The 72,089-nt window shown below is 42.7% G+C and overlaps 3 protein-coding genes across 5 annotated transcripts; 1 reads left to right on the top strand and 2 right to left on the bottom strand.

Moving 5' to 3' along the window:
• Positions 1–12,359: 12,359 nt before the first annotated feature.
• Positions 12,360–19,606, top strand: LOC139419623 (rho GTPase-activating protein 24-like). The gene is made up of 7 exons (XM_071169601.1): positions 12,360–13,763; positions 13,970–14,177; positions 15,952–16,084; positions 16,248–16,321; positions 16,628–16,749; positions 17,090–18,152; positions 18,363–19,606. The coding sequence occupies exons 1-7, from the start codon at positions 13,670–13,672 to the stop codon at positions 18,598–18,600; spliced, it is 1,932 nt and encodes a 643-aa protein (XP_071025702.1). The 5' UTR covers positions 12,360–13,669; the 3' UTR covers positions 18,601–19,606.
• Positions 19,607–40,379: 20,773 nt separating this feature from the next.
• On the bottom strand, positions 40,380–47,982 carry LOC139418703 (putative monooxygenase p33MONOX). Of its 3 annotated transcripts, none has more exons than XM_071168352.1 (9): positions 47,875–47,982; positions 46,511–46,640; positions 45,898–46,004; positions 45,512–45,702; positions 45,099–45,219; positions 44,753–44,880; positions 44,350–44,474; positions 43,984–44,165; positions 40,380–41,414 (listed from the first exon to the last, which is right to left on the bottom strand). In XM_071168352.1, the coding sequence occupies exons 3-9, from the start codon at positions 45,920–45,922 to the stop codon at positions 41,200–41,202; spliced, it is 987 nt and encodes a 328-aa protein (XP_071024453.1). In that variant the 5' UTR covers positions 45,923–46,004; positions 46,511–46,640; positions 47,875–47,982; the 3' UTR covers positions 40,380–41,199. The 3 variants fall into 3 exon arrangements, with proteins under 3 accessions (XP_071024453.1, XP_071024452.1, XP_071024454.1); XM_071168351.1 differs by lacking the exon at positions 47,875–47,982 and adding an exon at positions 47,344–47,463; XM_071168353.1 differs by lacking the exon at positions 47,875–47,982 and adding an exon at positions 47,344–47,463 and having other exon boundaries at positions 45,898–45,982.
• An 11,467-nt stretch (positions 47,983–59,449) lies between these two features.
• LOC139418702 (uncharacterized) lies at positions 59,450–64,175 on the bottom strand. Its single transcript, XM_071168350.1, has 2 exons — positions 64,052–64,175; positions 59,450–62,549 (listed from the first exon to the last, which is right to left on the bottom strand). Exon 2 carries the CDS (start codon positions 62,545–62,547, stop codon positions 61,657–61,659), a length of 891 nt encoding a protein of 296 aa, XP_071024451.1. The 5' UTR covers positions 62,548–62,549; positions 64,052–64,175; the 3' UTR covers positions 59,450–61,656.
• Positions 64,176–72,089: the final 7,914 nt, after the last annotated feature.

The following is a 72,089-nucleotide window of genomic DNA, read 5'->3' as shown; positions in this document are numbered from 1 at the left end:
CAGAATTGCCTACAATATCATTGTATGGTGTAGGGTTAAGGTGTCCCTTCACTGGAACTAAGGGGCCTAGCCCAAACCATGAAAAACAGCTCCATTATTTCCTTCTCCACCAAACTTCACAGAATAATCGGAATTGGGCAGCCTGTGTAAACGCGGCCTCATTGTAGATTACTAGAGAAAATAAATTGATGAAAATAAAAGCAGTTTTTATAATTTTGTTTACTTCAGGGGTTCCAAACCAAAGTCATGCATACATTCCAAATGAAGATGAGGTGGGGTGGGGCTGTGGCATACCTGAACAATATTAAGATGCCGCCGGAGAGGATGGCTGCTGTTTCATGGTCTCTTAACCAACTGTGTTATTTTGTTAATTTATTTCGCATTTTGTGGCTTATTTTGTACATAATGTTGCTGCCACCATCTCTTATGACTGAAAAGAGATTCTGGAAATCAGAACAGCGATTACTCATCTTGAACTGGATGAAGAATTTCTCTTTAATGATTGGGAAGAGAGGGATTTACTCCAGACACCCGAACAGGCCCTCATCCCCGTCATTCGCAGGAGAAGAAGAGATCTTGTGAGGATCCGCCAACGAGTGGTTAATCTGCCTTTGCCATCCATACTATTGGCCAATGTACAATCGCTGGATAATAAATTGGACGAACTAAAAGCACATGTATTCTACCAACGGGACATTAAAAACTGTAATCTTATGTTTCACCGAGTCGTGGCCGAACGACGACATGAATAATATACAGCTGGCGGGTTATACCCTCTATCGGCAGGATAGAACAGCAGCCTCTGGTAAGACAAGGGGTGGCGGTCTATGTATTATTTGTAAACAACAGCTGGTGCAGAATATCTACCTCTACCTGAGGTAGAGTATCTAATGAAAAGCTGTAGACAACATTATCTACCTAGAGCGTTTTCATATGTAATTTTTCGTAGCTGTCTACATACCCCCACTAGACTGCACTCAATGAGGTGTATACCACCATAAGCAAACAGGAAAACGCTCATCCAGAGGTGGCGCACCTAGTGGCAGGGAACTATAATGCAGGGAAACGTAAATCTGTTTTACCAAATTTCTACCAGCATGTTAAATGCGCAACCAGAAGGGAAAAAAACTCTAAACCACCTTTACTCCACACACAGAGAGGCGTACAAAGCTCTCCCTCGATTTGGCAAATCTGACCAAAATTCTAAAGCAGGATAAACCAGTGACTCGGTCAATAAATACGTGGTCAGATGAAGCAGATGCTAAGCTACAGTACTGTTTTGCTAGCACAGACTGGAAAATGTTCTGGGATTCTACCGATGGCATTGAGGAATACACCACATCAGTCACTGGCTTCATCAATAAGTCCATCGACGACGTCGTCCCAACAGTGACTGTACGTACATACACCAACCAGAAGACATGGATTACAGGCAGCATCCGCACTGAGCTAAAAGGTAGATCTGCCACTTTCAAGGAGCGGGACTCTAACCCGGAAGCTTATAGGAAATCCCGCTACGCACTCCGACGAACCATCAAACAGTCAAAGCATCAATACAGGACTAAGATCGAATTGTACTACACCGGCTCCGACGCTCGTCGGATGTGACAGGGCTTGTAAACTATTACAGACCTGCAAAGGGAAGCACATCTGAGAATTGCCCAGTGACACGAGCCTACCAGACAAGCTAAATTACTTCTATGCTTGCTTCGAGGCAAGTAACACTGAAACATGCATGAATGAGAGCATCAGCTGTTTTGGATGAACAGGTCAACAAGGCTGCAGAGCCAGATGGATTACTAGGACGTCTACTCCGAGTATGCACTGACCAACTGGCAAGTGTCTTCAGTGACAATTTTTAACCTCTCCTTGTCTGAGTCTGTAATACCAACATGTTTCAAGCCGACCACCATAGTCCCTGTGCCCAAGAACACTAAGGTAACCTGCCTAAATGACTACTGTCCTGTAGCACTCACGTCTGTAGCCATGAAATGCTTTGAAAGGCTAGTCATGGCTCACATCAACACCATTATCCCAGAAACCCTAGACCCACTCCAATTTGCAAACTGCCCCAACAGATTCACAGATGATGCCATCTCTATTGCACTCCACACTGCCCTTTCACACCTGAACAAAAGGAACACCTATGTGAGAATGCTATTCACTACAGCTCAGCGATCAACAACATAGTGCCCTCAAAGCTCATTACTAAGCTAAGGACCCTGGGACTAAACACCTCAGTCTGCAACTGGATCCTGGACTTCCTGACAGGCCTCCCCCAGGTGGTAAGGGTAGGTAACAACACATCCGCCCCGCTGATCCTCAACACGGGTGCCCTTCATGGGTCCGTGCTTAGACCCCTCCTGTTCTCCCTGTTCACTCATAACTGCACGGCCAGGCACGACTCCAACGCCATCATTAAGTTTGCCGATGACACAACAGTGGTAGGCGGATCGCCAACAACAACGAGACAGCATGTAGGGAGGAGGTCAGAGACCTGGCCATGTGGTGCCAGGACAACAACCTCTCCCTCAACGTGATCAAGACTAAGGAGATTTTCATCGACGGGGCTGGAGTGGAGCAGGTTGAGAGCTTCAAGTTCCTTGGTTTCCACATCACCAACAAACTTACATGATCCAAGCACACCAAGACAGTTATGAAGAGGGCACACCAAAACTTATTCCCCCTCAGTAGTCTGAAAAGATTTGGCATGGGTCCTCAGGTCCTCAAAAGGTTCTACAGCTGCATTACTGCCTGGTATGGCAACGGCTCGGGCCTCCAACCGCAAGGCACTACCGAGGGTAGTGCAAACGGCCCAGTACATCACTGGGGCCAAGCTTCCTGCCATCCAGGACCTCTATACCAGGCAGTGTCAGAGGAAGGCCCTAAAAATGGTCAAAGACTCCAGCCACCCTAGTCATAGACTGTTCTCTCTGCTACCACACGGCAAGCAGTACCTGAGCCCCAAGTCTAGGTCCAAGACGCTTCTAAACAGCTTCTAACCCCAAGCCATAAGACTCCTGAACAGCTAATCAAATGGTTACACAGACTATTTGCATTGCCCCCACCCCTCTTTTACGCTGCTGCTACTCTCTGTTATTATCTATGCATAAGTCACCTGAATAACTCTACCCACATTTCTACACTGCTCAAAAAAAGAACACATCCAAGATCTGAATGAATGAAATATTCTTATTAAATACTTTTTTCTTTACATAGTTGAATGTGCTGACAACAAAATCACACAAAAATTATCAATGGAAATCAAATGTATCAACCCATGGAGGTCTGGATTTGGAGTCACACTCAAAATTAAAGTGGAAAACCACACTACAGGCTGATCCAACTTTGATGTAATGTCCTTAAAACAAGTCAAAATGAGGCTCAGTAGTGTGTGTGGCCTCCACGTGCCTGTATGACCTCCCTAGAACGCCTGGGCATGCTCCTGATGAGGTGGCTGATGGTCTCCTGAGGGATCTCCTCCCAGACCTGGACTAAAGCATCCGCCAACTCCCGGACAGTCTGTGGTGCAACGTGGCGTTGGTGGATGGAGCGAGACATGATGTCCCAGATGTGCTCAATTGGATTCAGGTCTGGGGAACGGGCGGGCCAGTCCATAGCATCAATGCCTTCCTCTTGCAGGAACTGCTGACACACTCCAGCCACATGAGGTCATGAGGTCTAACCCAGGGCCAACCGCACCAGCATATGGTCTCACAAGGGGTCTGAGGATCTCATCTCGGTACCTAATGGCAGTCAGGCTACCTCTGGCGAGCACATGGTGGGCTGTGCGGCCCCCCAAAGAAATGCCACCCCACACCATGACTGACCCACCGCCAAACCGGTCATGCTAGAGGATGTTGCAGGCAGCAGAACGTTCTCCACGGCGTCTCCAGACTCTGTCACGTCTGTCACATGTGCTCAGTGTGAACCTGCTTTCATCTGTGAAGAGCACAGGGCGCCAGTGGCGAATATGCCAATCTTGGTGTTCTCTGGCAAATGCCAAACGTCCTGCACGGTGTTGGGCTGTAACCACAACCCCCACCGGTGGACGTCGGGCCCTCATACCACCCTCATGGCGTCTGTTTCTGACCGTTTGAGCAGACACACGCACATTTGTGGCCTGCTGGAGGTAATTTTGCAGGGCTCTGGCAGTGCTCCTCCTGCTCCTCCTTGCACAAAGGCGGAGGTAGCTGACCTGCTGCTGGGTTGTTGCCCTCCGACGGCCTCTTCCACGTCTCCTGATGTACTGGCCTGTCTCCTGGTAGCTCCTCCATGCTCTGGACACTACGCTGACAGACACAGCAAACCTTCTTGCCACAGCTCGCATTGATGTGCCATCCTGGATGGGCTGCACTACCTGAGCCACTTGTGTGGGTTGTAGACTCCGTCTCATGCTGCCACTAGAGTGAAAGCACCGCCAGCATTCAAAAGTGACCAAAACATCAGCCAGGAAGCATAGGAACTGAGAAGTGGTCTGTGGTCACCACCTGCAGAACCACTCCTTTATTGGGGGTGTCTTGCTAATTCCCTATAATTTCCACCTGTTGTCTATTCCATTTGCACAACAGCATGTGAAATTTATTGTCAATCAGTGTTGCTTCCTGAGTGGACAGTTTGATTTCACAGAAGTGTGATTGACTTGGAGTTACATTGTGTTGTTTAAGTGTTCCCTTTATATTTTTGAGCAGTGTATATCACCTGAATTACCTCGACTAACATTTTTGTAGGTATTATTTTTTTAAACTGCATTGTTGGTTTAAGGGAATGTAAGTAAGCATTTCACTGTAAGGTCTACTACAGCTGTTGTATTCAGCATATGTGACAAAAAATATATAATTTCATTTTGATTTGTACAAGGAAATCAGAGAAGACTAAACGTCCAATCAATCCCAAATAAGACTGAGAGTGGACATTTGCCCATCCATAGGGCAATTGTGATCTTTGTCAATAAACAAAGCCTCTCTGCTGTTTGCGGCTCCTTGTCTAAGACAAGAATCAAGTAGAGCTCATCAGTGGCCTCCCTGCTGAACAAAAAAATTGTATAGACCAGCATAGGCGGATGTTTTTATACATGTTTTATTATGAAGCATATTATAGTTTTATAGCTATACAACTATACTGAACGATTATATACAGTAGGTTTGCCGTGTTTTTGCTGGTGACCAGCCTTCTCTGTGTTTTGGACACTGGTCACCAGCAAAACCAGCATCAAAGCGCTTGATTATTTAAGACAGGAAATTACATATACCATAAGGACTTACTTTGAGGGCCTAGTTTTTCTCTAATACAATGGCCACATCAGGCCTGCAAGCCACATTATGCTGGCTTGCAAAGTTATGTTTAATTCCTACTGGAATCCAGCCAGAGTGTCGATATCCAACAATTGGAACATTTATTCACCCACAATCAGTACTCAGAATGCCTACTAGGGTTAGAAAGATGAACACATTAAACTACCTAAACTATTTAAATCGGAACAACCATTTCAGTAACAGGTACATTAGGTCCAACTAACAGATTGGATTAGCATAAGCTGATCAGCAGCCTACCTGTATAAGCATGTCACCAACATACTAGCATGAGCTGGTCACCAGCATCACCAGCTTAACCAGCTGGTTGGCCAGCCTAACTAGATAGACCATGCTGGTCAGACCAGCTTGACCAGCATGGACCAGCTTGACATTTTGGCAGATTTTTGTCAGTAGGGCTGCAGTCACTCGTCTTTGTTATCTGTCTGTGACTCTTTCTCACCCTCTCTCCATCCATCCATCCCCCCGCTCCATCACAGGTGGGAACAGAGACGTGCTGGTCAGCCCTGGCTCATACTTCTTCCTCTCCAACAGCTGTGGTCAGGGAGAGGAGTGGCTCAAGACCCTCAACAAGGGTGTCTGGATACCCTTTACAGGTAGCATCACTATTACATACAAATCCACTACTAAACACTCATTACCACACTCAAATGCATACACTTGGCGCTCTCACTGTCTTGAAAAAACAATCAAATCAGTCATGCCGTATAATTTGTTTGACTCCTCCAGTCTGTACAGGGCTTAGCCCAACCCTGTGTGTACGCATACCTCAGCCTCAGCTCCCCTCTGCCTCCTTGGTGGGCACAGCTGTGTGTCTGTGTGTCTACCTTGGCTGGGTGCCTGCTGCGCTTAACACAATACCCAGTTTGCACATAACATTCTGAGAACCATATGTGAGGGGAAGGTGGATACTTAGTCAGTTGCACAACTGAACGCAATCAACCAAAATGTGTCTTCCACATTTAACCCAACCACTCTGAACCAGAAACGTGAGGGGGACTGCCTTAATCGACATCATCAGCACCCGGGGAGCAGTTGCTGTTAGGGGTTAACTGCCTTGCTCAATTGTAGAACTGCAGATTTTTCCAATTTGCCATTTCAGGGATTCAAACCAGTGATCTTTCAGTTACTAGCCCAAAACTTAACTGCTAGGCTACCTGCATCCCAACACAATCTGTTTCTTAAAGCATGGTGAGAGCGTGGTTGTCCTGTGGTTATTTTGCATACAACCTTCCCACAACTTTATGGGAATGGTGCAGGACGAGTGGCGACCCGGCAGAGCCCCACCTGTTTTGAGCCCCACATTTTTAGCAAAAAATGTTGGCATTTTATTTTGGCATTAATAGGTGTCACATATCAGTTTGCAAACAATGTAAAAAATAAATGAATAAATAATTGACTTACTAAAGCCGCATACCATTGTCCAAAACACAGAGAAGCTAGCTCAGTGCTTTCTGTGGTGGTGGGGCAGCCAGCGCAAAATATGGAGCGTAGGGGTTGGTAATGTTCTCTAATTGTCAACATCATACTTTCACAATCTTAGCTAGCAGTCATCATCATGAATCAGGTTGACAATATACTGGGAAATACTTTTGAATCCTTGTCATATGAAGAGAAATAACAAAGATAAATTATAGATCAAACGTATTGGTGCTCATTGGCCATTGGACATAAACATTACACAACAAGTTGGAAATCGCAAATTCAAGAATGAGTGGTTTGGAAGGAATCAGTGGCTAACTGCAAGCATGACGAAGGCATTCACTAGCCTGCTATTCTGTGGAGTGGGTGTGTGGTCCCGAGTCTGGGTTTAAGGGTCTCTTTTCCAAGCTTAAAATGATAAGCATTCAACATTTGCCATACTGTCAATCCAGCATGATTTCTGCCACGCTCAAAACAACTTTCAACTCAGAACTGGGAAATCTGACTTCAGTGAGTTCAAGACAACTGGGAACACTATTTTTTATTTATTTATTGAATATCCGAAACATACAATATACTTGCAGTGAAGACGCTCAACAACTACATCATACCAGTCATCCAACAGAGTCCCATTCAGAGTGAGACACAGAAGCATCCAGGGTCAAGGGCACGCTGACAAATCTACCACCAGGCTAAAAAACATGAACCTGAACCCTCCAAGATCCCCCCACAGTTCCCCAATAGCTGTCCCTCAACCATTCGTGACCCCTCCCACAGTCCCCCCCCCCCCTCCCCCACAGAAGAAAAACAATTACAATTAATTCCAATGGTTCATTGGATCAGTCTAAAACTTTGCGCGCACACTGCTGCCATCTAGTGGCCAAAATCGAAATTGTGCCTAACCTGGAATAATACATTGTGATCACTTGCATTTCAAAGATGATGGAGAAAAAATAAACAATAATATGCATGATTTTTTCTTTGTATTATTTTATACCAGATCTAATGTGTTATATTCTCTTACATTAATTTAACTTTTCCACAAACTTCAAAGTGTTTCCTTTCAAATAGTATCAAGAATATGCATATCCTTGCTTCAGGTCCTGAGCTACAGGGAGTTAGTTTTGGGTATGTCATTTTTGGCGGAAATTGAAAAAAAGGCTCCGTTCCTTAATAGGTTTTAATTAAGAGGGCAAGTCAGCCATATCAGCTGTGTTTTTTTAAAGTCAGTAAATGGGGCTGAATTAACTGTTTTCGTGCCAGACAAGCCTCCGCTGATAGCCAGGTGCAGCAGTGGTAAGGTGTTGGGACAGTTTTATGTAGGCCCTAACAGTCTGTGGGCACCGTTTGTCACCGTTATAGTGCAATTAATGTATTGTTTAGTGTTGTGTTGTGTAGTGGCTTTGCTGGCATGCATCCCCCAAATTTTGGGGGGTTTGCCCCACCAATATTTACACTATCATTCAAACTTTTGGGGTAACTTAGAAATGTCCTTGTTTTTGAAAGAAAAGCCATATTTTTGTCCATTGTCCATCAATTTCATCAGAAATACAGTGTAGACGTTGTTAATGTTGTAAATGACTGTTGTAGCTGGAAACGGATGATTTTTAATGGAATATGTACGCATACAAAGGCCCATTATCAGCAACCATCACTCTTGTGTTCCAATGGCAGTCATTGTGTTAGCTAATCCAAGTTTATAATTTTAAAAGACTAAAGTGCCCCCAAACCTTTGAACAGTAGTATACATGCCAAAATCGCCACTGTGCAGGACATTGTCAGCACATTTAAGGAACTTGACAAAAAACATTATTTTCTTGGTATTTCATTACTTTAACAGAACATTTCCTAAAACTTCAAACATGGCTACATTTAATACTTTTGTACTTCCGCTTTATGTTTCCTACAGGTTTCCTCATTGTTCTATTTAAAGCCATGTTCTCAAATCACAGGAGGTTGTTGGTACCTTAATTGGGGAGGACAGGCACATGGTAATGGCAGGAGTGGAATAAGTGGAAAGAAGTCAACAACATCAAAACATGGTTTCCAGGTGTTTGATGCCATTCCATTTGCTCCGTTCCTGACATTATTATGAGCTGTCCTCCCCTCAACAGCCTCCACTGTCTCAAAATGTTCTGCGAACGTTACGAAAACTTCCATAAAAAAAACAAAAGAAAACTTTAGTAACATTTAGAGACTGTTATAAGAATGTTATTTAAAAACATATAAGTTCCGTTCTCAGCATCAACAAAACTCTGTCTGAGTGTGTTCAGGTGTGTTGTCCGTGCCCACTAATTGACACACCTGATCTTAATAAGTGCTTGTTTCCTTTGAAATGGGGTCTATTTGAATAAACTAAAATGAACAGATTTGTATGCATTAAAAAAACATGGCACGCTAGCTCCATTCTGGTGGTGCAGTGGACTAATTCCATGGGTAGAGAACAGAAGATTATTGGTTTGAATGCGCCTTTCATTGATGTCTATTTTTTATTCTATTTAATAAAACATTTGAACAGTAACCCTCCAAAAAGTCATTCAGAAACCTTTTTAATGTCCATATGTACTAGGAAGCAAAGTATTTGTTTCTTGAGCTTCAAAAATGTGAAGAATCAAAGTGCCTCAGGCTTTGAAATGTAAGTAATTATTCTTATTGAAAGTAAGAGGATGTCGTGGTCAAGGCTACGACGGCGCCAGTGCAATGTGTGGAGCTTACTCTTTGTTCAAAAACACATATCAGGCCGAGAGCATAATGCTTCTTTACGTAGGCCTAGTTCTTTCGGAGTTTTAGTTTCAAACAACGATCTCTCTGCAGCCGCGACAGTTACAGGGATTGTTAAAACACCTTGAATGCCATAGCAACATCAGGGAAACTGGGCAGAAGGGAGTGGGGGTTCAAATACAGCATTGATCTTTAATTGAACCTCTCGCATTCTCCTTTACTGCAAGCATTAACATGCTACAGAAAGATATTAACTGTATAGGAATGCCTGGGACAGGTCGTCTGGATACTGGACAGCTGAAAAATTGGCAGATGCAAACAGATTATATATTTTTTTGTGGACAACAGTTCTCGAGGGATCAAACAAAAAGAGCGGTTAGTGAATTTGTTCATACTGGTGAACCACTGTTTGAGTTGTGTGGTTGCAATATCAACAGTCCCTTATTTCTGGTATATCTTGGCATGTATAATTCAAGATTAAGTTTAAATATTGTGCAGTGCAATGGACATATAATGCACAATGTATCAGGAAAGACTGTCTGGGTTGTCAATACTCAGTATAGAAAACAGTGGACCTGCAGGCCGTGGTGAAAACATTTGCAGACAAAAATGCAACACGCTAAGTTGCTTACTGTAGCTACTATAGGCCTCTTCCATCGCATATTGAAGTTTAGATTTTTATTCGTCACATGAACAATTTTTGTGAAAAAGTACATTTTGTGTGCGCTATGTCATCACGCACTGATTGTTATCTGCAAAAAGTCAATTTGGTTGAAAATCACATATTGGATGGAAACCTACTTTTTTCAAAGATAAATAAATACAAAAATAGACACAGAGAGAGAAGCAGCGAGGACTTCAGAAGACCAGGGGAGTATCTCAAATTGGATTTAATTTAATTGACCTTGTCCTTGATTGCAGCCTATTTGTGTAGGGCAAGCTATTAGCCAGACAAAACCGCTGAGATCAACAATTGTGGCAAAATGTATCGTCAAGCCTATTACTTTTTTCATAATTATTAGGCTATTTGATGTGTAATTGTTTTGAAAAAGTATATAAATAGCAGCTAAATACTGTATATAGCTATAGATAGTAGGTTAAACTGCATAATGAAACAATCCATAGTAAGCTAGTGTTTTGAAGGTGGACTGACAATTACTTAAGTGATAATGCCAGAGAAGCCGGTGTTTGGAGGATATTGTGGCACGGGTGTTGTCAGACCTGAGAAGAAGTCAATGGCCGGCTGACCTTTCCAATATATCCTCCAAACATTGGCTTCGAGGGCATTATCACTTTTATACAATGGGTTACTAACTTACTCAAATAATGATTGACATATAAAAAAATATATATATGTTATTTTGATGAATTCATTCATACTATTTCATCCTTCCATAAGACATAGTCCTGACACAAATATAGGGTTGCTACCCAAGCCAGCTGGTCATTCGTTCTATCGGTTTGGTTGCCAGAGATGTGACCCAGTCGTTCAGTCTTTTTGTTCTGTATTTATGGATGAACAACCAATGTGAAACCAAAAACATACGTTCCCAAAACTTCCAAAGAACCAAATGTGCTAGCTGGGTAGTTACCCAAAGAGTAGGTCATTCAGAACCAGCAATCCCTAATTGGCAAGCCTGGTAAACTCAATGGCAGCATTGGGTTTACCAGCATAGCAAACTAGCATATGCAACACCTCTGCAAAATGTGTCCTACCCGGTTGGAAAACAGTAACGAACATAAGACACATCACCCCTTCTGTGGGCAAAGGGTTCTTGAAATGTAACATCCAATAAACACTTAGCTGTTTCTGCTAATACAAAATTCTCCAGACCTCAAAATGAGGCGTGACAACAACGTGGTTTTGAGGTATGGCCCTTCAAGCCACATCAGCCTCAACGTACAGGGTGGACATAGAGTGGATCCACCTAGAGGTCTGAAAACAGAGCACAGAAGCACAGAGGGTGTACCCACACGCAAGCACGCACGCACACACAGATTGAGCTGAGATAGCCCATGAGATGTGCAGGCCTTGTGCTGACTTCCCTAATGTGAGGAAATATTGATCCTTACGCACAGACCTGAGACAGGCATTGGAAGAATGACTTACATAACCATCCTTTAATATTTCCATCAAAGAACGGCAACATCAGGCCATAACAGAGGAAATTCACTGAGTCAAAATACTCCCTGTTCTGCTCATGAAGACCTAAATGTCCTTAGATTACTGTTGTGCCTATCACAGGAATCTCACCCCGGAGTCTGGTCAATGCACAGCAACACATTTCACAAGAGAGATTAACATTCCCAATGAATTCCCCGCACCACTCCGGAGCAGTTAGTCCTTACTTCACTGAGCCTATTGCCTCTCTCCGACACGTCCTTCAGGAGAGAGATTTTCACAGATTAGAGGCCATCATGGCTCACTGAGGCCGTACATCCGCCTCTTTAACATCCAGCCAATGTCCAGCAAGAGAGTCAGAGAGCCAGACTCAGCTGGGGCTGGGGCTTATCTGTGGCCAGTTTAGCCCCATATAGTCTTGGACCACAAGGGGTGGTTCATAATAGCTCAGTGGAAAATTACTCTATTAGGGTCTGGCTGCCTCTAGGCAGAGTAGTATGCTAGGACAGAGGGGAGTGGGGGGGGGGGGCAAAAAGGGTTCAAACTCATTTATTATTTTGTCAATCTGTGACACTGTTCTCCCTTGTTAATGATTCCCGCCCAGGGAGAGATAGGAGATACAGAGGGTGCCGGTGCCACCTTGGCCATGCTCCAGTGAGTATGGTGGGGGATAGTTTGATACAGGAGGGAGGTGGGGTAGAGACTAGAGGGGTGGAGTAGGCAGGGGCTGGGGAGGGGGCTGAGCCAGGCTAAATAAAAGAGAGAGTCCAAGACAAAACACTGTGTACTTGTTCTTGTGGTGGGACCGTGGGGATCTTTGAAGGAACCCTAAGGACCACGACGTGAGGAAACAAACATAACCTAATTGGTGAGAAAGAGAGCAGCTCAGGGGGGGACTGAGAGCGCATTGGACAGGGAGGGATGACACTGGCTGAGTGAAAACAATGGCACATTCCTGAAGCATGAGGAGGATTGGATAGGACAAGGAGGGAGAGACACGTGCCGCAAGGACATAGCTTGCTAAGTGGTGCTTACCAAGCACAATTACTGCTGGACAACGCTGGAACGCTAACTTAATCTCTTCTGGGTGGGGAGGGAATAATATACTCCCTGTGGTTGTCACAGTCGTCACTTCTACAATAACATGGACACCTTCTTCTAGGAGAGCTGGTTGACTCTTTTGTTAACACAATCCAGGTTGAAAGTGGTTCCTCTGGATGTTCAATGCTCACCAGATTGAGTTCAGTTAAGCATCGTGGAAGGACTTGTGCCCTGGGAACCAAGGCTGAGGTGAGCGTGAGAGGAGCCGAGCTACTGTACAACTGCCTCCTCGATACTCGTTATCTGCATTCAGCAACAACGTGTGAAGGAACTTTCCTAAACATTTACAGTGTTTAGTGGTGAAAAGGACCAGTTTAATCAGTTGAACGTTTACTGTTGCTGGACTCTCCTATCTCCTGTTAAATCATTATCTTAGGAATCTAAAGAGGGGAACTTAGCCGCCAAAAATAAAGATGGGTTTTTACTTTCCAAAGTTCAACATCCCCGTAATACATTTTGATATGGCTCATGTTCCCATGGTTGTTCTATTCATTGGCATGTTTGCTCCATTGCATGCCTGAGTGATTGCGAGTTTGTGATATGTCAGGTATGTCACAATGCTTCTTCTTGTAGGTTGACATTCTTTCCATTGGAATGCTAATTCTTCTGATTAGGTCACCTAGTTGAGCTCAAGGACCATTGTTGAGCATCGCCAAGGAATGCCTCTGCCTCCTCATTTCTCGAGTCGTCAGAGCAAGGAGCCTTATCTGTTTACCTGAAGAAAGAAAAGGAGGAGGGACGAGGAGGCGGGAGGGGGAGAAGAAACAGAACAGAAAGTAACAGACAGGAGAGAGTTTCCAAAAAACAGAGAGGTAGATAGGGGTGGGCCGCTTGGGAAAGAACACACTGGTCTCAGCAGCGCCGAGACATTTGAGTCCTCTCATAATCCCCCATCAAACAGTCTGTCCGGAGAGGAGAGAGGGGAAGAAAAGAGGTGAAAAGAGAGAGAGATTTGGACTGGGAGAAAATAAGTGTGAAGAGAACAGAGAAGATGCCGGAGAATAAGGCGACAGTGTGCAGGACCAGCAGCTACCTGTCCCACCCTGCTTACAGGAAGATCAAGCGGGTGCTGAGCTTCAGGAGGCGTGAGTATCTCAGGCCCACAGAGACACACAGACACACAGACAGAGCGGTAGTGTGAGGCAGGCTGCGTAAATAGGTGGTTTGGAGCATGAAGGGTTCGAGTCCACTTGTCTGAAGAAGGGAAGCTCCCTGAACCATCAAACTCACACTCTATCATCCTCTGTTTATACATTTAGCCTGGGTGATCTTAAATTCTCTCCACCCCCAGGCGTGTTTGGCCAGCGGTTGGAGGAGACGGTTCTGTATGAGCGGCGTTACGGCGTCCATATGGCACCTCTGGTGGTGGAGCAGTGTGTGGACTTCATCCGGGAGCGGGGTCTTCTGGAGGTGGGGCTGTTCCGCCAGCCAGGCCAGGCCACGCTGGTCAAAGAGTTGCAGGACGCCTTCGATGCTGGGGAGAAGCCCTCCTTTGACAGGTAAGAGCTCTCCAGTCAACACAAACAGAAACACCACAGTTGAAAATTAAATTAGACCTATTGGCCAGCTACAGTGCCTTGCGAAAGTATTCGGCCCCCTTGAACTTTGCGACCTTTTGCCACATTTCAGGCTTCAAACATAAAGATATAAAACTGTATTTTTTTGTGAAGAATCAACAACAAGTGGGACACAATCATGAAGTGGAACGACATTTATTGGATATTTCAAACTTTTTTAACAAATCAAAAACTGAAAAATTGGGCGTGCAAAATTATTCAGCCCCCTTAAGTTAATACTTTGTAGCGCCACCTTTTGCTGCGATTACAGCTGTAAGTCGCTTGGGGTATGTCTCTATCAGTTTTGCACATCGAGAGACTGAACATTTTTCCCATTCCTCCTTGCAAAACAGCTCGAGCTCAGTGAGGTTGGATGGAGAGCATTTGTGAACAGCAGTTTTCAGTTATTTCCACAGATTCTCGATTGGATTCAGGTCTGGACTTTGACTTGGCCATTCTAACACCTGGATATGTTCATTTTTGAACCATTCCATTGTAGATTTTGCTTTATGTTTTGGATCATTGTCTTGTTGGAAGACAAATCTCCGTCCCAGTCTCAGGTCTTTTGCAGACTCCATCAGGTTTTCTTCCAGAATGGTCCTGTATTTGGCTCCATCCATCTTCCCATCAATTTTAACCATCTTCCCTGTCCCTGCTGAAGAAAAGCAGGCCCAAACCATGATGCTGCCACCACCATGTTTGACAGTGGGGATGGTGTGTTCAGCTGTGTTGCTTTTACGCCAAACATAACGTTTTGCATTGTTGCCAAAAAGTTCAATTTTGGTTTCATCTGACCAGAGCACCTTCTTCCACATGTTTGGTGTGTCTCCCAGGTGGCTTGTGGCAAACTTTAAACAACACTTTTTATGGATATCTTTAAGAAATGGCTTTCTTCTTGCCACTCTTCCATAAAGGCCAGATTTGTGCAATATAAGACTGATTGTTGTCCTATGGACAGAGTCTCCCACCTCAGCTGTAGATCTCTGCAGTTCATCCAGAGTGATCATGGGCCTCTTGGCTGCATCTCTGATCAGTCTTCTCTTTGTATGAGCTGAAAGTTTAGAGGGACGGCCAGGTCTTGGTAGATTTGCAGTGGTCTGATACTCCTTCCATTTCAATATTATCGCTTGCACAGTGCTCCTTGGGATGTTTAAAGCTTGGGAAATCTTTTTGTATCCAAATCCGGCTTTAAACTTCTTCACAACAGTATCTCGGACCTGCCTGGTGTGTTCCTTGTTCTTCATGATGCTCTCTGCGCTTTTAACGGACCTCTGAGACTATCACAGTGCAGGTGCATTTATACGGAGACTTGATTACACACAGGTGGATTGTATTTATCATCAATAGTCATTTAGGTCAACATTGGATCATTCAGAGATCTTCACTGAACTTCTGGAGAGAGTTTGCTGCACTGAAAGTAAAGGGGCTGAATAATTTTGCACGCCCAATTTTTCAGTTTTTGATTTGTTAAAAAAGTTTGAAATATCCAATAAATGTCGTTCCACTTCATGATTGTGTCCCACTTGTTGTTGATTCTTCACAAAAAAATACAGTTTTGTATCTTTATGTTTGAAGCCTGAAATGTGGCAAAAGTTCGCAAAGTTCAAGGGGGCCGAATACTTTCGCAAGGCACTGTATATCTGTATGTACCGTTATGCGTGCCCCCATATGGTAGAGATGTGCTGTATTTTAAGTGTGTGTGTATTTGACATCCTAGCAGTACAGACGTGCACACCGTGGCGTCGCTCCTGAAGCTGTATCTGCGGGAGCTGCCAGAGCCACTGGTGCCCTTCTCCAGATACCAGGTCTTCCTGGTGTGTGGCAAGAACATCTCCTCTGAGAGGAAACAGGTAAGTCTCCATCCAGCTGCATCATGCACGCCATCCTGAGATACATCTGATGAACAGCGAGAGACACAACCACCATCCTCTGATCTAAAAGTTCTAAGGAGAAATGTAATTGATCAAGTCCATAGATGGTACTTACAACAATATCTTGCCCGGTGTCCCCAAGGGTTTGACAGAACTACAGCATCTTCTTCATGAACTTCCAGTGGCTAACTTTAACCTGCTAAATTACATCTGCCAGTAAGTCTACAATTGACCTGTCATTCATTAGCAAGATAATGTCAAGACAGCATCAAGATAGCAAGATAACATCAAGATCGTTAGCAAGATATCATCAAGATAACATCAAATCTGCATACAACATACCTCACTTTCAATGCAATTTAAACGCAATACAAATATAATTGTTTGAATCACTAGACTTGTAGCTTACAACATACAGTACAACATACATTAACATCTGTTCAAACATGACACATTTCTGTATGTTATGTAGCAGCTGCGACCCTGCCCAAGTCTCATACGGATAAATCACTGCCAATACAGGTTTTTGAACGAAGTCCAGTCCTATTCCAGCAGCAACAAGATGAGCACCCAGAACCTGGCTACTGTTTTCGGGCCTAACATCCTACGACCCAAAGCTGAAGATCCAGAGAGTATCATTGGAGGTGCGTGTGGGCATGTGAGAGTGTTGTTCAGGAAACAGGACATGAATCAGAGATAGCCTACAGATATAGAGCCAGACAGAGACAGATATAGACCGATAAAGATAGGGGCTGTGTCTGTCTGTCTGTCTGTCTGTCTGTCTGTCTGTCTGTCTGTCTGTCTGTCTGTCTGTCTGTCTGTCTGTGTCTGTGTCTGTGTCTGTGTCTGCCCGGGTGGCCTTGAGACAGTGTTTATATCAACACAGTGTTGTGTACACGCTGAGTGCCATGTGATGCTGTTTGTACGTTGTTGGTACTGTATGTGTCCGGCTGTGACTCTTGTGTCCGTCCTTCTGTTCCCCAGGGGCAGCCGTGGTGCAGCAGCTCATGTCTGAGCTGATCAGGGAGCACCAGTGCCTTTTCTCCAGGGAGGGGGGAATCGTAGACGCCCCCGGTTCCTCACGACCAGATTCTTACCCCTGTCATAGATGGAAAGGAGACCCATTCGAGGGGGCGCATACCCAGCCCACTGCCCAGGCCCAGTCGCATGACTCCAGGCTTGGCCTCCTACAACAACAGCTAGCCCACCATCCTTCCCCTTGCTCCTGCCAGCTCTCCCTGCCTCTGGTTGCTGAGAGGAGAGGGTCAGCCCAAAGCCTGTGTGAAATCAGTTTAGCCCCACGCCTGTTCAACACAGACCACCAGCAGCCAGCTGAGGGGTTCTCTCCAGTGATCCCTGCTGTTGGGTCTCTATACCACAGATACACTCCGTCCCAGTCAGAGTCCCAGCCCCCTGAGACAGCACACAGCCCCCACCTTCACTCTCACCCTGCCTCCTCACTCACAGCCTCTGCTTCCACTGTGACAATACAGGCTGACCCAGACCACAGCAGCATGCTGCCCAGTGGCTGGACAGGCCCAGAGTGTCCCAGCTGGGCTGCAAAGCTGGGGACTACTGGCACCAGTGGAAGCAGTAAGGCTCAGGACAGCACTCTGTCTGTCTATGACAACTTGGACACACTCCAGAGCATTGATGAGGTGGCTGCTGATGGTGGTGTGGGCAGCACTGCTGGTCCAGTGGAGGTGGAGGCGGGCATGGCAAGCGTGGCAGACACCAGCAGCTCATGGTCCTTCTGTGAGATTCTGCCCCTGGACGATAGTGGGAGTGGTGTGGTCAGAGCTAGCCTAGGACGGAGGTCCACCAGGTTCCACTCCTTCAGGACTGACCCAGGAGAGGACCTCCATCCAAACTCCCTAGCCTCCTCCTCTGTCCCTACTGATGCCCCCCTGAGCACGGGCAGCTCGGAGGTCTTCCTGCCCTCTGACCCCCACGGCCCCCCAGCCTCCCAGGCCATGTACTGTCTCCTGGCTGGCCTCAGACAAGAGATGGCCAGGCAGAGGGCTGAGTTCGAAGCCAAGATCCAGAGGTAATGGAACTGTGAATAAATCACACCAATGCATCAGCAGTCCTTTTCAAATGTCCATATATATTCTATATACAGTCTTCAACATGTGTCAGGTTACACTAACATGATGTGATGCTGCATGCTACATTCTGGACCACAGTCCTGTAGTACCACCAGAGTGAAAGCTGTGTGTGTATAACTCCTTGTCCCCCTTTCTCCTGTCTCTCCCAGGTTTGAGCTGCGTAACGAGGCCCTCCACGGGGAGGTTGTGGGACTGCGGGCCAGCCTGGCACAGCAGCGCCGCTGGTACAGTGTGGCCGAAATCAAGATCCGCAACGTGGAGCGTGCCCGGGCCGACGCCGACCGCCGCAACGCCACGCTGCAGATGGAGATGGAGCAGTTCTTCGACACCTTCGGAGAGCTGAGAGATGAGGCCAGTAAGAGCGAGCGCATCGTACAAAGCTTCTGATGGCCAGTCAGATTAGAGAAAGATGACACTATCAGAGCACTTCAAGAGCAGCATCGGGAGCATGCAATCACCCGTGATCTGAATGGAATATAGAGTCTGTTGCCATGATAAATCCATATTGGATTTGTCTCATAATGATCCATTCTTGAGGATGGTTCTAAGAAAGCTTTGAGATGGAACCAGCTGGGATGGACAACTCTGCTTGGATGTCGTGGACATAATGGAGTTCAGCCAGACACATTGACAACCAGAACAGAATGAGATGGAGATGACGGAGTGTAACACAAGCTATTGAACTCACTAAATGTTTCTATGACTGAAATGAGCCCTAAATATACAGAATTAAAGCTTGGAGATTGACACTTACTGGATCTATAATGGAATGGATTGGCTAACAGCTGGGGGTTGGGATAACAGACAGCCCAAGACGCAATCAGTACATCCAGAGCCACATAGGAAAAGTACTGAAAGAGATGTTGAACACAGTGATCATCTAGGAAGTAACAGAACAAGCCAATGGAGCAGGGATATTCAAATCGTACCCTACGAGGTCCGGACTACTGCTGGTTTTATGGTCGACTTTCAAATGAATTGCACCCACCTGGTGTCCCAGGTCAAAATCAATTCCTGAATAGAGGGAAATAATGAGAAAAAAACCCAGTAAAACTGGCTTCGAGGTACAGATTTGAATTTGAGGGCCATAGAAAATATACGTGTAAATGCAGAGAGGATGACCTATTCCCAATCTTTGACAAAATCCCACATCCATTTTGGCACCGTGTGAAAGCTGATCTTAAATATAATCTGATTTAGTGCTTCCAAGCATTTGGGTAATGTTCTGAGTTTGTCTAAGAAAAGACTCATACATTTCTTTCCCCCCACTGCAATAATTATGAATGATGATATAATTTGGGACCCATCTGAACACTTTTCCCACCTTGTTATGACAGAACAGGCTGAGTAACATCTGTCAACAGATGTCTTATTAAAAATACAAGACATCAAATCAAATTGTACTTGTCACATGCTTCGTAAGCAACAGGTAGACAAACTATGAAATGCTCACTGATGGCTCCTTTTCCAACAATGTAGAGTTAAAGATAAAGATAAATTTTTTAAAAACAGAAACAGTGACACGAGGGACAAAAACACAGTGAATAGCGAATAACAATAACAAATAAAAGGAACATGGCTACATACAGGGAGTACCAGTACTGAGTCGATTTGCAGGGAGGGGTACGCGGTCATTTAGGTAGCTATGCACATATAGGTAGGGGTGAAGTGACTAGGCAACAGGATAGATAAGACAGTAGAAGCAGCGTATGTGGTGAGTGTGTGTTTCTACGTGTGGATGGCGTCAGTATGCATGTGCGTGGGTGCTATGAGTGTTTGTGGCCGTATTGTGTGTGTGTGTGTGTGTGTGTGTGTGTGTGTGTGTGTGTGTGTGTGTGTGTGTGTGTGTGTGTGTGTGATTGTGCGTGTGTTGGGATGTCAATGTAAGTATGTGTAAGTCAGTAGAGGCTGGTGGGAGGAGCTATAGGAGGATGAGCTCATTGTAATGGCTGGAATGGAATAAATGGAACGGAGTCAAACATTAGGCTTCCATATGTTTAATGTTTGATACAGTTCCATTGATTCCATTCCAGCCATTACCATGAACCCGTCCTCCTATAGCTCCTCCCACCTGCCTCCACTGGTGTAAATAGAGTCCAGTGTGTGTTCGCATAGAGTCAGTGCAAGAGAGTTAGTGCAAAAAGGGTCAACGCACTTAGTCCCGGTAGCCATTTGATTAGCTAGTTAGCTATCTTTTTTATCATTCTTCTGGCTTGGGGGTAGAAGCTGTTCAGGGTCCTGTTGGTTACTGTCTTGGTGTACTGGTACCGCTTGATGCTTGTCCACCATTGTTCTTGTAGCCAAGAAAGCGAAGGTAACTTGACTAAATGACTATTGCCCCACAGCACTCACTTCTGTCATCATGAAGTGCTTTGAGAGTTAAGGATCATATCACCTCCACCTTACCCGACACCCTAGACCCACTACAATTTGCATACTGTCACAACAGATCCACAGATGACACAATCGCTATCACACTGTCCTATCTCATTTGGGCAAGATGAATAACTATGTAAAAATGCTGTTTATCGACTACAGCTCAGCCTTCAACACCACAGTACCATCCAAGTGCATCACTAAGCCCTGTGCAACTGGGGCCTGGACTTCTTGACGGGCCGTCCCCAGGTGGTGAAGGTAGGCAACAACACCTCCACTATGCTGATCCTCAACACGGGGGCCCCACAAGGGTGCGTGCTCAGCCCGCTCCTGTACTCCCTGTTCATCCATGACGGCATGGCCACGCAAGTCTCCAACTCAATCATCAGGTTTACAGACGACACAACAGTAGTAGACCTGATTACCAACAACGACAAGAAAATAACCTCAACCTCAAAAAAACAAAGGAGCTGATCATGGACTTCAGGAGACAGTAGAGGGAGCATGCCCCCATCCACATCAACGGGGCTGCAGTGGAGAGGGTGAAAAGCTTAAAGTTCCTCGGCGTACACATCACTGACAACCTGTAATGGCCCATCTCTGGCAAAACAGCACCTCTTCAACCTTAGGAGGCCGAAGAAATTTGGCTTGGCCCCTAAGACCCTCACAAACTTCTGCAGATGCACCATTGAGAGCATCCTGTCGGGCTGTATCACTGCCCGTTATGGAAACTGCAATATCCACAAATGCAGGGCTCTACAGAGGGTGGTGCAGTTGTCCAAAGCAATCCCTGGGGGGCGAACTGCCTGCCCTCCAAGACATCTACAGAACCCGGTGTCACAGGAAGGCCAAGAAGATCATCAAGGTCCTCAATCACCCAAGCACAGGCCTGTTCAGCCCGTTACCAACTAGAAGGCGGAGACAGTACAGGTCCATCAAAGCTGGGACCAAGAGACTGAAAAATAGCTTCTATCTCCAGGCCATCAGACTGTTAAACAGTTACCAATCGCCTGCCATCACCCAGTAACCTGCCCTGAAATTTAGCCACTGTTACTAGCCGGCTACCACCTGATACTCAACCCTGCACGTAGAGACGGCTACCCTATGTACATAGTCATTTAACACTGGTCACTTTAATAATGTTTACATACTGTTTTACCCACTTCATTTGTATATACCGTATTCTAGTCAAGGCCTATCTTATACACACTGCCCATAATATACTGCCCATAATGTCTATGCACACCATCATATATATATATTTGAAATGTCTTTATTTATTTAACTAGGCAAGTCAGTTAGAAGAACAAATTCTTATTTACAATGATGGCCTACCCCGGCCAACGCTGGGCCAATTGTGCGCCGCCCTATGGGACCCCCAATCACGGCCGGATGTGATACAGCCTGGATTTGAACCTCTTGCACTGAGATGCATTGTCATAGACCGCTACGCCACTCGTGAGCCATATATATAAAATATACAGTATATATATATAAAATAACATATATATTCCGGACTCTGACATTGCTCATTCTAAAATTTTGGGGTTTTGGGTGTATTGTTTTATATGTCAGGTATTACTGCAGTGTTGGAGCTAGGAACATAAGCATTTCACTACACTAGCTAAATATGTGTACACGACAAATAACATTTGATTTGACTATGGCGGTTGGAGTTTTAGACAATTTACATTTATGTAATTTAGCAGACGCTCTTATCCAGAGCGACTTGCATACATGTTCATACATTTTCCCCCCTGTACTGGACCCCCATGGGAATCAAATCCACAACCCTGTCAAACAGGACCATTAACTACCATTTAATCCAATAGCAAAAACCACATGATACACATTTCAAAACAATACTTAAAGTGCTGAATAGAGAGTAGATGGTAAATATTTTTTTCCATACAGTATTTGAGTATAATTTGACATGCACCATTTGATTTATACATGTATCCAATGGCAGGTTGTGAGCATGATGAGAAATATGTCAGTCTCATTTTTATAATACTTATACAGTACATACTCAGGACAAATAATCATAAATAGGGGTATTATAAAGCAGTTGGCTACTGTAAAAACCTTTTTGCCCCATACAGCATTGTGCAAGATCACCTTTTCAACTGATACAGTATCGCCTGTCTCTGCTTGAAATGACTCAGCTTATAGTGTATCAAAGAAATTCAGATAATGAGTGGAATATAGTATTTTATACAATGGGTGGTTCTAATCCTGAATGCTGATTGGTTAAAACATTCCAGCCGGTGTCTATTCCACAAGTTACCACCGGCTAAATCTATGACGTTAAAATGCCTATTGACTCTGTTCCATCTGACACCGCAATCCACTGTCTCATCAGTCCAGCCAGGCAATTTATAAACAATTTATAAACTTGATCTCCACTATAAAAATCATCTAGACATTATCTCACAGATTTGTATGAACCATGCTGTCTGTCTCTCTGACATTTGTAACATTGCTTCACTATTAAAATTAGATCTCCAACAGTCCCATAGTAATGAACGTGTCGGATGTATCTAAATAAATGTCACTAGAAAACAGCTTAAACAAATGCAAATGTAGCTACTTTGTTGTTTTCTGGTTGCACTGTTTGACCTGACTGTAAGTTAGCCGTAGTTGGCTAGCTAGCAAGCAAGGGATAAGAATGTTGCCAGCCAGTACGGCAATAGAACGTTTTGAATGAACGACTGGGTTGCAACTATAGATACAGAATAGAGGTTGACCGATTAATTGGAATGGCCGATTAATTAGGGCCGATTTCAAGTATTCATAACAATTTTTTTTAATACCTTTATTTAACTAGGCAAGTCAGTTAAGAACACATTCTTATTTTCAATGACGGCCTAGGAACGGTGGGTTAACTGCCTTGTTCAGGGGCAGAACGCCAGATTTTTGTTGTTGTTTTTTGGTCAGCTCGGGGGATCCAATCTTGCAACCTTACAGTTAACTAGTCCAACGCTCTAACCACCTGCCTCTCATTGCACTCCATGAGGAGCCTGCCTGTTGTGCGAATGCACTAGAAGCCAAGGTAAGTTGCTAGCTAGCATTAAACTTATCTTATAAAGAACAATCAATCAATCATAATCACTAGTTATAACTACACATGGTTGATGATATTACTAGTTTATCTAGCGTGTCCTGCGTTGCATATAATCGATGCAATGCTGGGGGATGATTTAACAAAAGCGCATTTGCGAAAAAAGCACAATCGTTGGACGACTGTACCTAACCATAAACACCAATGCCTTTCTTAAAATCAATACACAGAAGTATATATTTTTAAACCTGCATATTTAGCTAAAATAAATTCAGGTTAGCAGGCAATATTAACCAGGTGAAATTGTGTCACTTCTCCTGCGTTCATTGCACGCAGAGTCAGGGTATATGCAACAGTTTGGGCAGCCTGACTCATTGCGAACTAATTTGCCAGAATCTTACGTAATTATGACATAACATTGAAGGTTGTGTAATGTAACAAGAATATTTAGACTTAGGGATTCCACCCATTAGATAAAATAATAAATACCGAACGGTTCCGTATTTCACTGAAATAATAAACGTTTTGTTTTCTAAATGATAGTTTCCGGATTCGACCATATTAATGACCAAAGGCTTGTATTTCTGTGTGTTATTATGTTATAATTAAGGCTATGATTTGATAGAGCAGTCTGATTGAGAGATGGTAGGCAGCAGCAGGCTTGTAAGTGTAGCCGGTGCTATACTACACCGCTGTAACTCTGCGTTGTGTGTGGTTGATAGAGACCATAAACGTGGACTTTGGAGATCAGGTAGTTTTAATCAAGCAGAACTGACTCTCTGCATCTTGCATCTGCATCCAAAAGGAAATAAAACATTTGTAGAGCACATCTGTTCTGAGAATCGTCGCCTCTTTCTCTCTCAGTGCATCAAAATGATTTTTGGAATACAAAAATTAATACACTCTCCTTATTATACATAACATATTTTACATTGATAAAACCACATACCTGCATCCAAAAGGAAATAAAACATTTGTAGAGCACATCTGTTCTGAGAATCGTCGCCTCTTTCTACAACAGATGCACAATAGGAGGGACTGGGATCATTCGAGGAGCTAGCCATCGTTCACACATACAATAGCCTGCTAATACCTTAGCTAGCTATTAACCACATGTTGAATTCAGAATGTTGATATCATCCTAAAAAGTACAATTACAAGTGCATCTTAACAATACCATCCACTTATGAGTAACCTCTAAATATACATCATTATTCATGAACAAAACATTGTGTGTATGACTTTGTACTTAAAAGAATCAAACTTTTCTGAAGACAGAAAAAGCGTGCCTACCTCTCTCAGTGCATCAAAATGATTTGAGCACGAGCACGCCGGGCAAAACGTAAGTACACACTCCCCTTCTCCCAGGATGCAGGCATGCATAACAAATCAACACAACATATTGATATATGAACCTGGTGAAATTCACATAGTACTTTAACAACTGTTACATAAGCATTCATTCAAACAGCACTTTAGTGCGTTTTGCCAGCAGCTCTTCGCAAGCACAGTGCTGTTTATGACTTCAAGCCTATCAGCCTAATGGCTGGTGTAACCGATGTGAAATGGCTAGCTAGTTAGCGGGGTGCGTGCTAATAGCGTTTCAAACGTCACTAGCTCTGAGACTTGGAGTAGTTATTCCCCTTGCTCTGCAAGGGCCGCGGCTTTTGTGGAGCGATGGGTAACGCTGCTTCGAGTTTGGCTCGTGTCGATGTGTTCCTGGTTCGAGCCCAGGTAGGGGCGAGGAGAGGGATGGAAGCTATACTGTTACACTGGCAATACTATAGTGCCTATAAGAACATCCAATAGTCAAATAATCAATATGAAATACAAATGGTTTAGAGAAAAATAGTCCTATAAATACTATATTAACTACAACCTAAAACCTCTTACATTGGAATATTGAAGTCTCATGTTAAAAGGAACCACCAACTTTCATACGTTCTCATGTTCTGAGCAAGGAACTCAAACGTTAGCTTTTTTACATGGCACCACATATTTCACTTTTACTTCTCCAACACTTTGTTTTTGCATTATTTAAACCAAATTGAACATGTTTCATTATTTATTTGAGGCTAAATTGATTTTTTATTGATGTATTATATTAAGTTAAAATAAGTGTTCATTCAGTATTGTTGTAATTGTCATTATTATAAATACATTTTAAAAAATCAGCCGATTAATCGGTATCGTCTTTTTGGTCCTCCGATAATCGGTATCGGCGTTGAAAAATCATAATCGGTCGACCTCTAATACAGAACAAAAAGACTGAACGACTGGGTTGCAACCATAGATACAGAACAAAAAGACTGAATGACTGGGTTGCGTCTCTGGCAACCAAACCGATAGAATGAATGACCAGCCGGCTTGGGTAGCAACCCTAGATTTGTGTCGGGACGGAATAAATTCTTCAAAATAACGTTTTTAATGAAAATATGTAAATATGTAAATAAATAAATAATTGATTATGTTGTATAAAAGTGATATTACCCTCGAAGCCGGTGTTTGGAGAATATATTTGCACGGTTTGCCGGCCCACACAAACAACACCCATGCCAATATTTCCTCAGAATACCGGCTTCTCAGGTATTATCACTTAAATATACAACCCAGTTACTTCAGCAGTGCATTGTACACTACAATATAATTCCAAATGGCAGCACATAGAGTGTCCTATTGAAGCACACTGACTAATGGAGAATGGTGATGTAGTATTTACAGCCACATCCATATATGATTTTGTTTTACCTTCCAACATACATTTATGTCAAATTGATACATTTATTAGGTAAAACTAAAAAAATGTAGGGTTCAGCAGTTACCAAACTATACACATTAACTAGGCACTACATCATTTTGGTTCAGGAAGTTATCATTTTGAACAGTTAATTGTATTGTTAGCAAATAACAAGACAATCATATCGAAACTAAAGGGAATATTTCATTTTGAAAGCAGATACTTAGAATGAATATGTATCCAAATTGAGTTGGTGCAGTGGTTGGTAGCACATTAGTTGGGGAGGACGGGTTTGTGGTAATGGCTGGAGCATTAAAAGTGGAATGGTATCAAATACAACATAAGGTTTCAATGTGTTTGATGCCATTCCACCTGCTCCATTCTAGCTATTGTTATGAGCAGTCCTGCCCTCAGCAGCCTCCACTGGTTTCTACCTAGGGTGTATAGATTTTAGACTATGTATCTACGTCTTAAAGAAATGTATTAAACAAATTTGATTGTGTTTAACAGCAACCAGGCAAAGTGTCTGTATTGATTGTTTGATAACAGAGAGAGAGAGAGCGAGAGAGAGCGAGAGAGAGCGAGAGAGAGAGAGAGAGCGAGAGAGAGCGAGAGAGAGAGAGAGAGAGAGAGAGAGAGAGAGAGAGAGAGAGAGAGAGAGAGAGAGAGGCAGGGTTTGTTCAGTATGATTTGGACCTTATAAATGTTGATGATTTGAGAGTCGACCTGCCCCATCTCTTAGTTATAGCTTACAGGAGCAGATTTTCCGACTCATATTCAGATTTTCATTATACAGTAAAATACACAAAACACAGAGACACATAACCCCACTCTATGTCCCTCACACATTCAGTGGAGGCTGCTGAGGGGAGGATGGCTCATAATAAAGGCTGGAATGGAGTTAATTAATTCCATTCCAGCCATTATACTCTACTCCAGATATTCTTATGAGCCGTCCTCCCCTCAGCAGCGTCCACCGCACACATTAGATTCACTCACTGAAAAAACAATAACCCAGACAAAAAAAAAAGCCCTTACGAGGTTGGGTGGCCAACATTGTGCAGGATAACAGCAGAGGGGTGGTGATCCATCCCCTTTATTGCATCCATACCCACTGGGCAAAAACTGGTTGAATCAATATTGTTTCCACGTCATTTAAACCAAGAAAGTCAATGTGAAGATGCTGACTCAACTTGGAAAACAGATTGGATTTGCAAAAAGTAACACTGACAATGTCTGTATAATTACACTCTGGTCAAATAAGAAAATCCAACAGGGTAAGATAAGAGAGGAATAAAACCGACACAGTAGACAAAGTGTGCTTAGTATTCATAACCTTCTGATGGTTATTTTCCTGACTTTACTATTGGATGAAAAAGCTGAATCTGAGATTTTTCTGATATGGCACACACAATACAACAGGACAGGTAGACATATAAACGACAAATATGAGGTCTATTTTGCTCAAGGTAAAACACAGCTCGCTGCACATTGATTGAGAAGATAACATTCATGATGACACAGTGTGGATTGCTTAAGGCAAGATGAGTAAATATACAGTGTGTGTGTAACGGTTCCGTAACCACAGACGCTGGGAGAGGGGAAGCAAGTACAGGGTGTGGTTTTAATAATAAATAGACATGAAGCTTAACAAGAACAGCGTCTGGACAAGAGAAACAAAACAGCATCAATGCAGACACGGGAATGAAACTGGGGAAGTGACAGATATAGGGGAGGCAATCAATGACGTGATGGAGCCCAGGTGAGTCCGATGAAGCGCTGGTGCACGTAACGATGGTGACAGGTGTGCGTAATGATGAGCAACCTGGCAACCTCAAGCGACAGAGAGGGGGAGCGGGAGCAGACGTGACAGTACCCCCCCTCCAGGGGCGTCCTACCTGGGCGAGCCTGACGGGCCCGCCGAGGCATGGGAGACTGACGAGCCGACCGAGGCATGGCATGGGAGCCTGCTGAGCCAACCGAGGCTAGTAAGCCTCTCGAACCAGCTGAGGCATGGGAGCCTGACGAGCCAGCTGAGGCATCCCCGGTTGCTTCGGCAGCGGCACCCGGACCCGACGTCACCAACAAAAAGCAAAAAAACTCTCAGATGCTTCCAATTGAGGTGTCTTAATTCTGTAATGCTTCCATAACTACAGACACTGGGAGACACGAAGCCAGTACAGGGTGAGCATTTAATAAGAAATATACAGGAAACTGAACAAGAACAGCGTTTGGACAAGAGAAACAAAACAACATCAATGCAGACACGGGAATGAAACTGAGGAAATTACAGATATAGGGAAGGCAATCAATGACATGATGGAGTCCTGGTGATTTCAATGAAGTGTTGGTGAGCGAAACAATGGTGACAGGTATACGTAATGATGAGCAGCCTGGCGAACTCAAGCGCCAGAGAGGGGGAGTGGGAGCAGACGTGACAGTGTGCCCAGTCGGGAAGCCTCTTTTTAAGGGCATCAATGTCCAGAATCCTCAAGATTCCCATTTCCATTTGGTCTTGCCAGTGTTGATTTTCAAGTCCCAAGAAAATGTTCAATGTACTCCCAAAAATACATGACATATTGTATCCACTTTGATTTGCACACAAAATGGCAGTTTATGGCCCAGCATTAAGATAGCTCTGGACACCAGTATTGGAGTGGAAAATAACAAAATGGGACAGTTCTAAATCATGCAGCGCGTTATGTCAAGATCGCAGATTTTAGAGAAACAACAAATGTCGGTACATATAAGTGTCCTATACCGGCTGAAAGCTTAAATTCTTGTTAACATAATTGCACTGTACAATTTACAGTAGCTATTACTGCGAAAAATGACATACTATTTGAACTATGTATCTACGTCTTAAAGAAATGTATTAAACAAGTTTGATTGTGTTAAACAGCAACCAGGCAAAGTGTCTGTATTGATTGTTTGATAACAGAGAGAGAGAGAGAGCGAGAGAGAGAGAGAGAGAGAGAGCGAGAGAGAGAGAGAGAGAGAGGCAGGGTTTGTTCAGTATGATTCGGACCTTATAAATGATGATGATTTGAGAGTCGACCTGAAGAGAGCTCCTAACACAAAACACTTTTTAATGCGATAGGTTTGATAAATTCACCTCTGAAGGTGAAATGTGTACTTACATTCTGAAATCTTTCTCTGATCTGGGCCCCAGAGATAACATGAAGTGTCATTTTGTTAGATAAAATAATTTTTCATATCCTAAAAAGGTCCATATAGCACGCCCGATCGATTTTGTATTTCCACTCATTCAATTTGCAAAGAAAGGAATCTGTGAAAATCTCACCCTAAACGTTAATTGAACGATTCAAATCACGTTCGTATCTATTCCTCAGAGATCCTAGAAGGCAACAAGACCTCACTATTTCATTAGGGGTGTAGTCTATCCTATAGGGCACCATATTTGGTCAGAGAGCGACGCCTTCATGGCACGCCAATGACGCAGGTGGCCATCACTTGAACGACTGTATCTTTGTCAAATAAGCACCAATTGGGTTCAAATAAAGCTAACTAGATAGCCAATGAGCTGGGATTTACGGGAGTATATGGAAACCATGTAAATGTCATAAAATGTAGGTACTAATCATTTTGGACAAAAATTATAAGGATATTCAGAGTTATGAAGTTGTGAAAACTTAATAAAACATAATATGGCTACTAATACTTGGAAAGCTAAATCAAAGTCCAAGTATACAGATTTGACAATATTTTTGCAGAAAAATGGAATATGAATGCGAATGTCTCCTTCACAATTTGCCCAAATGTACCTGGGGACTTCACACTAAAAGTCTTGTAGGTCAATCATTCTTCAAGTTATCCATCTCAAACGTTGCACATACAGTGCTGCCATCTTGTGGACACTATCGGAATTACAACCAGAGTGATGGCTATAATATGACCTTTCTCTTGCATTTCAAAGATGGTGGTAGAAAAAGATTGGTTGTTTTTTTCTTTGTATTTTCTTCACCAGATCTATTGTGTTATATTCTCCTATATTCAATTCACATTTCCACAAACCTCAAAGTGTTTCCTTTCAAATGGTACCAAAAATATGCATTTTCTTGCTTCAGGACCTGAGCTACAGGAAGTTAGATTTGGGAATGTAATTTAGGCAAAAATTGAAAAAAAGGGGGCTATCCCTAAGACGTTTTTAAGACAGCTCTGGACACCAGTATTGGAGTGGAAAATAACTAAATTAAAGAAAGCCACCTATGTGAGACCTACTTTGGTTTCCCCTATAACATTTCCCCTGTCACAACACTGACGTTGTACAGAGGTTCCAAACCGATATATTGCTTTAAAGTCAATCAACAGACAGTTAAGCATTAGAGAGTAGATTTAACAGGGCACATTGAAGGATTGAGAGGAAAAGGGAGAGAGGCTATCTTGAGTAAAGCAGACAGATATGCACAGAAAGGAATAAAATGCTGACTCAAGACTGATGAGAAGATTACACACTTGTATCTTGCCTGTGTTTTGGGGTAGTTGGGATAGTCATATCGTTACCAGAAACAATTTGAAAAAGAACTGAATGCATGATTGTATCTCTGCTTTTATCACTGTTATGGAAGGACTTCAAATTGAAGTTGTCTAAAGGGCAATGTATCCTCCAGTTTATAATAATTAATATATCTTTCTTTCAACATCAACTATTTTCCCCAATTTCATTTCAACAATAATTTGTTGAAATGCATATGCATTTTGTGTAGTTTGTATGTCGTATTTGGAGAGGCTGTGAAACCAAGTCTCAGCAGCACAACAATCAATACATAAAAAACACACAATATAGAGTACAGATACTTATGTACATAAACACACATAACATGCCTAAAATACACTGCTCAAAAAAATAAAGGGAACACTAAAATAACACATCCTAGATCTGAATGAATGAAATATTCTTATTAAATACTTTTTTCTTTACATAGTTGAATGAGCTGACAACAAAATCACACAAAAATTATCAATGGAAATCAAATTTATCAAGCCATGGAGGTCTGGATTTGGAGTCACCCTCAAAATTAAAGTGGAAAACAACACTACAGGCTGATCCAACGTTGATGTAATGTCTTTAAAACAAGTCAAAATGAGGCTCAGTAGTGTGTGTGGCCTCCACGTGCCTGTATGACCTCCCTACAACGCCTGGGCATGCTGGCGGATGATCTCCTGAGGGATCTCCTCCCAGACCTGGACTAAAGCATCCGCCAACTCCTGGACAGTCTGTGGTGCAACGTGGCGTTGGTGGATGGAGCGAGACATGATGTCCCAGATGTGCTCAATTGGATTCAGGTCTGGGGAACGGGCGGGCCAGTCCATAGCATCAATGCCTTCCTCTTGCAGGAACTGATGACACACTCCAGCCACATGAGGTCTAGCATTGTCTTGCATTAGGAGGAACCCAGGGCCAACCGCACCAGCATATGGTCTCACAAGGGATCTGAGGATCTCATCTCGGTACCTAATGGCAGTCAGGCTACCTCTGGCGAGCACATGGAGGCCCCCCAAAGAAATGCCACCCCACACCATGACTGACCCATCGCCAAACCGGTCATGCTGGAGGATGCTGCAGGCAGCAGAACGTTCTCCACGGCGTCTCCACTCTGTCACGTCTGTCACGTGCTCAGTGTGAACCTGCTTTCATCTGTGAAGAGCACACGGCGCTAGTGGCAAATTTGCCAATCTTGGTGTTCTCTGGCAAATGCCAAACGTCCTGCACGGTGTTGGGCTGTAAGCACAACCCCCACCTGTGGACGTCGGGCCCTCATACCACCCTCATGGAGTCTTTTTCTGACCGTTTGAGCAGACACATGCACATTTGTGGCCTGCTGGAGGTCATTTTGTAGGGCTCTGGCAGTGCTCCTCCTGCTCCTCCTTGCACAAAGGCAGAGGTAGCGGTCCTGCTGCTGGGTTGTTGCCCTCCTACGGCCTCCTCCACGTCTCCTGATGTGCTGGCCTGTCTCCTGGTAGCGCCTCCATGCTCTGGACACTACGCTGACAGACACAGCAAACCTTCTTGCCACAGCTCGCATTGATGTGCCATCCTGGATGAGCTGCACTACCTGAGCCACTTGTGTGGGTTGTAGACTTTGTCTCATGCTACCACTAGAGTGAAAGCACCGCCAGCATTCAAAAGTGACCAAAACATCAGCCAGGAAGCATAGGAACTGAGAAGTGGTCTGTGGTCACCACCTGCAGAACCACTCCTTTATGGGGGGTGGGGGTGTCTTGCTAATTGCCTATAATTTCCACCTGTTTTCTATTCCATTTGCACAACAGCATGTGACATTTATTGTCAATCAGTGTTGCTTCCTAAGTGGACAGTTTGATTTCACAGAAGTGTGATTGACTTGGAGTTACATTGTGTTGTTTAAGTGTTCCCTTTATTTTTTGAGCAGTGTATATCACTCTATACTCTCCTTAGGAACTACCTAGACCAGAGCCTGAAGTACTGCTTCTTCACACAGAAGAGGCTAATGTGCTCTGGATTGAAATACATGAAGATCTTGCATCACAGCTTGTTTAATCAAGTATAATTTTTTAGTAACATGCAGCAATGTCTTTCGTTAATCATTAAATATTCCTGATGACAAAACAGTCGTAAGACATTATAGCCTAGCCCTAGTTCAATGCATATGTACTTTATACTGATATTGTAGCTGGTCACTACTTATTTGATCCACGATACAGTATGAATTGACTATTTAAAAGAGATACCTTAATGGACAAAAGAGTAATTAAGGGAGAGAGAGAAAGCTACATTTAAATGTGAATCATTTTTAGTTTACAAAAGAAAAGTGGATTTCTTCCAATTATTCTCTCAGTGTTCCACTATGGGATTTCGTTCGAAACACCCCTAACTCCAAAGTAGCCAATCCCACACGTCAATTGGACCCTGTATAAAACCACACCCTTGCTCTCCACTTAGCGACTGGCTTTTCTGTTTTCCTACTTTACTGTTCACAAGCTTACTGCAAGGATAAGAGCTGCCGACCATAGGATTTCGGACCCTGTTGTGAGGTTTGAGCACTGACCTTGTTCGAGTAGAGATGCACTTTTCTACTTCTCAGCTAGCTTCTACGCCAGCTGTTGGGACCTGGGTAGCCCACGCCGCAAGCTAGCCACGCTTTTCTACCTGCAACACGGTTAGCCCACGTCGCAAGGCTCAAGCTAACTCCACTAGCTTGCTGCAAGGCAAACTATTCATGCAATCATACCTGCAACACGGTAGCATTGTTAGCTTTCCCCCTCGTCTAGTATAGCCTGCGTTTACTCACTTGTGCTAACTCGCTTGAATGGCCCAGCCACACAGCTCTTTCGGTCGTGGGAGCAAGCTTACCTGAAGCCTATCGCTACCCTAGCACAACCCCTTCAGCAAGCACTGAGCTAGCTACAGCACACCTGTGGCTGCTAGCTAGCTAATGCTTTCAGGCCTTGTGGCTATAGCGTTTTCTACTGTGCTTACTATTGCTATTCATCAGCCGCAAGGCTTCCTCCTTCACTGCTACCTACTAGCTACTACTACCTACCTGCAAGGGTAGAATTTTTAGCTGTTCTTTCGGTTGAGAGACAAGCTTTGTCCATCACAAGACTAACAGAGCGCTAGTTTCCTCAGGCTTCCTCTGTGCTTTCTAGCTAGTCTACTAACCCATTAGGTGAACACTACTACTACTGGCTCTCCCACCCATAGTAGAATTGCCAGCCTGCTCTCTTGTTTAGCACGCTTAACGTTCTCTTGTTTTGCTGGCTAAACTGACCACTCACACCTCACCATGCTACGGTCGAAAGAGACTCTCAAAGCTACTCTTGCAGCATTACTCAGGCTAACGCTATGCTAGCTACCGCTTGGTTATTATTCCATTGGGTGAACACTAGCTAGCTAGCACAATAGCCTCATTGCTAAGTGTTGACTAGCACCCACATAACCCAGTTAGCAATACATTTCTCCCAGAGTTATAGTGGGCCCCTGTACCCCTTGGGAAATAAACATACTCAGACAGCTCTCTAACAAGCCCAGTGAGGTTTTTACCAGGTACCGGCTCATGCTAGCTTAAGCTATGCTGCCAGCCGTCACAGCAAATGCTAGCTAACTATTGTCTAGCTATTGCCAATTTGGTTCTCAGTATTTAGTTTGCCATGCTTTGTGCTTACTAACATCTGTACTCCTAGAACCCTTTCCCTTTGTGCAGCGACCCATTTTTCAGGCACTTTCTCTCAAAGAAGACGGAGGGAGCCCAATCTACCCTCCGTGCCACTGTTCTCTCTCTTGCTCTCTCTCTCGCTGCTCTCTCTCCGGCCCGCCATCAAGCACTGTCTAAAACCCCAGTGTTCCAACTCTGCCCCCTTTCAATACAATGAAAGGGGCAACTTTATTGCCACCAGAGGGTGCTCCGGCTCTTACTGGTGAGCTTCTCGCCACAAGAGCGGGGAACTGGCACGCATGCGCAGTCGAGCCTTGAGTCTTATCTACAGTTACTAAGGGGTGCAAACGACAGTTCAGACCAACCATTTCTCAACAGAATTTTGGAATCAGTAACAACTGGTGCCTAGGCATGCATACTAGAGCAGGAAATATACTCTCTATTCAGTGACCATTTTAGCAAGTAATTACAAAAAATAAGTGGGATACATGCCAGCAAAGCCACTACACAACACTAAACAATACATTAATTGCACTATAACGGTGACAAACGGCCTATATAAAGCTGTCCCAACAGCAGTCCCAACATCTTACCACTGCTACACCTGGCTATCAGCGGAGCCTTGTCTGGCAGCGAAACAGTTCATTCAGCCTCATCTAATGCCTTGTAGCTGATATGGCTGACTTGCTTAAACAAATGTGGTTTCTAATGACAATTGAGATGTACAAACAATGGCATAAGGGGAAGACAAGCGGATGAGAAGATATACAGTTCTGAAATATACAGTACAGCAACAGAATTCCGAGCACGGCCGTTCTTACTCTCTGTATACCAAGTCAGAACTGTAGGATAAATAAAGGGGCATATAGGCATACAATGAAAACTCTTACAATATTCGATGATTACATTTCTCTAGGTTATGTGCTAACTGTACACCACCAAGTCAGAGGGGTAAATAGACCAAATTATTAGGGTGAGGCACATGGGCTACTAAGAGCTTGCTACACAACAACGTATTACTTTCTTAGCTACAGTATACATATCTCCCTGGCATATTACATCATTTATGCAGCAGCATACAATACATTTTTGGACTCACCTTGTTGTGCTGTGCTCACTTGAACAGGAAGGTGGCGTGGCTGTCTTTCGTGGGAATATTTTGTGATCAAAGTCTGCCATTCTCTGGATTTACAGTGCTTCGGAACAACTGGGAACTCTGGAGGAAAAAAACAAGGTCAAATCATGATGACGTCATTGATCTTCAGGTCGTAGCGCTAGAAAGAGGCTGGATTTACACTTCTGAGTTGAATGACCATTCAAAATGTATTTTCCCTTTGTCTTGAACTCACTGAAGTCAAGTTTTACACAGTTCCGAGTTAACAGTTGTTTTTAGTGCGGCACAAATGCTTCATTGACAGCATGGCCAATGTTGAATGTTTATCATTTTAAACTTGGAAAGAGCCCCTTAATTTTCTGCTGGCTTGCCCCACCACAGAAAGCACTGAGCTAGGCTGAAACACCTGCATTTTCGAGCTGCCTTACTTACTGTCATTCACCACTCCATCTACAGTACAGAGAGAGAGGGAGAGAGAGAGAAAGAGAGCCCATGTAGTGATATACAGTATGACATAATCAAAACATAGTGACACACACCCAGCCCTATAGTGAAACGCTCATTTGAGATCGCAAACATCTTAAAGGAAAAATTCACCCATTTTGATGTTATATCGTGTTTGTGCATGTTTTCATGTGTATCTGAGCTATTCGTCATTTCATCAGGCAGAAATGTTTGCATCATCTGTTCATTAAAGGTATAGTTCGGGATTTTGGCAATGATGCCCTTTATCTACTTCCTGAGAGTAAGATTAACTCGTGGATACCATTTTTATGTACGTATATGCATCCAGTATAAAGGAAGTTAGAGGTAGTTTCACAAACCAATGCTAACTAGCTTAGCACTAAGACTGGGGACTCTGTTTTAACAAAACGAATGCAATGGTACATCTTAGCACTTGTGGTAGAGTTATAGGCTCAGGGGTTGTGTCAGAAATATTTTTGCGATTTTCACAACCGGAATTATGGGCGCAGTAGCTTGCGGTGTTGCGAAAGGGCTGGATAAGAGCATCTGCTAAATGACTAAAATGTCATGTAAATGTTACAAACAAGTGGTGGGTGTGTCGAGGCGTGTCCCCTCACTGGCCAATTAGAACGTGCTAAATATGCATTTGCTAAAAATTGTTGGGTTCTAGCTTGAAATATACTTATTCATGTTACCAAACTAGAACTTATTGATTACTTTAGATATATAAGGAATGTATATGTTGGGGTCAATGGAGGGTGGATAAGAACTAGGCGTATGGAAAGTAACTGAGTGAGACAAGGGAGAGTGCAGAAAGATTACATTCTGTTAAAACATGTTATTGTTAAATCTCATGGATCCATGGTTCTAATACAAGGTATCAGGTCCCATGACCAAATTATTAGGTACCTATACCGTAATTACTTTCCGGGAAGTGATATTTTTTTAAAAAAGGTCTTTTTGCCGTGGGTGAGGAAATCTAAACACTCTGGACATCGTCGGGAGAGGTGTCGGAATAATAACTATTGAAATGGCGATCGGCGGCCCAGATTTTCCTTTTATAGGGGGACTAGAGGAAGAAAAGTTTAACAAAGCCATAGAGGCGCTGAAAGAGGTTCACAAGCATTCTACCAATTCGGCTTGAATATGGGAAAAATGTAGCTGGCCTCTGTGCGGTCGATTGAGGACGGTTTCTATGTGGAAGGAGACGTAGGAGGCCACGTCTCACACAACTTCTTTGTTGATACCGGCGCTGAAATATCATTGATTCCTTATGATGAGAAATTGGCAAAATTTGCGACAAGAAAAAGTATTACTCTTAGCGAGCGGGGTAACAGGGGCAGAATCGAAAGCCATACAACTACTAACCGGCTGAAATAATAGCAACAATGGCGCTCACTGTGGCCCTGTCCTTCAACACTTATACATGAGACCTGAGTCCAAGCCAGCAACCTGTGTACAGCATCCAGTCGAAGCTATCAACTGCATTTTCTCTCAGGAGTGCAGCATGAGTCCTGAGACCGTCCATGTGGAGTGAGCATGGAGAGATCACATCCAAACTTCTCTCATGCCGCTGGTGCATGGGTCAGAAAATGGACAAGACAGAATGGTGGTGGTGGCTCAAGTGAGCGATTAATTCAATATTGAAATCGGGACATTTTAAAAGGGCCATCCACTTTGACAGGCTTGAGTTACATGTGTGCCATTGTGAGGATGAACTGTAAAGCTATCTGAAGAAGAAAATTAAGAAACACCAGAAGAATGAGTGCCGGGAAGGAGGGGGGGTGGTCAACCGTGCCCGTAATTGATTTAGGGTTACCCTAAACTGTTTATTTGAGGTATCAGGTTGATTGTGGGGGTCTGCACACTGGCAAATGCATAGTAATTTAGACAAAAAATACATTAAGATACCTACCTGTCATTAACATGCCACTCGCGACAGTGTAAGTCAGGGACAAACGGTGGCCGTGATGAGAAAAGTTCATGCTGGTAATATACAGTGCCTTCAGAAATTATTCAGACCCCTTGACTTTTTCCACATTTTGTTACGTTACACCATTATTATTAAACGGACTGAATAAAAAAAACACAATACCCCATAATGACAGAGCAAAAACAGGTTTTTAGACATTTTTGCTAATGTATTAGAACTAAAAAACAGAAATTATTTACATAAGTATTCAGACCCTTTGCTATGAGATTTTAAATTGAGCTCAGGTGCATCCTGTTTCCATTTATCATCCTTGAGATATTTCTACAACTTGATTGGCGTCCACCTGTGGTAAATTCAATTGATTGGACATGATTTGGACAGGCACACATCTGTCTATATAAGGTCCCACAGTTGACAGTGCGTGTCAGAGCAAAAACCAAGGTATGAGGTCGAAGGAATTGTCCATAGAGCTCTGAGATTTTTTCGAGGCACAGATCTGGCGAGGGTACCAAAAAATGTCTGCAGCATTGAAGGCTCCCAAGAACACAGTGGCCTCCATCATTCAAAAATGGAAGGAGTTTGGAACCACCAAGACTCTTCCTAGAGCTGGCCGCCCGGCAAAACTGAGCAGTCAGGGAGAAGGGCCTTGGTCAGGGAGGTGACCAACAACCCGATGGTGACTCTGACAGAGCTCTAGAGTTCCTCTGTGGAGATGGGATACCCTTCCAGAAGGACAACCATCTCTGCAGCACTCCACCAATCAGGCCTTCATGGTAGAGTGACCAGACGGAAGCCACTCCTCAGTAAAAGGCACATGACAGCCCACTTAGAGTTTGCCAAAAGGCACCTAAAGTAGTCTCAGACCATGAGAAACAAGATTCTCTGGTCTGATGAAACCAAGATTGAACTCTTTGGCCTGAATGCCAAGCGTCACGTCTGGAGGAAACCTGGCACCATTGCTATGGTGAAGAATGGTGGTGGCAGCATCATGCTCTGGGGATGTTTTTCAGCGGCAGGGGCTGGGAAAGTTGAATGGAGCAAAGTACAGAGATCCTTGATGAAAACCTGCTCAAGAGCACTCAGGACCTCAGACTGGGGTGAAGCTTCACCTTCCAGCAGGACAACAACCCTAAGCACACATCCAAGACAACGCAGGAGTAGCATCGGGAAAAGTCTCTGAATGTCCTTGAGTGGCCCAGCAAGAGCCTGGACTTGAACCTGATCGAACATCTGTGGAAAGACCTGAAAATATCTGTGCAGCGACGCTCCCCATCCAACCTGACTGAGCTTGAGAGGATCAGCAGAGAAGAATGGGAGAAACTCCCCAAATACAGGTGTGCCAAGCTTGTAGCGTCATACCCAAGAAGACTCAAGGCTGTATTCGCTGCCAAAGGCGCTTCAACAAAGTACTAAGTAAAGGGTCTGAATACTTATGTAAATGTGATATTTCAGTTTTTTATTTGTAATAAATGTGCCAAAAATGTTTTACCTGTTTTTGCTTTGTCATTTTGGGTATCACCTGAATCCACTCTAGGCTTAGGCGTCCACCATAATTAATTAATGTATTAATTAGAAAAGGTATGACGCCCAAAATGAAGTGCTGGCCTTCAGTTTGCAGAATAGGCTATGGTAAGACTGGGAATTAATGGAAATGTGGGTGAGGGAGAGTCCCTAATGTATTTTTGTCTTTACTACACTTGGCTTCTCCCCCATATCTCTTGTTGTGGCCCACAGAGATGTTGTGCCTCATATATTTTCTAATGAATACATTTTAATATATTATGGTGGACGCCTAAGCCTACACAGTGGATTCGGAAGGTATTCAGACCACACAACTTTTTCCACATTTAGTTACTCTAAAATTGATTATTTAAAAAAAAAAACAATTAAAAATCGCTCATCAATCTACCCACAATGACAAAGTAAAAACAGGTAAAACATTTTTGGCACATTTATTACAAATAAAAAACTGAAATATCACATATCGGTGAGACAGATTAAATGAAATCCCAGCGTTGCATTCCATGAGAGTTATCCAGCCAATTCAGAGACTGTGTTACAAAGGAGCTGATGCCATCTACTGGTAATCATTAGTATTCCTGCTGAAGAATTGACGATCACTTCACAGTGTGAAATAGCAGTGTTCTATGGCTATCAATCAGTGGTAGCTGATCTTGCCTTGCCATGAAATGTACAAATACTTCAATTTCTAAATCACAATGGAAAACCCATCCTTCTCCACCGGGTTCTTTAACCTGTGCAGCGCTGACCATATTTCCACTGTTTCCACTGTCCACTGTTTCTGGATGGTTGATGGAACCAGATTTTGTTGATTGTTAGAATGATTTTTTATTCAGATATTTACAACAAAGTCCACAGAAGACATACATATGGACAGCCATGTAAAATAAATAGAAAAACACCTGAACAGGGTTAGTCAAATCATTACATACTTCACTGGTAAATATGTAACATGTCATATTAATATTCTACTGCAGTGTTTTACTAACAGCGTTTTAACTTCAAAAGGGTCGTCTTGACAGGAAGAATGCGGATGCACAATAACCACACTTCATCGAGGGTGAACAATAATCACCACAAAGTTCTTGGGAGACATGACAATGAGAATCATTACATCTTATCGGCATATAAATCTGCAGACAATGAAAAGCTAGTGGTACTTCAGGAGAATGAGATTCACAAGCAAACAGAATGAGCAAACCACTACACAGTGTGGCCGTTTTTTTTTGATCAAACAGTGTGAGAGTAACTATTTGCACACTGTCATGTATCAGAACGTTTTCACAATTGGACCATAAACACAAAGTAAAAATACACAGTTCCTTTACAAGACAAAGGATGATGCAAAACACAATCAACATGGCACAATAACCTTATCACACAAATAGAAACAAAAATAAACAACTTTTAGTGCAAGAGAGGAAAACTTCAAAACCAAATACGATAGTATCAAACACAACAGGATGCTTTTCTTTTTGGAAATGGTGAAGATTCTCAGATTCAGTCACATTCATTAAAGGGACCTCATTTCAGATCAGGAAAGTCAGGAAAGGAAAGAGGGTAGACCAGCTACAACAACTTGACCGAGTAGAACATTAGGGAGTAGTGACGACATGGTACCTCTCAGAAGCCTGAGGGAGTGAGGATGTTCATGTCTCGAGGTTTGAGTTTGTGCGGCCGGGCTGACCGTCTACTGCCCTCCATGGTGGGGATCTCCATCTTGGGTGGGGCCTGTTTGTCGACAGCAGGGTCATCAGCCAACCGAGTGGCCTGTGCCTTCATCACCTCCATGGGGGTGGGCTTCTGGGCCCCGCGGTAAGACTGGAGAGCAAAACCCCCTGGAGAGAAAAACACAGGACTTATCTTAGGTAGGAGCAATAAGTGCAGGTCGCCTCCAAAAATTATTGACACCCTTGATAAAGGTAAGCGAAAGACTTATTAAAATAAATAATAAAATACTGAGCTGTTGTAAGCTCAGAAAAATTTGGGAAATTATATTATTTCATACTAATACAATTGCTAAGAGAAAGAGATTTTGTTTAAAAAGTAATACTTTATCTAAAAATCAACAGATCTCAAAATTATTGCCACCCCTAAAGAATTGTGTCGATTAAATCAAACAAAATGAAATCTGCATTAACGTTAAACTTTTTAAAATTAATCTCAGAGAAAATGTATTGTGACATTCTATGGCTTCCTGTTTCACTGGGGAATAAAAATAAGGTAAAACACATGTAAAATCCATTTGTCATCCATTGCCATTGGAAAAGGCAAAGAACTCACAAACAAGAGACAAATGGTTGTTGACCTTCATAAAATCAGGCAATGGGTAAAATAATAATAATAATAATAATGGTGACACTGTGATTTATTTTGAATTCGAGGCACACTTAACCAGCATGGCTACCACAGCATTCTGCAGCAATACGCCATCCCATCTGGTTTGCACTTAGTGGGACTATCATTTGTTTTTCAACAGGACAATGACCCAAAACACCTCCAGTCTGTGTAAGGGATATTTGACCAAGAAGGAGCGTGATGGAGTGCTACATCTGATGACCTGGCCTCCACAATCACCCGATCTCAACCAAATTGAGATGGTTTGGGATGAGCTGGACCGCAGAGTGAAGGAAAAGCAACCAACAGGTGCTCAGCATATGTGGGAACTCCTTCAAGACTGTTGGAAAAGCATTCCAGTTGAAGCTGGTTGAGAGAATGCCAAGTGTGTGCAAAGCTGTCATCAAGGCAAAGAGTGGCTACTTTGAAGAATATAAAATAAATTGTATTTGTTTAACACTTTTTGGGTTACAACATGATTCCATATGTGTTATTTCATAGTTTTGATGTGTTCACTATTTATTCTACAATGTAGAAAATAGTAAAAATAAAGCAAAACCCTTGAATGAGTAGCTGTGCCCAAACTTTTGACTGGTACTGTACATATTTCCTCAATTACCTTGACTAACCTGTGCCCCCGCACATTGACTCGGTACCGGTACCCCCTGTATATAGCCTCGCTACTGTTATTTTATTATAAATTTTTTTTAAAGTATTTAGAGCTTTTTTGTATTATTTATTTGTTACTTCAGTTTATTTTAGTAAATATTTCTAAACACTTATTTTCTTAAAATGGCATTGTTGGTTAAAATGATGGGCTTGTAAGAATTTCACTGTAAGGTATACCTGAATACCTGTTGTATTCAGCGCATGTGACAAATTCAATTTGATTTTATTGGAACCAGGAGCTACGGTCAGGTGAGACGAAAATAGAGATCTATGGCCAAACACACCAGCGGTGGTTTCGGCATTGAAAGAACAATGCATGTGCAGAAAAGGACCGCAGGTAAAATATGTAGGTGGATCATTTATGTTACAGGCCTGTTTTGCATCCACTGTTCCTGGGGCACTTGCTAAGGTCAACAGCATCATGAACCAGTAAACAGGACTATCCAAAAACCTGGTTGCCTCTCCTAGGAGGCTGAAACTTGGCAGCAAGTATATCTTCCAGCAAGTCAATGATTCCAAGCACACATCAAAATCCACATAGAAATGGTTAATTGACCACAACATCAACAACTTGCAATGGAAATCTTAGTTTCCGGACTTAAACCCCATTGAAAACCTGTGGTTTGAATTGAAGAGGGCAGTCCATAAGCGCAGACGAAGGATATCAAGGATGTGAGCTCTAATCTCATAAAACATTTTAGAAAAAGGCCCAGTGTCATTGTCCTTGCCAGGGGAGGTTGCAAAACAGGGGTGCCAATAATTTTGAAACCTATCATTTTGAGATTTTTTTTAATTTTTTTTTTTTTACTATTTAATCAAAATCTATCTAAACAATATCATTAGTATAAAATAATACAGTTGTCCATGTTTTTGGAGCATGCAATATACCTCAGTATTTGTATTATTTATTTTATAGTAGTTTTTTCTCCTCTTGATCAAGGATGCCAATAACTTTGGAAGTGACTGTATATGATCAAAACTTTTTGTTGACTCTATAAACACCTGATAAATTGATCATTTGTTAAAAGCGTCAAGGCAACACAGATAAAGATATCTGGTACACAAAGAAAATAAAGTGTACTGATATAGTACACAACCATGTAAAAACAATCGTATTCATGTGTAATTCACATCAAAGAACATTGAGCCAACCTATAAACTGGATTACAGCTAAACAGGGTTTCTAAAACGATGAGTCGGGATCCAAAGTGGGCCCTGGGCATGTGAGAGATGGATCGCAAATTCGGAGAATACATCTATAATCACACACTATTTCTTCTTAATTTTGAGTTGTTAGAGGACGATTTGGGTCACAGGAAAAGTTGAAGGACCCCTGGTTTAGATGAACACCATTACCAAACGAAAACATGTTAAGTATCACCCTCCCCAAATCCCATTTACCTGTGTTTGTGTGGTCCGCACCGGTGTCGGTAGTGGATTTCTGGACCACAGGACGTGGTCCAAAGACACCCCAGCGTTCGACTGCTCCTCCCCCCTCATCAGCACCCATGTCCACACTCATATTAGAGCTGGTACTGAGGTCTGAGCTAGTGACAGTTGTGCTCTGGCTGGTGAACCAGCCCCTGCCAGGAACACAGAGAAATGCCAGACGGTCAACCACTTTACAGTTGCCACTGAACAGGCATTATACTCATGCTCATATACATAGGTAGATAAGGTGGGCAAGGGCACGTGTATTTGGTGTTCAGGGTCAAAGTACAGCATGTTTCCATAAACAGCTGGTAATGAGGACATGGTTGCACTTACCTGCGTTTCTGTTTAGGTGAGCTCTGAGGAGTGCTATTTGGGGTGGACTGAGCAGATGATGTTTGCTTGTCCTCGTGTCCTCCCTTATGTCCTGCTCCCATGTCCATACTTTGAATATTCATTTTCTACAGGCAATACAACAAAAGGGGAAAAATATATAGTATGATGAATATTATTAACAGTTAAATCTCAATAATCACTCCTCTTTGACATACTGTAGATTGCTAATTGAGATTTGGAGCATTCATTGATTACACTGTTGATGCTTTACCAAACCAATCAGCAAAAATAATACAATTTATAAAATATTATTCATAAAATATTAGTAATATTTTCCTGTTAATAATTATCAGACTCCAGATAATAAAGTAGGGCCACAGTAAGCGATAAAATAAAGACTCACATGGAATGACTCTGGCATGCGATGGTGGTGGCGGGTCTCCTCGGAAGTGAGGCCCTTGTGGGGCGTGTAGACAGTGTCTCTCAGCCCAGCCTGCTGCTCAAACCTGTACATGCTGTCCTGGGTTTGCTCTGGAAAAACACAGAGGACATAATATATTAATAATGTAGGAAATAGTAAAAATAAGAAAAACCCTGGAACGGGTAGGTGTCTCCAAACTTTTGACTAGTACTCTATATACCACCCCCACCCCACCCTAATCAGTGTTCCATTAATGAGCAACAGGATTGGATGAGCTCACGTTGATAATACAGTAATCCTCATTCATTATCACAGTGAAGAGTCTTACTGGTCATCAGAGAGTTCATAATGATGGAGGAGGCTTTGGCTTTCACCACTACTGGCATATGTGGCCTGAGACCAGCGTCAAACGTGGCAGCATGGGTCAGGGCATTTCCAGATTCATCCTCCTTTAAAACAAGAGATTAAAAAAAAAACATGGATCACACAGGCAGCTAGATGAACATTTGTATGAATAGAAACACCTGGGATCATATCCATAAAGTGTGTTGGAGTATGAGGGCTGATCTAGAATCAGTTTAGTCTTTTAGATCATTATGAATAACATCACATGGACAGGGGGGGACGTGAATCTAGATCAACACTTCTACTCTGAGACGCTTTATGAATATGGACGAACACGGATCACTATCTTAACTACGTGAGGCTATAGATCAGTGGAGCATTGTGTGTCATATCTACCTCAGCCAGAAGACTGAACCTCCTGTCTGGTACCACGGGCCTCCTCCCCCATAGGTTGTTGATGTTGATGTCAGAGGGAGGGGGCGACATGGGCGCCTCCATGTTGTCATCATAGCTCATGGCACGGCGGGTCATGCCAACGGGCAGGGACATGCCTCCCAGGAGCCCCTCTGGGGTCCCAGACTCCAGGGCTGAGGAGGGAATGTTCAAGCATTAAAACACTGTCTAAAATAACTTCAAATGTGCTCAAAATACATAATATGATGATCAGTGTATCTTGCCACTCTATAGGCGTTGGAAGCATATGTTTCCATACAGTATACCATCACCATTTTAAACAAGTACACAACACTGCAATGCCCACTCTTACTGCCCCCCATCCTTACCTGGTATATCTCCTGACCTGGACATTGTTGCAGAAGGCTGTCTCTGTTATGGCTCACAATGGGTTATTGTTCAGATTAATCCAACCTGACAAAAGATTGGACTGGACCTTTAAGGGACAAGCAGACTATTTTGAATACCAGTATCTAATTTCACCAACACAGAACAACCTATTTTGTGATCATTTTAGGCTATTCATAATGAAATGTACAGTGTACATGCTCACCTCAGAGAAATAATGTCATAATCAAAATGATGTATGTAATATGAACATGCACTACTTAGAAGTGAGTGATCCAGATAACCATGGGGGAAAAGGACGAAACACCCAGTTGCATGCTTGAGCAGGTGGCTAAAGACGGTAAGCAACCGTAATTAAAACAAGGGTAACAGCTTGTTTATTGACAACATTGCGCTGCTCAGGTGAGTCAATGTTTCACTGCTTGGCAGCTGATATGGTGTTGTGCTCTGTTCTGGTGTTCTATTCTCCCGGGTGCTATTTGAGAAAGCAATCTGGAGTCATCTGTGTCAGGGAGGCCAAAGTCTTTACTGACAAATACAACCTGAAATGTAGGTTAGGTTAGATAACAGAGGCAAAGGCTTGCCCATGCTTACCGTGTGTGTAGTGCTGAATAGAGGTAATGACCCCTACAATAGGCTGGGTTTATTATCTGGCTCACTCTCGGACAGTAAGGCCTGCTGACAAAGCATTGTGGGAGATGCAAAGGAGCACAGCCCTGTGAAGCTGAAAAGGAACCAAAATACAGCAATCAGCAGAAGACATGACAGACAGGCGGTCTTTGGCTGGGGCACTCTCTGGCTATGCTCAGAAAAACAAGAGCTCTAGAGCAGATAATAGCTGACACTACCCATTATCATCGTCATCATCATCCAAAGGCATACAGCACGGTATACCGCAAACTGTGTGTGGAAACTCGTACTTAATACAATGGCTACCTATATAAACACTAATGTCCCTGCATATGGCACACGTTCATTGGGATCATCTGTAACCATTTCTAATTATCAATGCAAGTTAACAACAACTGTCATCGATTTACGTAATTAAAATGGAACAAATAAAATGCAATGCATGTGAGTGTTGCTGCCTGAGATTATCTCACTCTATGCGCAATCCGTTATGCAATGCAATGGCTGTGAATGTTGCGCTGGATCAACCGGTGTAGACCGGTGATGATGGACACAGCGAGTAAAATAGAATAGCGAGTAAAATAGAATAGCGCGCGGCTGTTCTTCCTGTTCTTCCATCACCAAAAGCAGTTTTGTTGGACAAATAAATTATAATGCCTGACATACTATTTCAAATGCATTATGAAGCAGATTGGCAGCCACATCAAGCTACAGCGAGCGATTATGGTGCTGTAACGACAACAATGGTCATTGAATGAAAAACGCAATCTAACATGTACAATTTCGTTTCCATTTACCAGATTTAACGCCTCCCACGTCGCTTAAAACAGACACGTTGACGATGAAGACGGTCGTAACCTTACAATGTCAACGGGAAAGGTTTCAGAACAACTGAGAAACATCTCGCCCATGATAATACCCAGCTCCCAATGTGATGAGGAAAGTCCGAGCGTTGTGAACCTCGGCCACGTGATCATACTGCAAATAAAAGTCCCCCTGACAAAATGTTACATGACTGTTACTGAACGTTTTTCTGATTTAACATTGTAAAAAGTATATAGTTTAAAGTAGCTTAGACATACATTTATTGAAAATACAAACAATACATAATTTAACAAAGATCGATTTACTGTATATATATGTATACATTGTTTTTCATTATAGTCCCCAGTAAAACAACAACAACAACAAATATAACAATACAATACCAACACTGTTGCTGGACGTATTAACGTTTTTTTTAAGCTACTGTCAACTCTTAAAAGAACATGATTTAAAAATGTTTTGAGGATAACATTTTCATATTGATTGGCCCAATCCAGGGCTACCTGTTAACTGGGACACAGTGTCGCAACCAGTGTTCGAGCGCCTCGTTCTCACTCTTTCTCTCCTGAACTTGCTGTGTCGACCTCTGAATGTCTGGCTATGATTTGTTTGTATTCTTTTCAGATTTTTCAGGGCGTGCTGCAGGACCAGGGGTGGGCCTACATGGCCATAATCGTATGCGTAATCATATCCATAAATTGACTGTTGGTAGTCGGATCGAATGATACTCCGGATCAAAAAGGGGAAGTGTTTTAATATGCCTAAATAGATGTTGGGGAAAAAACACCTGTCTGCACATTCTCAATGCAAAAAAACCCTGCAGATTAAGAGCAGCGCGCCGAGTGGTGTGTGTGTGTGGCAGAGGGCAGCCACATTTGCTTTCACTCAAGTCAGAATGCGCAGTCATCGAACTAGCATTTTCGAATCTGTGAGTAAATAAAGCAGACTATATTGATAAAAGTCACCTTGTCTGAGAGAGATTTACATGGTTATCCAAACGTCACGCCAGGGTAAACCTGCACAAAATACGGCGCTTATTTGAAGTGTTTCTAAAAATCCCCGATGGGAAAAGTGAATGGTGGACGGCTAGGCTTTATGGGTATCTTGACACCTGCGCTGTGGGGATTTATTCTGAAAATTACTCCACTTTCCGCAGCAATCCTCACTGGCTAGTGGTTACTATGGCAAACCATGCTGATCAACTGAGCAAACTCGCACCTCCTAGCAGCCTAGTGTGAGCTTGTTTGAATGGCCATTACGGTAGCTAATTTGCCAGTTTGTTGATGAAGTTGTACAGTAGCACCAAAGTTATGGGACTGTTCACTGAAATCAGCATGTATCTGATTCTGACAGCTGGCACTGCGCCTCACTATTTTGTAACATTTGGCCAACACCATAGTGTCGCAGCTAGCGCAGGTATCTGGATAGCTGTGTGACGCAGAACTTAATCACAGCAGAAAATAAAATAACTGCCTTATCATGAAAACCAATTTGTTCTATTATCTACAATTTCACTACACTAGCTAGCTAGAGGGAGTATTAATCACTGAATGTGTGAACTGGCATTTTGCGTAATTCTGGATTGACGTGAAACTGGTTCAGCCAGCAATTGCAGCAAATTTTCGGGCATATTTCGAATTTCATAAAAACGGATTCTAAAAACACACAACACTGTAGCTAGATTTAGAATTTGGTAGTGAAGACTTGCTCATGAAAAAATATCAACATTATCTCAAGGTTTATAGTTTTTGGCAAGATTAACTCTCTTTTGATGATGTTGTCTTGGTAAGATTTTAGAATGTTAGCCTCATTAAATGTATTTTTTTTGTCTGTGTCTGTGACTTGTTTTGTCTCCAGTAACTTACTTATTTTATATGGACAACTGGTCCCCTTAAGCTCCTGTGCTAATGCAAACCATTTATAATTTCACCCACTCTTCACAATGTAGGTCTATTGTTTTAACAATGTACTGTAGCAATGTAAGAATTTGCTCTGGACTGGAGCAGTGGTCTAAGGCACTGCATCTCAGTGCTAGAGGTGTCACTACAGACCCTGGTTCGATTTCAGGCTGTATCACAACCGGCCGTGATTGGGAGCCCCATAGGGCGGCGCACAATTGGCCCAGCATGGTTAGGGTTTGGCCAGGGTAGGCCATCATTGTAAATAAGAATTTGTTCTTTAAAACTTCTTAGGGCTGAGATCCCGCTAATGGGATCGATATGACAACAGCCAGTGAAAGTGCAGGGCGCCAAATTCAAAACAACAGAAATCCCATAATTAAAATTCCTCAAACATAGAAGTATTTTACACCATTTTAAAGATACACTTCTTGTTAATCCCACCACAGTGCCCGATTTCAAATAGGCAATACGGCGAAAGCACCACAAACTATTATGTTAGGTCAGAGCCAAGTCACAGAAAAACACAGCCATTTTTCCAGCCAAAGAGAGGAGTCACAAAAATCAGAAATAGAGAGAAAATAAATCACTAACCTTTGATGATCTTCATCAGATGACACCCATAGGACTTCATATTACACAATACATATATGTTTTGTTCAATAAAGTTCATATTTCTATCAAAAAATCTCAGTATACATTGGCGCGTTATGTTCAGTAGTTCCAAAAACATCCGGTGATTTTGCAGAGAGCCACATCAATTTACAGAAATACTCATTATAAATGTTGATGAAAATACAAGTGTTATGCATGGAACTTTAGATACACTTCTCCTTAATGCAACCACTGTGTCAGATTTCAAAAAAGCTTTACGGAAAAAGCACACCATGCTATAATCTGAGTACGGCGCTCAGAGACCAAACAAGCCAAAAACATATCCGCCATATTGTGCAGTCAACATTAGTCAGAAATAGCATTATAAATATTCACTTACCTTTGATGATCTTCATCAGAATGCACTCCCAGGAATCCCAGTTCCACAATAAATGTTTGTTTTTTTCGATAATGTCCATCATTTATGTCCAAATAGCTACTTTTGTTAGCACGTTTTGTAAACAAATCCAAAGTCCCGAAGCGCGTTCACTAGGAGCAGACAAAATGTCAAAAAGTTCTGTTACAGTCTGTAGAAACATGTCAAACAATGTATAGAATCAATCTTTAGGATGTTTTTAACATAAATCTTCAATAATGTTCCAACCGGAGAATTCCTTTGTCGATGGAACGCAAGCTACCTCTTACATGAACGAGCGTCACGAGCTCAAAGCATTCTGCCATACCTCTGACTCATTCCCCTCTCATTCGCCCCCACTTTACAGTAGAAGCATCAAACTAGGTTCTAAAGACTGTTGACATCTAGTAGAAGCATTAGGAAGTGCAACATGACCAATATCCCACTGTATCTCCAATAGGGAATGAGTTGAAAAACTACCAACCTCAGATTTAGCACTTCCTGGTTGGATTTTTTCTCAAGTTTTTGCCTGTCATATGAGTTATGTTATACTCACAGACATCATTCAAACAGTTTTAGAAACTTCAGAGTGTTTTCTATCTGAAAATACCAATACTATGCATATATATTAGCAACTGGGACTGAGTAGCAGGCATTTTACTCTGGGCACCTCTGGGCACCTTATTCAGCCAAGCTACTCAATACTGCCCCAAGCCATAAGAAGTTTTAACTGACTGGCTTAGTTAAATAAAGGCTCAATTAAAAAATGTAAAAGTAATACGTGTTTAGAACAGTCAATAATAGTGTAGTGACAGTCTATAGCAGTGTAATAACCGTTTAGTACAATGTACAGCACATCTACCAATACACAGATGCATTTCAAGAGCCTAAATGATTTTGTTTATTTTGTTCACCACGGACAGAGTAGTATACGTTTTTTGCACCGGTGTGGATGTTAAATCTGAAACCACTTGAAGCTGGGATGTCCCTCCTACCTTTCCAATCGCTCCTCCAACAGTGTGAGGGCGAAATCCTGTATAACCTCTTTAAGCTTGTATAGCAAAGACAATGTAATGAAGAATTACTTTAATAGTTCTTAATGCTAAACTTTGTTATGCACATGCGCTGTAGGAGCCTTAAACCTGTACATTTCCACTGTCTGTTTGAAGGTCTTGTAAGAAGAAGCTGGTATTTTTACACTCTGCTTCTGTTCAACTTAGTCACACAGTCAAGAGTCTCTGAGAGTGACCACAGTTTTTCAGTCCATTCTGTCTTCTACTATCTTCCAAGGGCACAGCTGTGTGGACAGAGGTGGAAAAAGTACTCAATTGTCATACTGTTACGTTCCCCAGTTTCTGTGTTGTTTTGGGTTTGTATGTGTTTGAATATGTATTTCAGGAAATGGCTTCCTGAAGTCCGAAGCAGCTGATTGGTCAGCCCCATTGCAGATTGGAGCTCTGACCCCACCCTCTCATCAGGGGATACAGCTGTCTGCAATTACAAACTCCTTCTGTAGCTTGAAAAGCCAGTGTTCCTTTGAGGAACGGAGAGCTCCTTTGATGTTCTGTGTTGGTTGTTTCTCAAAGACAGTTTTTGTAGCCGGTCCTGCTGAGGTATGTTTATGTCAAAAGGAAGGTGTTTTTGATGATTGAAGTTGTTCACTTTATGTTATTAATTATTCTGTTTTTGTTCCCAGCCGGAAGAGGAAGGCTCCTTGGGAGTGCTTAGGCAAGAGGCCTGTGGGCATACATATAGTATATACTCTGTCTATGCACACTAGGTAAGACCTGGGCGGACCACCCCCTGTATTGTGGTTAGCGCGCCAGATGGTGTTAAGAGAGGGGACTCTTTAACCTTCTTTGCTTTGGTTCCGTCCAACCCCTTTTCCCCCAAATTACCGTGTGAAGAAATAATAAATTCCCTATAAACGGTAATATTCTCTGCCTCTGTCATCCTTACTCACACCTACAATCACATACCTCATTCACTTCACGGGGAGTTGCGTGTAACATGGTGTTGTATTCCAACCCTCCAAGAGGTGTGCGTTACTCAAGTATGATGTTAAAGTAAAGATCCCTTAATATAAAATGACTCCAGTGGAAGTAACCCAGTAAAAAGCCCCATATACATCCCACCACTGTGACATGTATGTTCTCGTTGGCAACACCTCGTTTGGTGTTGGCCTATCGCTGTACACAGCCAATCTGTAAATAGCCCATCCAACTACCTACCTCATCCCCATATTTGTTTTTTTTCTGCTCTTTTGCACACTAGTATTTATACTTGCATATCCTCATCTGCACATCTATCACTCCAGTGTTAATTGCTAAATTGTAATTACTTTGCCACCATGGCCTATTTATTGCCTTACCTCACTTCATTTGCACACTGTATACAGATGTTCTATTGTTATTGACTGTACATTTGTTTAGACCATGTGTGTAATTGTGTTTTTGTCGCACTGCTTTGCTTAATCTTGGCCAGGTCGCAGTTGTAAATAAGATCTTGTTCTCAACTGGCCTACCTGGTTAAATAAAGGTGAAATAAAAACTTACGTAAAAGTATCAGATTTTAAATGTACTTTAAGTACAGTGGTGGAAAAAGTACTAAATTGTCATACTTGAGTAAAAGTAAATGCTATACATCAAATTCCTTATATTTAGAAAACCAGATGGCACAATGTCCTTTTTTTATTCATTTTCTTTGACAGCCAAGGGCACACTCCAACACTCAGACAATTTACAAAGGAAGCATTTATGTTTAGTGAGTCCACCAGAGGCAGTAGGAATGACTTGGGACGTTCTCTTGATAAGTGTGTGAATTTGACCTTTTTCCTGTACAGATAGCTAAGCATTAAAATTGTAACTAGTACTTTTGGGTGTCAGAGTAAAAAAGTCCATTTTCTTTAGGAATATAGTAACGCAAAAGTAGTCAAAAATATAAATGAAGTACAGATACTACTTAAGTAGTACTTGAAAGTATTTTTACTCTAGTACTTTACACCACTGTGTGTGGAGATATGAAGAGAACAGCGGCCGGCTTGAACAGAGAGGAGTTATGGAACTAATGTTATCACTTGTTTACGTGTGGGAGGCTGTGAGGAGCACCCTCAATTAGGTGAGCCTGGTGACCGGGGCAACAAGACTAGTGTGTGAAGTTCTGAGGAACGTTCTCAACTAGGTGAGCCTGTGGAACTGATCAGTAAGACATGCATTGAAATGATATGGTATAAAATAGTAAGGTGCACCTGTGATAGCTATAAACCTAACCTCATTTTAGACATAAGAAAATACTTCTGTAGAATTGAAGCCCACAGCCCACAATAACTGTTTCTCATACAGTTGAAACTAAGTATCATAGCAAAACTGTTTACTTTTTATATGGGTAAGATACAAATTTGGATTAGTTCTCCAGTGTTTCAACGACAAATTTTAGCAGCCATGCAATTACATGATTTAGGTTGTAGGAACTGGTCACTCTATTTTGTGTGTGTGAGAGAGGAACTAGGATAGGATTGGTGTCAGAAGTTGGATGCTCTACTACATAGTGCGTTGCGGGTGAACCGAGTTTAATGGCATCACAAAAAAGGATGTGCAATTCTGTCTGGGGGGAGCATCAGTGAAGGTCTGCGTAGGAGACACCGGTGGCACTCTCCGTGGGAGAGGTAAGGAAATTCCTGTCCAGCCAAAGACAACGTGGACCCTCCCTGACCAGACTTCCACTGATGATTGCCTAGGGGAACACATCACATTCACGAATCTGAATAGGACAACTCACTGAATTTCAGTAAGTCAATTTAAAAATGAATTTGTAGTGAAAATAAAAGTGACAAGGATCCTAAATCCCAGAGTGGGGATTTGGCATTGGAGGTGTCGTTTGTAGGCATAGGATAAGTGTCTATGCAGCCTGAGAGCTATGAGTAGTGAAAATAGAGAAGTGAGATTTGGATACGTTTCCATATAGAATGTTCTCTAGGGGTTCCAATATATGGATTCTGTGAAGATATGAAAAAATTAATGAGAAATTGTTTGTGTTTTATAATTGATTACTGGATATTTGATGATGTAATAATGGAAATAATAATAATAATAATGTACAAAGTTGCACACCCAAACCTAGATGTACGTAAGGGGTAAGAAAAGTATTCTGAGTTGGTCCCTTCATGGACCATTTGATAGAGATACGGTTAATGCATTATATGACTGTCTACAGGGTCTGAGAAATGGTCTCAGAAAAAGACTGGTGTATGGCGACTTTTGGTAACAGTACGAGGAATTGACTTACCCCTAACCAATAAAACTATAAATGCTTACGGGATTTCCTTCGTCCTGGTAATACATTTTGAAACACAACCTATGCTCTGTTTTAAATGGAACCATTGACATGTTGAACATGTAGATATTTGTTTTTTTAACTTAAGACTATCATTTATTGTACTCCCGATGGCGTTTTTGTTAATATTCCAAACATTGACGTTCTAAACCAATTCGTGAGTAGGCAAAATGGGAAAGTGTCTGATTTCCTGTCTTCGCCGTCTCAGGCGCCATACTTATTATGAACAGAGTGCCATCTACAGGGGACTGATGGACAGTGCAGGTCAGTTATAGTAAAAGTTATAAACTAAAAGAAACCTTAGAAAGTAAGCTCCCTCAAGTTTATATTTTCCCTTCTGAAATTAGCTGATGTATTTTATAAATTCGACGCATTATATGTTAATCTTAAAATAATAGACATGTCATAAGTGTGAAGCAGAAAGTGAATATCCAACAGGTTGGTAATAAAATATAGAGTAACATTATTAGGGTAGACTACAATGAGAACATTGCCTAATAAGGGGAGAATAATCATGTTTGTTTTGTTTTCTAAACATTACGATAAGTGATGGTGACAAAGATATTGATAAGGAGGGTTGATGTACGTTGAATGAGTGTTGACAGTATGCAAATTGTTATTTGTGGTTTTTGGATATCACTCTAATTAATTTAATATTTTAGTCATTTGAAGAAGCTGAGATTTCAATACAAGGTTAAGGATTGCGCTTTGAGACCGACTAATAGATAAGCTGTGGGTGAAAACGTATGCTACCCGCTGGGTTAGAGTTTTTCTTGACCAGTTCCAATTATTATTACTTCATTGTATAGTTTGGGTAAACACTAATGATTAGGAAAAAGTTAATAACTTAGTAATAGTCCTATGTGTGATTCGGACCATGACAACGACAGCTACCCTTTACTGCTGAAGACAGTGATTTATTGACCTTTCACATACTTAGAAATGCACCTGTTGTTGACAGAGGTTTGCTCTCACAAGGTCGGCTCAGTGGGAGTGGAATATTGGCTGAACGCCCAGACTCTGTGATTGCCAGGTGTTCTTTACTAAACTAGGAGCAAGCGCTTTCCTAAGAAAGGATCCACTTGGCTTTCTTTGACAGTGGCAGGTTAGAACTGTATAAGGTATGTGTAGAATGTTAAACGTTTTAAATTCAGTGGCACAACAGAAGCCATTTACAAAGATAATGTACTTGTGTAAGAAAGCATTTTCTTGCGATGTTTCATATTTTGCTTGGTTGAATTTCTGCCTAGATTATGACATTGTCTTACATTATGAACTATTGCTTAAATGCACTGCTTTATGCATTCAATATTTGCTTGTCTATGAAGAGACGGCATTGAATTGTAGAAATTGTATCATCCTTGGTTCATGCAGGTAACTTGGTGTTATGACCTCCTCCTTCTCAGACTAATTGGTAGAATGCCCGGAATATGTTTTGGAGGCAGTGCTCAGTGTCTTGGGAGGCTGAGGGTGTGCGAATGACGACCAGTCACATGCAGGAAACGATCCAATTAATTATTCTGATTTTATGAAGAATGTCGGCACTACGTGAATTTGTATTTATTGTGTGGGGTCTTTTCATTTGGTTTTAGTGGGGTTTTCGCAGGTTAGAGAGGATGTACCTTAAGGGGCACACAAATTACAGTTTTAATTCAACGTGAATTATTTTGATAAGAAATGTACTGAAAAAACTCAATGTAAACCCGGTGTGTGAAATGTTTTTAAATAATTACTCTGAGGTGAAAGGGAAAAAAACACTCAAAGGGGTTGAATGACCTCTGTCCTGACTTTTTAGTGTGGTTTGATCACCCTCACTGGAAAGGTGAGCAACATTGGGTGATGATTTGAAGGTCATATGTGATACTGATTTGAAGGTCAAATGTAAGGGTATTAATTCTAATTCAATTTATTATTATTTTTTACACATTAATCACGATGTGAATCATGTGTCAAAACGGGGGGGGGGGGGGGGGGGGGGGGGGGGATTACCAGTCCCCTGACGCTTTTTGGTTAAATATGCAGATTGTTTTGTTCACATGCCTGCAAAAGGATTTAGTGTATCAAAGGATATATGCAGAAGTATATGGCTGTTTGTTTTGTTTGTTCTGTTTCTGTCTTGCTTTAATATAAATCTCACCAGATTGGGTCTGCTGGATGGTTGATATTTCTCCCTAAGAATTAGCCATCTACCTCCCTGACCCTGTAACTCTGCGGTGAGGTCATCGATATGATGGGAGAGTATAAGCCAATTAGATAAAATAATTTCAACTATGTGTTATTCTCTATGACATGTGTCTTAGAAGTCGTATTAATACTATTGGTAGAAGTAATAATTTGTCATACAGTAAATAGTTTGTCTGGATTTCCTGAAACAGAAATGCCCTAAACTGTTCTGATCTGTCTTGTTTTGGGGTTATGCCGAAGGTGACCACAGATGGTATCTAGATGCATGGACAATTTGACCAGACAGTGTGGACCTCATACCCCCTCTGACTGGCTGAAGTAATGGTTAAAATCGCATTCAGGATGGTCCTTCACTACTTTTACAATGAGACCTGAATCCGAGCCAGCACCTGTACACAGCATCCAGTTGACGCTATCAACTGCCTTTTCTCTCGTGCCTTTTCTCTCAGGAGAGCGACAGGAGTCCACATGGAGTGAGCATGGAGAGAGATCCATTCCAAACTTCTCAATTCCAATACTGCTTGGCAAATGGACAAGACATAAGGGGTGGTAAAGGTGGATCCGGCCCAGGTGAGACATCAGTCTGTTTAGGGAAAATCTGATTATTCCTCAGACATTGGGAGATTATCATGGGCCATCCACTTTGAACATGTGTGCCATTGGGAAGTCGAACTTTAAAGCTGAAAATGAAGAAAGATTGAGTGCCAGGGAGGGGGGTGGTCAACTGTGCCTGTAATTGATTAGGCTTGTCCAAAATTGTTACTTGGGGTATCAGGTTGATCGTGGAGGTCTACACACTGTGAAATGTATAGTAAATTACACTAAGAATGCATTGAGATACTGATCTGTAATTATAACCGTGATGAGAAAGTTCATGCTAGATTTATGGATAATTACACTGTATTTTAATGTAAATGTACATTCTGCTAGTGCCGATGTGTGCTAGGTTGAGGGTTTCAACTTTGAGTGATAGAACCAACGTGAATCACTGAGCAATGTCATTCTAAATTTGGGTTGAATAATTAATTAGGTTTTAATTCAGATTTGGAAAATGAATATTTTTTTGTAATTGACTAGAGCAATTTTTTCTTTATATGTTTATTACTGTATAAGTAGGGAGAAATTAAGGTGTTATGGGTTAGATAAAATAATTTACGTGTAAATGTATTCGTGGAGGTGGTCATTGTGGAAGGAGAGCCCTGCTGGGCCCGGGTCGGGTCTGTTGTGTACTGATGAAGCATGTACTCCTGTTTGATCTACCTATGTTTTTAACTATTTGTGTTAACATTTCTTTAATATGATTTTTGACGAGTCTCAAAACCAGGGAGTGTGAGGGAAAAATCCTGTATAACCTCTTTTAAGTTTGTATAGCAGAGACAATGCAATGAAGAATTACTTTAATAGTTCTTAATGCTAAACTTTGTTATGCACGTGCTGTAGGAGCCTTAAACCTGTACATTTCCACTGTCTGTTTGAAGGTCTTGTATTTTTCCACTCTGTTCATCTTAGTCACATGGTGTCACACCAGCCTTCGCTTTGGTTCCCTCCTGTCCAGCTCAGGCGTTTGGTGTCACTGGCCTTCTAGCTGCTGCCGAACCTACTGCTGGCAAACGCCCTTCACTCATCAACCCCAGACTTGTCTCATCATCATTACATACACCTGGTTCCAATCCCCACTCTATCGCTGAATATATACTCCCTCTGCCATTTGTAATTCTTGGTCATTGTAAATGTTTTCCTGAGAGGAATCTCTCCTATTTCCTGAGTAGTTTATATTTTGCACTTTGGGTTCTCCCTGTGCGTTTTTGTTTATGAAGATGTAGTTTGAGCACAACAGTATTTGGGTTTCGTCCCGCTTTGATCTATGGTGCTTACATAAATTCAGTAGTTCTAAACCTGCGACTGCCTCCTGCCTACTCATCTCTACACCAGTGACAGACGGTCAAGACAAAGAGCCTCTGAGTGACCAGTTTTTCATTCCATCCTATCTTCCAAGGGTACAGCTGTGTGGAGATATGAAGAGAACAGAGGCTGGCTTGAACAGAGAGGATAAACGGCACTAACGTTATCACTTGTTTGTGCACTATGACCTGATACACATAGCCACAAGAAGAAAACAAGGTAGCTTATGATGCCTGTACCCGCCCGGGAAGGGGTGGAACCAGCCATGTCTAAGCATTTTTAGGTCCTCTATATAACACCTCAGCATTTCCTGTATTGCCGGTGCTCTATTAATGCAATAATTAATCGATATTCAAGTATGATTGCTTGAAGAATTATCCAAGTCTCTTCTGATTCTTTAGAACTTCCACAAGAACTGTCCATCAACTCCTGGCTGAACCTTACATTACAGCCACTGACAAAGCACATGCCTGATATCTTTACATTATAGCGCAGCAGGTGATAGAGAATTCATCACTATAGCACATTCCGCGATCAATTTATTGCCATTAATCTAAAATAATTGATAGATTTTAAACAAAAAATGAATTCTGTTTGTCATAGATGGACAAGTTTAATATGAGATGAAAGGCGAGTTCCTAACGACAGTCAGGGAGAATCTGAATTTTTTTCTTGTTTGAGTCATTCAGATAGCATGAAAACAAAGCACAATACCAGCACTAGTAGGAGACATCAAAGGATACACTGAGACACTTTAGTGTTTCAACTGTGAAATATATTTTTTAAACAGTTTTCCATTAACTCTTAACATGGTCTAAAATCAGTTGCAGTTGTCTTATATATGGCTATACACAGACATGTATATTTACATGATATAGCATAATTAATTCATCATTACTGGTGGCTCGCACATGTGACTGACCAATACCTCACAAGGCTTTCTCTCCAAGTTGAGACCTTGAAACTGAGATACCTTGGTTTTTCCCATAACAACATTCTGGGTGTACTGTCAAGTTGCTTATCAGTGAGAGTGAGGATTCCTCCATACACGATCAGTCATTCACCTTCATGAACCCATCTAATTGGTTATTGGAACAGTAGCATTGATTTGATACACAAACATAACATTTCCCTCACAGGGTCTCAGGGGCTAAATTGAATTTCTGTTGCGCCTTATTCACCACAGGGTTTGTGTGAAGGCCATTTCAGGCTGTCAATGTGCTGTCTCCCGTAGTTTGAGATCAGCGCCTTCATTTTGTTGACGTTGAGGGATAGGTTATTTTCCTGGCACCAATCTGCCAGGGCTCTTACCTCATCCCTATAGGCTGTCTTGTCATGTTGAAGACATGGATGTCTAATGGTATGGTACGTTATGCAAAATAGGTCAACTTTGAGCACCTTAATCTTTTTAATGGTTTTGGCAAAAAATAATTAAAAAAGTCACTTTCTGAGCACTTCTACCATGGGCAGACATGTATGGGAAGTTTTGTTTAAATCAAAAGGGGTGCCGTCAAAAAGTGATTGAATTAAAATGGATTTACCCTACCTCAACAAAAGGCGCAGCTGTCTTAGGCACTGCAGTGCTAGAGGGATCACTACAGATCCGGGTTTGATCCCAGAGTGTTAGGCTGGCTGGGATGTCCTTGTCCCATCGGGCTCTAGCGACTCCTTGTGGTGGCTGGGTGCCTGCATGCTGGCTTTGGTCGCCAGCTGTATGGCGTTTCCTCTGACACATTGGTGCAGCTGGCTTCCAGGTTAAGCGAGCAGTGTGTCAAGAACCTGTGCTGCTTGGCGGGGTCGTGTTTTGGAGGACGCATGGCTCTCGACCTTCGCCTCTCCCGAGTCCGTACGGAAGTTGCAGCAATGGGACAAGACTGTAACTACCAATTGGGGAGAAAAAGGGGTAAAAAAATAGATACTGAGCAGGATTTTATTATCTCCCCATCACAGAAGGGTTTAGGATAACTTGTTTATCTTGCACTATACGGATATATTTTCTAGTGCAACAGGTCTAGGTTTTGGACACTCCGAGGCAGGGTAAAACACATCATTTTATTAGATTACGAGCCAACAATGGACAGAGGTACAAAAGCCATACCATACAAGATCAAACGATTGTATTGTCAACCTTTTACAAGTCAATTATACTGTTGTCTTTCCATTTGTATATTTTGACACAGAGTTCATTGTACTGTCATGGAGGGCCATTAAACATAATCAAAAAATAATATACTACAATGTCACATGCTGTTTCACTCAGTGTGAATATGATGTACTGTTTCATCATGGCTTTACTTAGTGGAAGTTTTCAATAGACTCACCAGTTTTCCACCGATCTACATTGTCATTGCATAACTCATATCATACATGAGAGAGGAAATCGCAAGAGACATTTTCAGAACCACTGAGAATAATCTGAGTTTGAATGCTCTCCTACAGGGAGCCTGAACTAGCTATAGGATCACTCCGTTCTGATTCTAAAGCTGTACCCTTCCCATTGTTATGACGAGTTGAATGTTTTCTTTGACCAGAGTTATCATTCGTCACTCACTCCATAGTAAAGATTATGATCTGTCATTTTTCTTAGTCATATGTCTTTGTGCATAATCCTTATAGCAAATTCTGCATCTTTTCCACACATCTTTATTCACCCGAACACTTGTCTCGCGTGATCATCCTTCCAAAATCCTGTCTTGTTCCACTTTACGAGGCTACCCTAATACTGATGTCTTCTAAGCACTGTCAACATTCCACTCACTGTGATATGTGTGAGGCATACGCTAGCCTACAATATGTCTTACACTACATACTGTACAAAAAGGTCAGGCATGAAAACGCGATTTGTACATGTTACCGTATGGACCTGCATTGTCCAAATGTACCAATTAAGCAGTACATAGTACATCAAGGATCCATAATGTACAATACTTAAGAGTGGGGATTAATAACGCTACACAAGTTTACATCTCTGCGATGGCCGGAAGCATGCACGCCCTGATTCTGGCTTCTCTCCAGGCCGAGCGACAGTCAGCGATCCAGTGTGACACCATTGTGTGATGGTCCATGTAGCGAGTGCACTTCCCCCTATCACCTGCAGGCGCCCTGTCTGGGTTGTTCTGGAACCTCCATGAGAATGAGCTGGAGGCATCAGGTTTCTGCTGGTCTGATGAGGATGTCTCTGGTGGAGCAGGGTCAGGGTTTGGCTTCTTTTGGTCAGTGGGGTCCACCAGCCATAGCTCACGGCAGCTGTTTTTGCGCTGGGTCAGGGGCGAGGAACACATGCGGGGGAAATTGTCGGCATGTACCGGGGGTTGTGGTCGACTCTGCGTCACACTCTGACTCCCTTCGCCCATGCGGCCCTGTGAGTCATGGGCGCGACAGGCGGCTGAGAGGAGTCCTTCCCTGTGACCGTAGAGGAACTCCAGGGGGTCAGAGACACTGGGGACAACCCTACTGGAGGTCTGACGTGAACTGACATCCACCGCTCTCTCTGGGCCACTACACTCATTCTGACTCTCCTCCTGCTCTAACTGTGTGTGGCGGCTGACCTTAGAGATCAGAGGCAGACAGGGTGGCACAGGGTCCCTCAGTTTGTGCAGCCTCAGACAAGGCCTCAGGGAGGTCAGAGCGCCCACCGTGAGGATGTCACAGTCAGGTTCGCCCTGGGGGAAGGTTGGTCGGGCGAGCTGGCAGATGGACAGGAAGTAGTCATGGGTAGACAGTGAGTGGGCCTGACCATGGGGAGGGAGGTGGCGGCTGTTGGCCTGGTTCATGTCCTGGACCAGCTCCTCATAGCCCTCCCTGATGGTGGGCAGCCACCTCTTAGCCAGGAGTCTGGAGCGGGGTCGCATGCCTGGGAAACAGGAGGGAGAGAGAGGCTGGTCAGGTCAGTCTCTGAGAATCACTTTTCGTTTTTGCAAAGCTTGGATTGTGGAAAATGTAAACAATGCCATGAGAATGACATATTTTTTAATGAATTATCAATTTGCATCTAGTTAAATACAGGCAAAAGTAAAAATCAGGCAAAGTGTAATTGACCATGCTCTTTGTATGTTTTTTAAATGCATAATTGCATATGAAATGCATGTATGTATTTGATTCGTATGTGCAATCATTTACAGGAAAGATGTGCTGAGCCTGTCTCCATGGTAACCTCGCTTTCCCTCATCACATCTCAGTGTGTGCTCATATTAGACACACACACTCACATAAACCTAATAACCCACACATACACCCCACAATCTACCCACCTAATAACCCCCACACACACTCACATAATCCACCCACCTAATGACCCACACATGCACCACACAATCCACCCACCTAATAACCCACACATACACCACACAATCTACCCACCTAATAACCCGCACACACACTCACATAATCCACTCACCTAATGACCCACACATACACCACACAATCCACCCACCTAATAACCCACACATACACCACACAATCCACCCACCTAATGACCCACACATACACCACATAATCCACCCACCTAATGACCCACACAATCCACCCACCTAATAACCCACACATACACCACACATTCCACCCACCTAATAACCCACACACACACTCACACAATCCACCCACCTAATGACCCACACATACACCACACTATCCACCCACCTAATATTCCACACATACACCACACAATCCACCCACCTAATAACCCACACATACACCACACAATCGACCCACCTAATAACCCACACATACACCACACAATCCACCCACCTGATAACCCACACATACACCACGCAAAAATATGTTCACACACACTAATAAATATATAAAAGCACAGATTAACATTGAGTGGGCTTAAACTACTAGCTTTCCTTTTCATTGAAGGTAACACAGCACAGCTCTCCATTTTAGGACGCCATGTAAACAACTCATTATGCCCCTCCCTATTCTCATGTTGTCTCAGGAACAGTGAGCTTAGAAGACAGACTGACAAACCGACAGTCAGACCAGTGTTACTAATTTACGTTAGGCATGGTGACTTCATTCACATAGCAAAACAAATCCCTATTCATCTAGTGTCCTAAAAATATCTTAATTTTTTGCAGAATCTCAAATATAGGTTATGACGTATATTTGTTCTACACATCCCATAGGGTACCAAAATACTTATTTATTAATGACATTTTAAGCATATCAACTTTTTTGCCGTTGAGCATCATCATCACATACATTGTTTTTTGTGTACTTATTGCCTAGCCATGTACGCAGCTATGATTTAACCATTCAATTTCCTCAGGACACCTACCATCTATTAGTATTGCTATCAGTCCAGGTGTCTGGCTTTGCCTGTTTTATGTAGAATGCAGCAGAGCTTCCTACCTGTGTCTTATTTGTGTTTCAGGTGGTGTCGTTTGCTCGTCTTCGTTAGATCTCACCCCGCTTGCTGTCTCTAGCCAAGCTGCCACAGAGCTCTGTGTCTCCGACCGACATACAGCTACAGAACGAAAAGAACGCTTTATCCCACCCCCTTTCTCTCTCTCTCGCTCCCATGGCCTCCCTCTCCTCCCTTAGCCGGCTAAAAATAGCACCTCCATCCCATTTTGTGGCTGAGCATAATCATGTGCCAAATGAATTTTATTGATGTACAGAGTAAGAGTGTGGAAGGTACGCGGAGTGAGTGGAGCCGCGAGAAAGAGAGAAGAGAGTAGGAGGTTAGGCAGGGGGAGGAAAGAGGCGACATTTAGAGGAGGATGAGGTCGTGGAGAGGAAGATGAGAGGAGAACAGGATGAGGAGGAGAGGATAATGGTCCCCATGATTCAACACAGGGTCGTGACGCAAGAACACAGGAGTGCCCCCAGGGGTGTGTCCTTTCACTGTTGTTGTTCTCTATCTATACTAACGAGATGAAGATCCGAGGAAACAATGTGAGCCTTTTTAAGTATGCAGATGACATGGCTCTGGTAGGACTCTTTTTTTTTAAAGATTCTACGTCAGATGCGGACAGCTATTTTAAACAGACAAACAACCTTCAAGAATGGCGTCGGTCAAGTGCCCTCCACATCAATGTGGAAAAGGCAAAGGAGCTGATCATCAACGGCAACAACTTACCAATGTCCCAACCACTCTCTCTGAACGACCAACCAGAGGGGGTGGTTAAGTGTTTTAAATATCTAGGGACACAAATTGGTAACAAGCTGAGTTTTACAGAGAATGCAGACTGTATTTTTTTTTAAAGAAAGCCAACGCCTGTTCTTAATCAGGAAATTAAAGGGGGTTTGGGGTCAGCCAGGATGTTCTGGAGAGTGTGTACTGCAGGGGTGTCAAAGTCAAATGGACGGAGGGCCAAATAAAAAAATCAGCTACAAGACGAGGGCCGGACTGTTCGAATGTTCATTGAAAAATTTTTAAATGACGCATATAGTCTAGTGAACCTAATTGAACCTACTGAAAACCTAACAAATATATTACAATATGATCAGATAAATAAAGCAATATTTTCTTATGGCTCTGTCAGTAATCTTTAATTTTCAACAGACACAAAAGACAAATTTCCTTTATATAAATATCCCCATAACATGAACATTAAATGAAAGAAACCGGTATTCAAGGCACCATCAGTAGACTATATTTTCTATTTTAGCAAAAGTGGGCTAAATTTACTTCAAAGAAAAAACAATAATAGCAATTTTCTATCATCCACTCAACTGAAATATTTTTAAAATATAATTGGATTGAAATACAAAAAAATAAAGTGCAAAAATCTATTAATCAAAAACAACACTTTGTTTAAGGAGAAGTAACATGCAGTGAAAACAAATATTAAATTTTAACTTTTAAACTTAAACTGAGTAAAAACTCTAAATATGTGATTGCACAGTAATGTTCACTTGTTTGAGGTTGAGGGTGATACTTGGTGGTGTCCCATCTTTTCCACAAGTTCATCAATGTTCGGGGTAAGGCTCTGAGCTGAAGAAATCCTCAGAATTGAGTGGAGGTGTTCAGCAGTAAGTCGACTTCTGTGTGATGTTTTGTTCAGGTTCATCAAAGAAAACAGTTGTTCACACAGGTATGTGCTGCCAAACATAGACAACGTTTGAGCAGCCTGGATGCGCAGCTGGGGCATTGTGCCGGGGAGGAAACGGGCGAACTCCGCAGCACCCACTGCCGCATATTTTGCCCTCAGTGCATCATTGCATTGGAGGTCAATCAACTCCATTTGGAGGTTTGGTGGTGAGCTTTCCACGTCAACAGCAAATGGGTTACCGAGCAGTTCCAACCTGCTTTTTTGTGCTTCAAAGTCAGCAAATCGGCGTCGAAAGTCAGCGGCAAGCATACCTATTTTATCAGCCAACTGTGTGCTCGGGAACGCACTGGTAGAGAGCTTCTCTTTCATGGTCTGGCAGCTGGGAAAGTGGCTCAAATTTTCTTTCCGCATCTGCGTCTCCCACAGAGTCAGTTTGGTTTTAAATGCCTTCACTGTACTGTACATATCAGAGATGACACGATCCCGACCCTGCAGCTGCAAGTTTATTGCATTCAGATGACTCGTAATGTCACACAGAAAAGCCATTTCACACAGAAACATTTCGTCTCGGAGTTGTGTTGTGTCTTTCCCTTTGCTGTCCAAGAACAGACAAATCTCCTCACGAAGCTCGAAACATCTTTGAAGCACCTTTCCCTGGCTTAGCCATCGCACCTCTGTGTGATAAGGCAAATCACCATGCTCCGTTTCTAACTCCGTCAGAAATGCCTTGAACTGGCGGTGATTCAAACCTTTGGCTCTGATAAAGTTAACTGTGCGCGTGATGATGCTCATTACATGCTCCATTTTCAAGGCTTTACCGCACAACGCTTCCTGGTGTATGATACAATGATAAGCTGTCAGCTCACCTGTCGCGTTTTCCTCTTGCATCTTTTCCCGTATCTTCGCCACCAGTCCGCTCCTGTGTCCACACATCGCAGGTGCTCCGTCGGTTGTCAAACCCACGAGTTTTTCCCAAGGCAGCTCCATCTCATTTACACATCTTGACACCTCTTCATACAAATCATGCCCCGTAGTTGTGCCATGCATAGGACGTAAAGCCAAAAACTCCTCTGTCACGCTTAGGTTGGAGTCCACTCCGCGGATGAAAATTGACAACTGGGCAATGTCAGAAATGTCGGTGCTCTCATCCACAGCCAAGGAATATGCAATAAAATCTTTTCCCTTTTTCACAAGCTGCTCTTTTAGATTGATGGACAACTGGTCTACTCTCTCGGCAATGGTGTTTCTGCTCAGACTCACATTTAAAAAGAGTTGCCTTTTTTCTGGGCAAACTTCGTCACAAACTTTAATCATGCAGTTTTTGATGAAATCCCCCTCCGTAAATGGCCGGGCTGATTTAGCGATCTCTTCTGCCAAAATAAAACTGGCCTTGACAGCAGCCTGGCCTTGTGATTTGGCTTTTTTGAACAGAGCCTGTCGAGATTTGAGGCCTCGTTTTAATTCCTCTGCCTTTTGTAGCCTTTGTTCCATGTCCATATTCTTGTTTTTGTCCGCGTGTTTCGTTTCATAATGTCGTCTCAGATTATACTCTTTCAGTACCGCCACACTTTCTCCACACAGAAGACACACAGGTTTTCCAGCTACCTTCGTGAACATATACTCCGACTCCCACCTTGTTTGAAACCCCCGGTTCTCAGTATCCACCTTCCGTTTTGCCATTTTTGATGGGTATCTGAAAGTTAATTTTACTGTGATGCTGACGACTGCTGTGCCAATAAATATTGAAATGAAGCAGCCTACTGCTCGGTGCGTCACCTTTGCATTGTGGGAAATGTAGTATTGGTGCGTGTAAAAGATCTGCGGGCTGCCGGCTTGCTGCGGGCCGGTTCTAATAATAAATCAAGATCATCCCAGGGGCCGTAAAAAACCTTCTTGCGGGCCGGATGTGGCCCGCGGGCCTTGACTCTGACATATGTGGTGTACTGCATCCTCACCTTCAATATGACAGTCTGGTATGGTCATCTGAGCGTGAGGAGCAAAAGCAAACTGACCAGAATAGTAAACACAGCCAGCAAAGTAATTGGTCGACCACATTCTGTTCCACAAAGCAACCAAAAAGAAGACACTGGCTGTCATTAGCGACCCCTCCCACCGTCTACACCCTCAGTTCGAGACGCTTCCCTCTGGCCGGCGCTTCAGAATGCCCATGGCCAAGAAGAACGTGTTCAAACATGAATTAGTTCCCTGTGCTGTTGGACTACTAAATGCAAAGTAAATTGTATCGGTATATGTACTTACTGTATCTATCTAGTGCAGCTGGGCCAGTGGTCGTTTGTGAGTTAATGTCTTAATACTTGTTTCGATATCTCACAATTGGATTTCTCAGGCGATCACAAATGCTGAAGTAACCGATCACACAATGTCTGTCGGAGACAAACAGGTGGCGAATAAGGTGAGCCCATCCCTCCTTCTGAGGCGCCACTCGCCCGCCCTATGGTCATTCTCGCATCTCCTCCTTGCGGAAATGATCACGACGGCTACTGAAGCTTTCCTCAGCATGACTTAAATTCCTGAATTCCTACATAACAGTTCAGAGGCGAATGTTGAGGTCTTCCCTGCCGAACGTAGGACCTCAGCTCTTATCGACAGAAAACAATGAAATAACACATTTGGAATCATGTGGTAAACAAAAAAGTGTTAAACAAATCAAAATCTATTTTATATTTGAGATCTATTTGAGTAGCCACCCTTTGACTTGACTGCTTTGCACACTCTTGCAAAGCTGTCTAGTAAATCCATGTAAACTTGTTGGGTTAGGCAGACCAACTGGGTTCAGCCCCCAGGCTTCTCGGTCAAGGGTATTTACCTGCAAGAAGGCTAACCTGGCCCCCACGCACTGTGCTAGCTACAACGCACCTTTACCACAAGGTACAGTATCTTGGTTTGATTACGTAAGTATTCAACCCCCTGCTAGAATCACCTTTGGCATTGATTACAGCTGTGAGTCTTTTTGGGTAAGTCTCCAAGAGCTTTGCACACCCAGATTTGACAATATTTGCATATTAGTCTTTATAAAAAAATTATTCAAGCTCTGTAAGGTTGTTGATCATTGGTACACAGCCATTTGGTCTTGCCATAGATTTTCAAGCCAATTTAAGTCAAAACTGTATCTAGGCCACAAACATTCAATGTCGTATTTGTAAGCAACTCTATTGTATATTGATGTGACGCAATCTCAATCACACTCCACACTGCCCTTTCACACCTGGACAAAAGGAACACCTATGTGAAAATGCTGTTCATTGACTACAGCTCAGTGTTCAACACCATAGTGACCACAAAGCTCATCACTAAGCTAACCTTAAACATTTCCCTCTGCAACTGGATCCTGGACTTCCTGACAGGCCGCCCCCAGGTAGTAAGGGTAGGCAACAACACATCTGCCACGCTGATCCTCAACATGGGGCCCCCTCAGGGGTGCATGTTTAGTCCCCTCCTGTACTCCCTGTTCACCCACGACTGTGTGGCCAAGCACGACTCCAACACCATCATTAAGTTTTCTGACGACACAACGGTGGTAGGCATGATCACCGACAACGTTGAAACAGCCTATAGGCAGGAGGTCAGAGACCTGGCAGTGTGGTGCCAGGACAACAACCTCTCCCTCAATGTGAGCAAGACAAAGGAGATGGTCGTGGACTGCAGGAAAAGGATGGCCGAACACGCCCCCATTCACATCGACGGGGCTGTAGTGGAACGGGTCGATAGTTTCAAGTTCCTTGGTGTCCACATCAACAAACACAGCTAGAAAGTTGTGAAGAGGGAACAACAACACTTATTCCCCCTCAGGAGACTGAAAAGATTTGGCCTGGGTCCCCAGATCCTCAAAATGTTCTACAGCTGCACCATCGAGAGCATCCTGACAGGTTGCGTCACCGTAAGGCGCTACAGAGGATAGTGCGTACAGCCCAGTACATCACTGGGGCCAAGCTTCCTGCCATCCAGGACCTATATACTAGGCGGTTTCAGAGGAAGGCCCCAAAAAATGTCAAATAGACTGTTCTCTCTGCTACCACACTGCAAGTGGTACCGGAGTGCCAAATATAGGTCCAAAAGGCTCCTTAACTGCTTCTACCCCCAAGTCATAAGACTGCTGAACAATTAATCAAATGGCCACCCGGACTATTTTTATTGACACCCCCATAGTCACTTTAACCCAACCTACATGTACAAATTACCTCGATTAACCCGTACCCCCGCACATTGACTCGGTACCAGTACCCCCTGTATATAGCCTCATTATAGTTATTTTATTGTGTTACTTTTGTATTTAATTTTTTTGTACTTCAATTTATTTAGTCAATATTTTATTAACTCTACCAACTGCATTGTTGTTTAAGGGTTGTAAGTAAGCATTTCATGTTAAGGTCTACCTGTTGTATTCGGCGCATGTGACAAATGAAATGGCACAGATATCAAGACGGATCCTCTATCTCTATGGGGGATGATTTTTCATGAGCACAGTTCCTGCCCACATTTTAAGCCCTGCCTTCCCACACTTGTGATGTGTTAGAAGGGATGTTTGTCTGAAGAGGACCCCACCTTGGAATTGTTTTTCCCCTCCGTCATTGAAACCAGACCCTAGGCACTCTCTGTTACCTAGGGTCTGGTATTCAAGACTAATACCTACCTTTACTCATCAATCAATGTGTCGCTTACCACATGGTCATATCACATAATCACTTATATCAGATGGTGTACAGTATCAGATGGATTGAAAATGATATTACACAAGAACGTGAGGACCCTATATTCAATCACATCCACTGTTTGGGTTTCTGATGAAAGTTGAACACGTCCAATCCTTTTACTCTGCATGAATGCATGTAGCCTATTCAATGAAACAATGTGAAATTAAATTATAATTCATATCAAATTGACTTTCTGGATGTGTGGAATTGCTGTTTTTGACTGATCCCAGAAACCCATATAGATACATGAGACACGAAAAAGCAATCAGGTGGAGGTTAAAGACAAAAAACAACATCAAACAGATGGCTGGAACAAGCCATAGAAAAACAATCTACATGAGACTTAATAGCCTATATAAAAATGTATTCTTCAAATTCTCTTCAGAAAAGGAATAAAAAAATATTTGTAACGGCAGTGGTACATATTCATCTTTTGAAAGTAAGGCTACAAACAAAAGTGAAACTTTCCACGGTATAGCCTATATTATTGTACCCACCATTAATTGCATCTACAGTAAATGTTGAAATATCTGGCTAGAAGACAAGACAGTCATTAGTGCCACCCTGTGGACACCACAAGGTGTTCAGCATCGTAGAGAGCTTAGTTCTCCACTGCACATTATTATTACCTCATTACTACTGGGGGAGCAAGAGATGGTTTGGCATTGCAGGCCTACATATTCCTGAAAATGTATTTTATTTGGTACGCAATCTTCATTATGTGGATACTAGCATTCTTTACCATTCATGACACAGTTCAAAAGTCAAAGGAGGACAACAGTAGTATATTTCAATTGCAGTTTTATTACATTATCAGATTATCAGGTATGAAAACATACAGTTTATATTGTTGTTTCCATTGACAAATGAGTTAGAATACTACAAGGTGATTGTGCTGCTGCTAGTCCTATGAGCACATGGCTCATGCACCTGCGTGTGAAAAGCACTAAACATTTGGCATTATACAGTGCCTTGCGAAAGTATTCGGCCCCCTTGAACTTTGCGACCTTTTGCCACATTTCAGGCTTCAAACATAAAGATATAAAACTGTATTTTTTTGTGAAGAATCAACAACAAGTGGGACACAATCATGAAGTGGAACGACATTTATTGGATATTTCAAACTTTTTGAACAAATCAAAAACTGAAAACTGGGCGTGCAAAATTATTCAGCCCCTTTACTTTCAGTGCAGAAAACTCTCTCCAGAAGTTCAGTGAGGATCTCTGAATGATCCAATGTTGACCTAAATGACTAATGATGATAAATACAATCCACCTGTGTGTAATCAAGTCTCTGTATAAATGCACCTGCACTGTGATAGTCTCAGAGGTCCGTTAAAAGCGCAGAGAGCATCATGAAGAACAAGGAACACACCAGGCAGGTCCGAGATACTGTTTAAAGCCGGATTTGGATACAAAAAGATTTCCCAAGCTTTAAACATCCCAAGGAGCACTGTGCAAGCGATAATATTGAAATGGAAGGAGTATCAGACCACTGCAAATCTACTAAGACATGGCCGTCCCTCTAAACTTTCAGCTCATACAAGGAGAAGACTTATCAGAGATGCAGCCAAGAGGCCCATGATCACTCTGGATGAACTGCAGAGATCTACAGCTGAGGTGGGAGACTCTGTCCATAGGACAACAATCAGTCAGTCGTATATTGGACAAATCTGGCCT

The sequence above is a fragment of the Oncorhynchus clarkii genome, chromosome 10, assembly GCF_045791955.1.
Source record: "Oncorhynchus clarkii lewisi isolate Uvic-CL-2024 chromosome 10, UVic_Ocla_1.0, whole genome shotgun sequence".
NCBI classification, from domain to species: domain Eukaryota; kingdom Metazoa; phylum Chordata; class Actinopteri; order Salmoniformes; family Salmonidae; genus Oncorhynchus; species Oncorhynchus clarkii.
Note: the sequence above shows the minus strand (reverse complement) of the source record. Positions and strands in the feature narration are given on the sequence as shown.

Excerpts from the sequence above, each read along its gene's own strand:
- LOC139419623 (XM_071169601.1), top strand. The coding sequence starts at position 13,670 with ATGCCGGAGAATAAGGCGACAGTGTGCAGGACCAGCAGCTACCTGTCC. Across the intron at positions 14,178-15,951 it reads GAGAAGCCCTCCTTTGACAG|CAGTACAGACGTGCACACCG; the intron begins GTAAGAGCTCTC and ends TTGACATCCTAG. Across the intron at positions 16,322-16,627 it reads CTGCTAAATTACATCTGCCA|GTTTTTGAACGAAGTCCAGT; the intron begins GTAAGTCTACAA and ends CTGCCAATACAG.
- LOC139418703 (XM_071168352.1), bottom strand. The coding sequence starts at position 45,922 with ATGTCCAGGTCAGGAGATATACCAG. Across the intron at positions 45,703-45,897 it reads CAGGTCAGGAGATATACCAG|CCCTGGAGTCTGGGACCCCA; the intron begins GTAAGGATGGGG and ends TTCCCTCCTCAG. Across the intron at positions 44,475-44,752 it reads GCATGCCAGAGTCATTCCAT|AAAATGAATATTCAAAGTAT; the intron begins GTGAGTCTTTAT and ends TATTGCCTGTAG.
- LOC139418702 (XM_071168350.1), bottom strand. The coding sequence starts at position 62,547 with ATGCGACCCCGCTCCAGACTCCTGGCTAAGAGGTGGCTGCCCACCATC.